Here is a 72,089-nt window from a genome sequence, read left to right as displayed (position 1 = left end):
TGTAAATCCTCTTTCATATTTACAATCTTGGAACCAATTATACCACACTTCCAAACATGTTTAAAACTGGTTCATCTGATTTCCATGAACTATATGATTGATCAAATCAACACACTAATCATGGGTTTACGGTTCTACCAAACACAAGGATCGGTTCTATTAATATGGTTACTGGGACCGGTTACATCAGTTACCAAATTGGTTACATAAATTACCAGGACTGGTTACCATATTCTCATGGTATTACTTGTGATCGGACACACCATTTACCAGGATCGGTTACACCAATTACCAGGACCGGTTACACCAATTACAAGGATCGATTACACACTCTTTTGTGATCGGCCGCACCAATTACTAGGATCGGTTACACCAATTACTAGGATCGGTCACACCAATTATGAATATCGATCATACCATCCTAGGTGATTACTTAGGATCGGTTACACTAATAAAAGTCATACCAATACATAAGTCAGACACTGTGAATAGTTTTACCAAGATACATAATAAATTATGACCGGTTCTAAGAATCACACATATTGGTAATCCAAGGATATGCAATGAATAACAATACCAATAAGCCTAGTGATTTCACTTTTGATTCACAAAACACGTTTATGAATGTACTTCCTTTAAATGAATGTAAACATTGTTTCCTATGACGAAATTTTCACCCATACTCATACACATAATCACAATAGCATTCATACGATTATGTTGATGTCTTATATACGAAGTTCAATAGATAAGTGTTATACTTCGTATTATAATTCCTTCACACTATGTCTACTAGAGTATAATCATTCATAGCTTCGCAGTTATGTTTTCAATATAGAACGACTTGAAAGATACATTGGGAATAAAACAGTTCAAGCCAAAATATTACTAACCTCAAGAGGAAGGATGATGTCGTCGATGTAGCTTGTTACTTCTTCACATTCTTCAAGTCTTCGAGTAACACTTGTATGTCTCATTATCCTAATCTTTCTAGCCTAACCTATACGAAGTTGTCTCTAGTACATAATCAAGCGACTCTTAATTGAGTTTCGATTCACTAAAATATGTAAACCAAACTTGACATACCAACGCTTGGTGGGTTCAACTGAGCTATGCTCTAACAATCTCCTCCTTTGTCAGTTTTAGTGACAAAACTCTTACAATCATATGGATAAACAAATTACAAAAATTCATTATACATTCACTTAATTCAAAGTTTCAACGGCACAATACCTTGCATATATTCAATCATAAATGTCGTTGAAGATATTTAAATAACAAAGCTAGTACTCCCCCTAAAGGTGAGGTAGGTATATTTTCAATCCTCACATCTTTGTTATTTTCCTTTGTAGTCCAAATAACTACAATCATCATATGATATATTTCTCCCCCTTAGTCAATGCTTTATTCTTTCGTTATATATAACGTTTAAGCACAATTGTCCTTTTCTAAGTGATTCCAAAGCATTTGTTTACTCCATATATTTCTTCCTCTTTTTGTCACAAAATGACAAAGGTACGAGCAAATACCATAAAACCGAAAGGATCTTACAATCCAAAAGAATTGTACAACCTATAAGAGTTAAACACGAGGGTTTGACATAACACTTTAGATAACGAATATCAAAACCGAAACTACAAATAATTTGGTTTTAATATGTTATCAAGGAAACAATTTCCCGAAACAATTTTCCCTAATAGTTTAACAAATTGACTAAGAAAATTTAGTTCCCTTGCTAAACCGATTTCACAAGTACAATCGCTTGTTTCGATAAGACCAAAATAAAGATCAGAATTAACTTTATTTTTCTCATCAGGCACTAATTTTTCAGACAATAACTTACACTTTCACTTTGGACAAGACAAATACTAGGTTAGTTAACTAATATTTCTTGTCAAGGCATTCGATTAGACTTGAATAACCGAATCCTTTACTTTTGATAAGTCTAACTAAGATCAGAATTAACTTAGTTTCTCTTATCCAGAATCGAATTGGACTAAACAAATGATCACGTACTTTGTTAAGCCATAAACAATACATACAAACCAAATAAATTGACTTGCATAATTATTACTCTTAACCGGAAGCAATTGAAACAAACATAGACATTAAAGCACCGCAATTGCACCGAAATTTCGTTAAGTCTAAAAAAATTGATACCAAACAATAAAGAAAGATATCAAACCAGTTTTTCTTAACCAGAAATAATTGAATCACGCACACACATACATCATACACACATAATGGAATAAACATCAATTGTACCTAATTTTGTTAAGCAAAAGAAAAATATATGCAATAAACTCATGCTTTTCTTAAACAGGAAAACGATTAACTAACAAATTCGTTACCTCGAATTCCGCATCCTCTTCTCCCTTCAAAGATATATCATTAAGCGCAATTTCAAGTTAGAACTCTCCCCCATTATGTTGTCATCCTCTCGCAAGAACAAAAGAACAACAACAACAGTAACCTTTAACAGAGAAGGTTGAATCGGTTTTAACTAATGCGAATAGCAAAAGTTGAAAACCCCGAAACACATATGTTTTTATGTTAAACAAAAATTCAACATATTGTGACTTTTTCACATATGAGTTTCAATCGGAACACCTTATGATCCTTTGATAAAGCCTACCAACACGGGCTAGAACTTAATCCCGCTAAATCAAAAAGCCACACAAACCATAAGGGTTCACACATCATATGAGATCGAATATTAAGTTTTGTGCACACCAAAGATTATGAACCCAAATCAAAAATCTTCTTCGTCTTCAAATCTTCTTAAATCTTCAATAAACACCTGCACACCACAACTTGAATCTCTTGTGATCAATCACGCACAAAACGGAGTCTGTTAACAACGGATTATCATAAGACGTCTTTAGATCAACAAACAGTTCTAAAGATCCCATCGACACTTCGATCTAGGTTGAGTGAATCTTATATCAGAAGAGAAGATTCTCAGGAATAAACAAACTAGGTGCAATCAAAGATCAACAACCATTAGTCAATCAAATCAAATCGAAAACTAATAATACTGCAATTATCTAGTTTCCCACCAACGGTACTCGTAGAGCTTCTTGATCCCCAAAGAAGTCTTTAAACGAGCGGTCGTAAGAGATTTCGCCTAATTAGGGTACTTTTCTCTCAGAATGGACGGCTCCACCAGTAACAACACAACAAGGAAGTTTTGCTGGATCTTAGGATAGTTTGCTCGAAATGCAAACTTGGGTATTTATAGACCAAGGAAGTTTGGACACCAAGGAATTTCCAAAATCGAAAATATTCTCAAGATATGCAATATATTTCCAAATTCGGTTTTCATAATTCCTAGAAATGCTCTGTCCAAAATTAGCCGAAATCCTATTAGAAAATCTCCAATTAGTAAATCCATATTACGAATTTTTATTTTCCAGAGATATGCATTTTAATTGCTGGTAATTAAAAGCATATAAAATTAACAACCTTAATTAAAAGATTCTCAACTTATTTCGGTCCGGTATCTCCTTGAGTTATTAAGGAATATCTTTGAACAATAAAATACAAGAGTTACTGAATATGTTCAAAGTATGTTGACATCTTATTTCTTTGTAAAGCCTCTTTCGTATCTACAATCTTGGAATCGATTATACCACACTTCCAAACAAGTTTAGAACTGGTTCATCTGTTTTCCAAGAACTATATGATTGATCAAATCAACACACTAATCATGGGTTTACGGTTCTACCAAACACAAGGATCGGTTCTACCTTAATATGGTTACTGGGACCAGTTACATCAGTTACCAAATTGGATACATCAATTACCATGACCAGTTACCATATTCTCATCGTATTACTTGTGATCGGCCACACAAGTTACCAGGATCGGTTACACCAATTACCAGGACCGGGTACACCAATTACAAGGATCGATTACACACTCTTTTGTTATTGGTCACACCAATTACTAGGATCTGTTACACCTTTACTAGGACCGGTCACACCAATTACAAATATCGATCATACCATCTTAGGTGATTACTTAGGATCGGTTACACTAATAAAAGTCATACCAATACATAAGTCAGGCACTGTAAATAGTTTTACCAAGATAGATAATAAATTATGATCATTTCTACTAATCACACGTATTGGTAATCCAAAGATATGCAATGAATAACTATACCAATAAGCCTAGTGATTTCACTTTTGATTCTCAAAACACGTTTATGAATGTACTTCCTTTAAACGAATGTAAACATTGTTTCCTAGGACGAAATCTTTACCCATACCCATACACATAATCACAATAGCATGCATACGATCGTGTCAATGTCTTATATACGAAGTTCAAAAGATAAGTGTTATACTTCATATGTAATTCCTTAACACTATGTCTACTAGAGTATAATCATTCACAGCTTCGCAGTTATATTTTCAATATAGCACGACTTGAAAGATACGTTGGGAATGAAATAGTTCAAATCAAAATATTACTAACCTCAAGAGGAAGGATGATGTCGTCGATGTAGCTTGTTACTTCTTTACATTCTTCAAGTCTTCGAGTAATACTTGTATGCCTCATTATCCTAATCTTTCTAGCCTAACCTATACGAAGTTGTCTCTAGTACATAATCAAGTGACTGTTTAATTGAGTTTTGATTCACTAAAATATGACAACCAAACTTGACATACCAACACTTGGTGGGTTCAACCGAGCTATGCTCTAACACACACACACACATATATATATATATATATATATATAATTTGCATCTCGGACCAAATATCTTCATTTTGATCTAGAATTTGCTTATATATAAGCCCGCCTTTCAAAAACAAAAAACAAAAAAATCTTGAACTATTGTGTCTGCCAATATTTTCAAGAACGTCGGCTATTTTTCTTCTTCTTTAGAGGTAGTTATATTCAACAACCGTCCAATTTCTTCATCTTTAACCAATTTTTGATATTTTTGTGTTTTATTTTTCTCAATTTTTTTTTTTAAATTCTGTTTAGCTTTGTACTCGGATCAAGATTATTTCTTAAGATCCGGGCAGAGTAATTTAGTTTTATATGTATTATGTATTATAAATAAGATCAAATGATAACATATTATTGATCTGTATTCTCATACACTCTTTTGAGTGGTTTATTATATCCTATTTTAGTGGTGCTTCATTTTTATCGAGCACCATACAAGGATGATCTACTTTAGTCAACATATTGATCAATTCATCTGATAATGTCAGCAATTATCGAAATCGATTGGAGCAATTTGTGCGTAGCATTTCTTTTCTGTGGAAGCATATAAGTTTCATGTTGAACATCAACTATAATTTTTTGAAACCAATGTTGATAAAAGAAAGATTCAAAAATATTAAAGTGACATCAATTTTCTTGTCAGATTATGGACATTTAGTAATTGTTTCATTATTCGTTTCTTAAAGTTTTGTTCTATGTAAACATTGTACTTTTTATCTTAATGTGATTGATGGTATTGTAAACAATTTCATATTAATAAAAATATGATCCATTAGCCTCTTCCATAAATTAAACCAAAAAATTAAAAGAAATTGGTGATCCAAAATTTATTTTGTTGCCGCAAAAAATTCCGTGCACATACCGAGATATAATCCTGATATATGTCAAGCTAAAGAGAGGGAGAATGAGACCCATTTGAATGTCGTAGATTTTCTCTTGGAGATATTTTATGGGTTATAATTCTGTGAGCATAGAAAGTCGGGTTACTTTCTTTGCTAAGTATCTTTTATAGCAAGCATCTTCTGCATCTCTCTTTTTTTTATGCCGATCATCTGTCTTAGAACCACTTTCAAAATCTCCATTTTCCTCAACTTCATTCACCATTTTCAGAATTATTCTCAGTGTCCTATGAGTTTTATTTCAAACAATTGTCTCATCATTTTTTTTTAGTTTTCTTTTTTTCTCTCATCTCTCGCAATCCTCTTTCTCTTCCAATGCTCAAACTCACCCTTTTATATTTTACCAAGCGGATCCAGTTATCAATCTCATGTTGAAGAAATAGCGTCAAATTTTCAAGCTCTCTAGTTGTTAAAGTTACAACAACCCTCTTTGCAAAGTTGTGTGGTGTAGATGACTGATTATTACGGTTTACATTACCCCCTCTCTTATTTGCCATTTTTCTAGCTCTCTATTTTCGTTAATTTTCTTTCATTATTTGGTTTAATTTTCTATATTTTGAAAATTATCTCTTTAATCTCCTTTTAGATAGAGCATTAAAAGATGCCATTAATAGCCATTTCAGGCATTGGGTTCAATACCATACACAACAGTTCCTAAACCATCATGACTCCTCGATACTTCATACTGTTCGCCTAATTCTATATCCTTCATGTTCCCTAATTTCTTGTAGAATTGCCATTAAGGGGTTGATAGGAAGGTCACTTAATTTTAATGTGCCAAGAGTATCTCTGATTATCATACTTGAATTTTTTTTGCTGATCCATACTAGGCAACACCTGTTGAGAAGCATCATGGGTAGTTAGAGTACTTTCCTAGACTACATTTATCTCCAAATTCCTACATCCATATCCAGTACATTTTTAATACTAAATTACTTGTATTAAAGAGCATATCTTTTCGTGGCGAGCCAATTAGTATTAACATAGCCTCACCCAACACCCTGTGTCAAATCATTGCCATCCATTACATAGTAAGAGCAAGTCTTATGGTGGAATCCATCCATCTTCCATCTTCCACGCCACCTCAACACTTGGAATTGTGGATGGAAGCGCAAGTGTAATTTTGGAATAGTAGAAACGCTATTCTTAATGGAGATAAAAAACGCAATTAAGAATGGAGCTTTTTTTTCAGCCGTTAGATTTCAACAACTCATTTTAAATCTACGGATAAAAAAAAATGCAATTCTTAATTGCGTTTTTTTAGCTCCATTCTTAGTTTAACGCTATTCTTATTGGCGTTCAGATGGATCCCACGAACCCTTCCACGAAACCGTGGAACCTTGCTTGGATTTTCTGTGGAAGACCCCAACTTGAAAGCCACTAGACTTGACATTCCATGATTTTTCCACACTTAGAATAGTTTGGATTCCACCACAAAACTTGTTCTAAACATTTCTTTCCAGGTTTCCATTTGCAAAAGATTTCATGTTGGCTACAAAACAAGGCTCTTAATCAATTAACCTTTTTTAGTGACACGGCAAATTTTTTCTTTGGAAGGATGACGTTCTCCACCATCCCTCACTATGTTATCTTCTTGAGAATCCGTTTTGTCACAAGATAGGAGGGTACCAGAGATGGCCATATAATAAATATATCTAGCGAAAGGGTGAGTAAGACCTATTATACATGCAAAAATCTCTTCCACGAAAAACCATAAACTTTCATTATTTAAAGTTGTTACTTCTTTCACCTTTTGCACCTGGATAGATTTCAGCTTTCAGAATACTATTTTTAAAGTTGTTACTTCTTGATCTCCTCCTTCTTGTTTCAATGTCATCTTTCCAATACAATGTCATTATCTTTTTTCACTAGTGATACCAAGCCCTGGTGTTGTCTTATTCAGATTTACAGTTATAGACTTATCTTCAACAGTCATTTTAAAAAGTCATTCCCCTTTCAAATATAATCATTATTTCATCTATTCTATTATATAAAGGGAACACCCCTTTCTATAGCAGGTGAAGCTGTAAATTTTGAACTTTCGATTTTATCCTTTGTTTCATTTTTTCACTCGACCATGATATAAAATTAATGGGGGTATAAAAGTAATTAAAGGGAATAAAAAATCTCCATATAATCAAAGTGAAAAATCAATCTAATCTAACAATATTGAAGTTTATAAAATTTACTCCAAATTCTTCATCAAAAAATGAGTAACAGACATCCATTCCTCCAAACCTCACAAATAATTTAAGTTAAATTAGAAACGATTATAGTTCCAAAATTAGACGAGATTCCCAAGCATCCATCTCACCGATCTGAACTGTAATAAAGTACCCAATTCTTCAAACACTTCATTCAACTAATTTGATGATTTTGAGGGTTAATACATCTTGATCAGGCGAGCAAGTTTTTGTTAGGGTTTGTACTAATTGTGGATCAAATCGAAGTTTTGAAATACATAGACTTAGTTTTTTGATTTGGGATGTTTGGATTCTGTTATTAGTCTCGATCGGGAGAGAGAAAGAGAATTGGAGGAAGAAATAGAAAAAAGCAGAAGATAAGAAGCAGAGCAGGTAGTGGAGAAGAAAGTCATGCTTTCAGGGTTACGGTTCTCAATGTAAACCCAAATGATGGAATTACCCTCCCGTCTGAGGAATAACCAAACAGGTGTTGCCGTGTTTGGGTATCCAACAAACATGCGTCTCTCAGAAAATGTATTTTCACACTTATGAAATGCATGTGTGCAGACCCAAGTCCCCTACCCCTTGATTTGTAAAATTACATCACGCGCAAAGCACGTGCCAGCGATCTTGTATTATATATATGGATCATCAAATCTCCTCAAGATACAGAACATTCCAGAGAAAGATATCCAAGATTTATCATCTCAAATGGCTGATAAACTAACCCTTTCAACCGATCTTCCATTTACTCTTTTTGAACCTATCTTCATTGATAAAATGTTATTTTATCCGATAATGACGACCACCAGAAGTGTATGAGAGGGAATGTGCATAGTGAAACTTGAGTATCAACTGCTTTAGTTAGGAGTTGCATCTGTCCACAATGGCCTCTTGTACAAACTCCCATTGTAACCACATTCACTGGTTCGCAAACAACATCCTAAATGCATTCTGGAAAAAAATGAATTCAGTAAAGTTGAAGAGCAACATCCTTGGTATGCATGTGAATATTTTATTATTCTTAGGGTTGTTCCTCCAATCAGGTGGCCAAATAACTGTCAACCACTTTCACAGAAGAAATGATGTGGCTTATATTGTGCGAGGTTCCTAATAAATGTACAAAATTTGAAGATCTCAGGAAGTTAACCTTCAAATTTGGTGAGATTATTAAATCTAAGGATCCTTATGGTCATCATCCCTTAAAGAGGAATGTTAAAGATTGTTCTCGCTTATATCTTCATAAGCCTTTACCAACAGGTATTCCCCTTGTTACCGAAGGAAAAATTTAACCATTTCTTATTGAGTATAAATACTTCATGGTCCAAAGATTCTTCTGTACTTATTGTCGCATTATATATCATCTAGATGATTGGTGCCTCAAAATGAAATATAAACTTAAAAACAATCGCGGTGAAGCTACTAATTCATATAATCTCAAAAGTACTCCAACAAAACCCACTTTTCTCTTTAGATGCCGTCATAACCATTTGTTGCTTCCTCAGATTAAATTTTTGTTGTTGAAATCACCAATCAACCTCCATCACGTCCTGATATTTTTATGAATACTCAAGAAAATAATCTTGTGATGGGAAATCAAGTTAAATGAAAATACGTTGTTGAAAAAGCGGGGGGTCTAACAACAACACCCAATATTTCGCTTAGCAATATGTATGGACTAACTCCAATATACTTCGCTAGAGAATCAACTAGACAGTCAGACTCAATCTAGATTAAAGTATATCGAGGAGTTAATATATATTTCTTGATTTGATCATTACTCAAGCTAATAACAATAAGTGAGTCTTTATCAAATACAAGGAATAACTTGGATGGTACCAAAAACCAATATCCAAGGATCAATCAATAACAATCAACAACCGAAGGTTTGATTATTCTAATTGATGATCTAACGCACAACCTGTATTATTTCAATTATAAAGATAAAACAATATAGTGCGAAAATTGAAATAACACAGACACCAGAAATTTTGCTAACGAGGAAACCGCAAATGCAGAAAAATCTCGGGACCTAGTCCAGATTGAACACACACTGTATTAAGCCGATACATACATTAGCCTACTCCAAGCTAACTTCAGACTGGACTGTAGTTGAACCCCAATCAGTCTCTCACTGATCCAAGGTACAGTTATGCTCCTACGCCTCTGATCCCAGCAGGATACTGCGCACTTGATTCCCTTAGATGATCTCACCCATAACTAAGATTTGCTACGACCCAAAATCGCGGGCTTTGACAATAAACAAATCTGTCTCACACAGACAAGTCTATCAAAGGATCAATCTGTCTCCCACAGATAAACCCTAAAAGTTTTGTTCCGTCTTTTGATAATAATCAAGGTGAACATGAACCAATTGATAATCCGGTCTTATATTCCCGAAGAACATCCTAAATTTATCAATCACCTCACAACAATTTTAATCGTATGGTAGCGAAACAAGATGTCGTGGAATCACAAACGATGAGACGAAGATGTTTGTGATTACTTTTTATATCTTGCCTATCAGAGATATCAATCTCAAGCCAATCAATATGATTGTACTCGTACGATAGAAGATGCAAGATCAGATCACACAACTACGATAAAAGTAGTATCGGTCTGGCTTCACAATCCCAATGAAGTCTTTAAGTCGTTAACCTGGTTTTGAAGAAAACCAAAGGTTAAAGGAGAGTCGACTCTAGTATGCAAACTAGTATCACACGTAAGGTGTGGGGATTAGTTTTGCACAATACTAGATGTCTTCTTTATATAGTATTTCAAATCAGTATTTACAATCAATGTTATCTTAGTAAGAAAGCATTAAATATTCACCGTTAGATGAAAACCTGATTTAGATTCAAGCTAATATTTCTCAACCGTTAGATCGAAAACTTAGCTTGTTACACACACTTGACAATGCACGTTTCTAGGTTTCTTAACCATACCCAAACGTATGCACTTGTTGGTTCAATAATAGTCAACCAAAAGGTTAGCCATATGAGCATTTCATATCAACCATGTTCTTCTCACCATAACTAGTTCAAATGACTTCAAATGAACTAGTTAGAGAGTTGTTCAATTGCAAGGAAATCTTATGTACTACACAAGACACAATTGAAGCAAAGATGATTTGATTCACTTGAATCAGTTCATGAACTTTTATAGACACGGTTTGCAAACTGCATTCCTTAGTCTTTATACGTTTAAGTATAGAAGTCATCTTCAGATATATAACCTTCTCAAGTTCGCAGACTAGGTTCGCGGACTTAAGCAACCGGGCAGAGTTTACAAACTCCAGCAGAATTTCTCGGGATGAGAATTTCGGCAGTTCGCGGACTTGGCAACAAGACATTCTTCCGGTTTCTTTTGATCAACAAAGTTCGCAAACTTTGGTTCAAGGAATAAGACTTATACATAAATGTGTTTCCACAACAATGCTTATGTCCACCATTGGTTATGTAATCTAAACTCTCGTTTCAATCATTGAAACATTCTTAGAGGACGTTATATAGTTGTTACACCATTTCTCGTCAAAGCAATTTTCAAAGTGATTGAAACATATCATGACTTTCGTCACTAGGTAAAGATAAACTTGATCGTAGCGAAAAGCTTACCAACACATATTTCGAGATATAGATATGCGAAGTATACTCGGTTCGAAATACCAAATGTGTATAATCTAAGTCTATATATATAGCATACGACTTCTTGTCTCAAAGAGTAGGAGATAGATTAGATAGAATTTTGAGTGATAGATAAGTTCAAGTATGCACATACGTTTTTGTCGAGAAGTTCCACTGGTTCCTTGAGTAGTTTTTCTGCTTGTATGATGAATCTCCATGAAGTCCTTGTGCTCAACTACACTTTATATCCTAGTCCGAGACTTAGCTATAGTAGACTAGAAATTAAGATGTATAGTTTTGATCACTAACATTGACAAACATGCTTGAGATAGCAACGCATGCGAGGTCGACCGAGAAATGCTCTAACAATCTCCCTCTTTGTCAATTTTAGTGACAAAACTATCAATACATATGGAATACAAAAAAGATAAAGAAACTTTAGTAGCTCCTATTCCACATGTCTAATCTTCAACATTCCTCGAAATCTTCGTCACTTTCAAGTACTCCAATGATACCAAAGGTTGTAAGTTTAGCATCACCGTTTTTGAAGATCCGTAGATATAATAATGAGAAAGCATCGGTCTCGATCATTGTTATACAGTGTCATAGTATTATTACACAGTGTCAAAGTTCAATTGTATCACAACTTTAACAATAATACTATGGCGATATGTATCACTCCCCCTTAGTCAATACTCCATCTAACATGGAAACCACTCCCCATTACATAATGATCCGAAAGCCATATGTATTTGTAGTACGAACTACATATTAATTCTCCCCTTTTTTGTCAATAAAATTGGCAAAGGTACAAGAACGGGATCCTAATGAAATTTCCGAAAGAGACTTGTCATAGACTAAAAGAAGAATACATACCAACTAATTTAGATGCAATCATAAAGCCGAAGCTTTATGCATTCATCAAGGAGTTTAAAGATACAAGATAACCCCTCTAATATTCCACAGCCGCACACCCCTCAAGATATGACCATTAAGCACAAGTTCAAAAGAACTCTCCCCCATTAAATGTCATTCCCTAAAGAACAACAAGAGCGACCTTAATTTCAAAAGAAAAGAAGGATTTCTTTGGACAAATCACATACAAGTATGAATTTGAATCCAAAATACTCAATTAAATTAACCACAAAAGAACCCATGGTTTATTTAATCAGAATACACAATCAAACTAATCACAAAAGTAATCAGTTTAATTGATCATGCTCGACATAAGAAAACTTGTGGAGACTCAAAATTACTCAATTAGATTAATCACAAGAGAACTCATAAATAATCTAATAGAAATACACAACCAAATTAATCACAAAAAGTAATCAACTCAATTGTAATGCTCGACATAGGAGAATCTACGGAGCAATTACTAAGTTAATCATAAGAAATAATCAACTCAGTCAATAGTACTCAACATAGGAAAACTTATAGATCCATAACTAAATAACCAAACAAGAATATTAGTTTAATTGAAACTACTCGACATAAAGTACCTCACGGAACAACAACTAAGATAAAACAATAACTCAGTCGATAAAGCTCAACATAAGACACTTTATGGAAAAACACAGTATATACACAAAAATTCTGGATCGAAGATCGACCTAATATCGTGGAATAATCAAGGACTCATTATATTTTCCATCACTATTTGCATAACGACATTCAATAGACATAATCCTTGAACACAAAAGATTTTAACCTATTTTCCATCAAAGATTGACATAATAGGCTTAACTTTTGTATTTGTCAAAAGTCCATTCATTCTTTTATCAATACATGCATATCGACATACGAAAGACTTTACTTTTTACAAGGTATAGGATAGTCACAGTTCACGGACGTAAACACACATATCCCATAACAATATTGCAATATATAAAACCATAAAAATCAATACTGCAAAAATAATCATCTTCCAAACAATTTTAGAATTTAAACCAATAGATCTAAAAATATGAAGATGAAAAACGTTGGACATAGCTATGTGTAATCACAATGATTTCTATTCCAAACTCTAGTAATCCTTCTCAAAAACAATAATAAATTCTCATAAGAAGTTTCCTAGGCATCAAGACAAACTCGTAATGCACATATAAGATGATTTGTCCTTAGAGAGTAGAATCAATCTTTTTCGCCCGGATTTATACCAAGAATTTCTACCAAAGGCGTATAAAAATATTTTCAAAGAAGAACATACAAAGTCATTAACGACCATGCACCATATTTCACATAAAATGATTGTGAACATTCAAGAATCCCATAGTAATGCGTACCATTGCCCATTCTTGAACTTCCTTCTTTGTGATTCACCAAAAACGTTCTTGTAAAATCTACAAATGAGCTTAGAAGAGTACTACTCCATGAATCCAAGTTCCCAAGTCCAAGAGAAGTGGAACAAGTGTAACGAAACGGAGCAAAACACTCAAAAACAAGAGACAGGACAAACACCAATCTTAACTCATCCAAATTCAATAATTATCACCTCCATTTTGAAGATAATTCAAAGAGGAAGATAATGCAAAAAGAATTAGGTCATTCCGAGTTCGGACGAAGAAGATATGGCCAAAACAAGTTTACCGAATATCGACGTCAAGTATGCATACGGGTTTGCAAACGAATTTTCATATCCTGGAGCAGTATGCAGTCGGAGTTTGTGAACTTAAACCCCTGGATTTTGGTTTTAAATAATGTTATGCATACTTGGTAAGTGTACCATGAAGTCCAAACATCCCGAACTAATGTTTTCATACCTAAACATTTAAGAACCTTAAACACAGATAAAGTTAGGTACAAATGAATGATAATGGATCATTATAAGTACTCAAACAAGTAATAAAAATATAAAACTTGCTCAAGTTTATAGACATACCTTTTTTAGAAAAGTCTAATTGAATTCTATAGCCTTACCGAACATAGTCTGTGCGCCCCAGTTGTTGTACTTCCCTCACCGTATACATAGCAGGACATTTCTTAGTGAGGATGCACTTTCAACACAAACAAATTGTGTTGAGGTGAACAATGTCTTGTTCACCATGGCACCAAGAAAGAGTTTCTTTCCAACAACTCTTAAATCTTGTAGTGTTGATAAACACCCAAGGAACTGTTTTTATAAGGCTATCAAAGAACTTCAAGAGAACCCAAAAAGATTTGTGTTTCTGATTTCTTGTTTTCCAACTTATAAAAAACAGTTTCTGAAGATAGTTTTTAGTACTGCGAAGGGAAACTCTTTTGATAAAAAGAGACGTTCTAGATTCTTCATAAAAGAAGGCAATACTACTATCTTGATAGGAAGTATCAGGAATTGAGCAACGAATCAATTTATGCTTTGAGGTGATACACTCAGATGACTGAGATTTAAACTCCTCTTGTAATTCATTTAGTTTATCACAACTAATTGGATTACGCAGAGGAAGAGCATTGCTCTCACTGATTATTAAATCAATATCAACCTCAACATGAATATTATTCATCATAACTTGATTTAGCCTGTCAAGAGATTCTTGCTCTTTTTGGAGGTATAACTCAACATCAAGAGATAAGCTCTCAAGCTTTTTTTCAAGCCCTGAAAACACTTCAAGGGATTTTAAACCTGGTGGAGGTTTAGATAGAATTTCTTCTACAGATTTTATTAAATAAGTCATGGAAGAGAATTCTGAAATCCCTGGATCTGGTGGTGTATTTATTGAGATAGCATTACTGTCTATAGAGTCAGATCGCTACAAACACATACTTGTAAGGTCTTGAACGTGTTTGCCTGCTCTGATACCAATTGAAAAAGCGGGGGTCTAACACCACCACCCAATATTTCTCTTAGCAATCTGTATGGACTAACTCCAATATACTTTGCTAGAGAATCAACAAGACGTTCAGACTCAATATAGATTAAAGTATATCGAGGAGTTAATATCTCTCTCTTGATTTGATCTTTACTCAAGCTAATAACAATCAGCGAGTCTTTATCAAATACAAGGAATAACTTGGATGGTACCAAAGACCAATATCCAAGGATCAATCAATGACAATCAACAACCGAAGGTTGGATTATTCTAATTGATGATCTAATGCACAACCTGTATTATTTCAATCATAAATATAAAACAATATAATGCGAAAATTGAAATAACACAGACACCAGAAATTTTGTTAACGAGGAAACAGCAAATACAGAAAAAACCCGGGAGCTAGTCCAGATTGAATACACACTGTATTAAGCCGCTACATACACTAGTTTACTCCAACCTAACTTCGGACTGGACTGTAGTTGAACCCCAATAAGTCTCCTACTGATCTAAGGTACAGTTATGCTCCTATGCCTCTGATCCCAGCAGGATACTGCGCACTTAATTCCCTTAGCTGATCTCACCCACAACTAAGATTTGCTACGACCCTAAATCGCGGGCTTTGACAATAAACAAATTTGTCTCACAAAGACAAGTCTATCAAAGGTTCAATTTGTCTCCCACAGATAAACCCTAAAGGTTTTGTTCCGTCTTTTGATAATAATCAAGGTGAACAGGAACCAATTGATAATCCGGTCTTATATTCCCGAAAAACATCCTAAAGTTATCAATCACCTCACAACAATTTTAATCGTATGGTAGCGAAACAATATGTTGCGGAATCACAAACGATGAGACGAAGATGTTTGTGATTACTTTTTATATCTTGCCTATCGGAGATATCAATCTCAAGACAATCAGTATGATTGTACTCGTACGATAGAAGATGCAAGATCAGATCACAAAACTACGATAAAAGTAGTATCGGTCTGGCTTCGCAATACCAATGAAGTCTGTAAGTCATTAACCTGGTTTTAGAAGAAGAAAACCAAAGGTTAAAGGAGAATCGACTCTAGTATGCAAACTAGTATCACACGTAAGGTGTGGGGATTAGTTTTTCATAATACTAGATGTCTCCTTTATATAGTCTTTCAAATCAGGGTTTGCAATCAATGTTAGCTTAGTAACAAAGCATTAAATATTCACCGTTAGATGAAAACCTGATTTAGATTCAAGCTAATATTTCTCAACCGTTAGATCAAAAACTTAGCTTGTTACACACACTTGACAATGCACGCTTCTAGGTTTCTTAACCATACCCAAACGTATGCACTTGTTGGTTCAATAATAGTCAATCAAAAGGTTATCCATATGAGCATTTCATATCAACCATGTTCTTCTCACCATAACTAGTTCAAATGACTTCAAATGAACTAGTTAGAGAGTTGTTCAATTGCAAGGAAATCTTATGTACTACACAAGACACAATTGAAGCAAAGATGATTTGATTCACTTGAATCAGTTCATGAACTTTTATAGCCACGGTTTGCAAACTGCATTCCTTAGTCTTTATACGTTTAAGTTCAGAAGTCATCTTCAAATATATAACCTTCTCAAGTTCGCAGACTAGGTTCGCGGACTTAAGCAACCGGGCAGAGTTTACAAACTCCAGCAGAATTTCTCGGGATGAGAATTTCGGCAGTTCGCGGACTTGGCAACAAGACATTCTTCCGGTTTCTTTTGATCAACAAAGTTCGCAAACTTTGGTTCAAGGAATAAGACTTATAAATAAATGTGTTTCCACAACAATGCTTATGTCCACCATTGGTTATGTAATCTAAACTCTCGTTTCAATCATTGAAACATTCTTAGAGGACGTTATATAGTTGTTACACCATTTCTCGTCAAAGCAATTTTCAAAGTGATTGAAACATACCATGACTTTCGTCACTAGGTAAAGATAAACTTGATCGTAGCGAAAAGCTTACCAACACATATTTCGAGATATAGATAGGTGAGGTATACTCGGCTCAAAATACCAAATGTGTATATGCTAAGTCTATGTATATAGCATACGACTTCTTGTCTCAAAGAGTAGGAGATAGAGTAGATAGACTTTTGAATGATAGATAAGTTCAAGTCTGCACATACCTTTTTGTCGAGAAGTTCCACCGGTTCCTTGAGTATTTCTTCGGCTTGTATGATGAATCGCCATGAAGTCCTTGAGCTCAACTACACTTTATATCCTAATCCGAGATTTATCTATAGTAGACTAGAAATCAAGACTTATAACTTTGATCACTAACATTTACAAACATGCTTGAGATAGCAACGCATGCGAGGTCGACCGAGCAATGCTCTAACAGTTGTTGTTCCTCAAACTTCACATGGAGAGCATTATAATAGTTTGAAATAGAAAGGTTTACATGGGATATTTTTATAACAGATCACCATCTCTAGATATCTATAATATGGGCCACGTTCAAGCATATTCCTTTACTATCCTAGAGAATGGTCTTCCAGTTATTCATAAGCAGGTGGAAGATCAACTATTTGATATAAGCATGAGGCACTTACTATTCAATCATGCCTGGATAACCAGAGATTTCTAATATTACTCGTACTTCTAATTTGTCATAAATTAATAATCCCGGTAGTTCTAGCGCACCCACCATCTTTAACTAGAGAAGAGGTTGTTTCTCTTGTTGCTGATCACAATGCTCTCATTAATTTTAAACGTAAAATCAATCCAAGAGCTGAGTTGTGAAACCTACTTTAACCAGTGTGATTTTCATCCCTCCTGGATTACCAGATACCTCCGTACCTGATTATAACACTCTTATGAATTTATGTAATGTATATGATATGCATGATCCCGGTTTTTCTGGTCCTAACTAGGTTTACCTGCTCTAATATGCAATCTGGTTCTAACATTATTTTGGAAAGATTAAATAGATGTTTGATTAATTAACTTGATAAATTTCTCTTTCTTAAACTTTGTGTGAATAATCTGCCTAGAAATTTCTATGACTATTCTCTCGTGCATATTGGTTTTGATTTTGAATATGCATGTGTATATATCTAAACCATTTCACTTCATGGCTACCTATAGGGATATATATGTCAATATTCGTGGGTTCCCCGGTAATTAAGTTGACAATTTAACTTCTTAATACTAAAAAAAGGTCTGAGAGAGTGGAATAAGTCTGTTACGGCGTAAGGAAGCAAATCCTTAGCATACGGTATAAGCATGAAGGAGAATTTTAGGTGAAAAGAATTATGTTGGTAGCGTTCCCATACAAAGAAGATACAATTTTTTATCCATGAAAGAGAAATATGATAGAAACAAGAAACGGACTCAAAGAAAGAGCACGAGAACACAAGTGAAAAAATATTGACTATAAAATGTATAACTGTTTCTATGATATTAATTACAACCATCACACGTCGTAATAACAACATGATACTTATTAATTGTTTTTTGTTACTTCATCTTTTTGAGATAGACACAAGTGAATGAGCGAGCCTTTTTGTCTCCATTCTCTTGCAAAACCGGGTAAAAAGGAGGATAATAAAGAATAGATCGGGAGAGAGTACGCAAAGTATGGTAATAGCCAAACTTACATATCTACCACCAGGAATGAATTGGATGAAACTCAGACTTCCAACCCAACTGACTTTAAAATCATTGCTAAACTTAAAGATAGATTGGCCTTCTTGTGTCGTTAAGAAATCTAGTGGAAGGATAAAACTAGAGAGGTTTGGTTTATGGAAGGTGAAAGAAATACCCGTTATTTCCATAAAGTCACCCTTTTTAGGAGAAGGAAAAATGTTATTAGCTGGATCAAATATAATTTGGGTATTATTCTAACTGATAGATAAAATATAAAAAAATCCTTTACATACTAGAACTTTTATTCCTCCCACCCTCAGCAATTTCAAGATATTATCCTTAAGTATCTTTCTCTTAAATCTTTTATAGAGGAGAAAAAAAATGTCCTTAATACCCCGCTATCTACTAGGGAAATAAAGAATGTTGTTTTTAAATATGATCTAAAAAGGCTCCTAGTCCTGATGGTTTCACAGATCTCTTTCACCAAAAGCATTGGGATATTGTGGGAGAGTCTGTCATTGATATGACCCAGACTTGTTTTAGGACTGGCCATGTGGCTAAATTTTTGAATCATACTAACATAGATCTAATCCCTAAGTTCCCTTTGGATGAGTTAGTCTATCAATTCATACAAAATTGGTATTTATAATTTTATTTATAAAATTATGTCCAAAAATCTAGCCAATCGACTAAAACCTGACTCGTATGGACCAACACATTTCCCAAAATCGCAGTGTTTTTGTCCATGAAAGAATTACATGCGAAAATATGTTGTTTGTTAATGAGGTTGTCTGTTATGTTAAGCATCATAAGGGAAAAGAAAGAATAGCTGTTATAAAATTGAAAATGTCCGAAGCTTATGATAAGTTGGAATGGTCCTTTCTTAGTAAGGTTCTCAGGAAGCTTGGGCTTTGTGACCATCGGGTTAACTTAATAAATCAATGTCTTTGTATAAGTCTTATTATGTTCTCCTTAAACGGTGTCCTTATCATCTTAATCAAACCTGAGATCGGACTTAGACAGGGAGATCCTCTTTTTTCCTATCTTTATATTCTCTACTCTAAGTATTTGACTACCTATATTGACAAACTTACTAGAAATTGCCTTATTAAAGGTATTCAAGACTGTATTAATGCACCTGCCATTACTCATCCCCCTTTTGCTGATGATTGTATGCCCTTTTCCAAAGGCACTGCAAATGATTTTCAAAATATCAAAGACTATTTTCATAAGTACTGCTTATATTTTGGACAAGAGATAAATTTTGACAAATCTGGTATCCTGTTTAGCCATAAAATCCCTGATCACTTGATGGATCAGTTATCTTTGCTACTAAATATCCATATAAGAGATCTTAAAGAGAAATATCTTGGTACTCCCATCTCTTTCAAAGCTTTTAGAATCCAAACTCATATGTGTATTATGCAATCTATTGATTATTAAATTACTACTTGGTACCATAAGATTTTATCCCAGGCCGCTAGAACTTCTCTTGTTAAATACGTTAGTCAAGTTATATATCCCTATATTTCATATGGTTGATTTCCTTATTCCTAAGTATCTTTGCAGAATAATGGAATCTTTTTTGTCTCATTTTAAGTGGGGGAAAACTCGCGAACCTAATGATAGGAAACTCCATTTGCTTGGATGGGACATCTGTTCTCTCTTAAATATGACGAAGGCTTAAGTTTTTAAAAGCTGAATCGAATAATCTGGCAATGCTTGCCATAAATGCTTGAAAACTAGTTGCTAGTCCTGACTGCATTCTTGGTTTCATTCTAAAAGTTAGATATTTCCCCAAGTCTGATTTTCTAAACGCCAAGTATCCCAGAAACTGCTCCTAGACATGGATTTTCGTACTATAAAAAAGCTGTCCACATCATTTATTTTCTGGATTATGGAACGTGGTCATTTTATTGACCCCCGGTGTGATAAGTGGACATTGTTTCTGGGTTCTGCTAAGCCAAATTCTCATATCCATCAAAATCCCAGTATTAAAGTCTCATACTTCATTAACCATGATACTAAAGCCTGAAACATAAGTAGATTAAATACCCACTTTGGAAATGTTTCTTTTTAAAAAATTGTTACTATTTACTTAAGGCAGATTTGCAATCATGACGGGAAGGTTCGAGAAATTTTAAAGAATTTTAGATTCACTATTTAATCCGCGTACTTGGGTCTTAGAGGTATCAGACCTTCCTCGGGTATTAATATTTGGAAGTGCATTTGGAAACTCAAAATTTCTCATCGAATTTAATTATATTTCTTTAGAAGGTTGTTAGATATATAATTCTTTTTATGACTAAATATTCTAGGATTCCTATGACTTATGTTGTGTGCTATATATGTTCTTTACATGATACGTTTATGATGCATGCCCTTGTTCTCTGTCCCTTTGCTAGTCATGTTTGGTATCTCTCTTCTTTATGCATACTTACTTCAAACTTTAAAGATAAAAATATGCTAGATTGGCTCCTTTTTTGGCTTATTGATCATTCGTGGTTTCCCGAGGATTCCTAGTGTTTCTTTGCTTCCATTGTATGGCCTATTTGGAGTTATAGAAATAACCTAATTATTTGTACCAGTAAATACTTTCAGGCTCGGAACATGAATGATTTGACGATGGTGATGTAAATTAGAGTTAGAAAGTGAATCAAAGATAAAATAGACACAAATTTTATGGTGATATATTTTATTGATAAGAATTACAATGGTATTCTATGGGTATGAAACCCTAGAATCGCTCCCTACCTTGGGGTTTTGACCCATGTATTTATATAAATATGGACTTGTTCGCCAAGTAAACTGGAATGCTCCAGAACTTTCTTCTTGAGTACATTGACGAAAACGGGCCGGTGGAAATGGGATAACGTACAAGGGTGCTGGGCATGGATCGAAGATTTTCTCACTAGCAAGGCTACAGTTAGCCTATATTGGTACCTAAATATTCGGGTATAAACAATAATCTTCAATGATAAGAAAGAGACCCCTCATCTTAGTATAAGTATAATCAAAGCAATGATTGTGTTTAGAAAACATAATATTCGGATTTCCCTAGTATCGTTGTTATTTTAGATGGAAAAATTGCAATAACGATGTGCCTTTAATGAAACCTCTTTGGCTAATAATTGAGGTTATATGATGAGAGAATACATAAATAAAACCCCATTTTGTGCTTCAATTGTTTTTGAGTTTTCCCCTTCTACAGAAGCTGAAACCCAAGCAATTTGGGTTGTTTTGAAGACTGTTATGTAACTAAAGCTTACACATGTAATTATTGAAAGTTGCGCCAAGGATTTGATCGACCAATTCTCAGCAGGGAAATTTGATAGTGATCAAAGGATGAGTGCCCTCTTTTTTCTTTTTTTTTTCTAAAGTTCTCAACTTGTTGCTTGTAAATTTACTTTCCAACCGAATTTTTGTAACGAGGTTGCTCATGCTTTGGCCCACTTGGCTAAAATAAACTTCGTAATCATGATTTGGTTTACATCTCCATTATGACTTCTGATAATTGTTGGGGTAAATCTTTAGCCTTTTTAAAAACCTTTATCTATAAATTTTTTTTTATCTCATGACCTAAAATATAATTTCTCATGGAAATGCAAGCTCCAGTTCATAGAATTGAATGGTTATCCACTCGCATAACACAAAAAATAAAATAAAATAAACTTCCTATTTCTGAACATTTTATACATTCATTATTACAATGATGTTTATTGTAGTAAACACAATAACAATTTTATTATTCTGAACAAAAATCGTTGAACTAACATATTTGCACTGATTCTACAGTAGTTTGATACAGGACATCCGTCATGTGTTTGAGAGTGTTGTCTTTGAACATCATTATATGGAAGGGAACTACGCAGTCAATATTTTTGTTCAAAATAAGCTGCATATCTCAAATGTTTGTACAAATATTTCTCCCTTTTTCTTGTCTCATGTTTTGTACAGTGATGTGTCTGGGAGAGCTTTCCCCTGGCTTCTCAAGTAGTTAGCTTTTTTAATTTTCCTTAATTGGGGGTTATGGGAATTAATAAAGGGCTAGTGTATAAGAAAAAGTCGGGTCATTTTGAAGTAATTTTCAGAACCCCTTATCCATATATTTATTGTAATGATTAATCTGCCTTTATTTAATTAAGACTAATATGTACTTAATTATTAGAGTTAATTTTATTTAATTATTAGGAGATAGTTATTATATTATTTAAAAAAAATAGTTTCCTTTTTTAGGTTTTTTTTTTTTTTGAATTTTTCTTTACCCGGAATTTGTATGAAAAGTCATCTTGGTTATAATTTATAGATCATGGCGACTCTTTTAAATTTCCATGGTACAAATTTATAGACCACTCTTACTTAATGAAAAGTCATAACGATTATAAATTTGTACCATGACGATATAAAAGAGTCCTCATGGCCTACAAATTAGAATAATGACGACTTTTTACTGTCAATTTCTAGCTTAAATTTAAAAGAGTAGTCATGGTTAAAATTTAGAATGTTGACATTTATAATTTATAATTGTACAAGTTCATTATCGTTTCAAAATTGGGAAGCATCATCATAGTTGAAATTAGCCTCCCAAGTTTTTAAGTAGAGTCGTCACGGTCGATAAACCCTGACGATTTAGAAGAGTCATTATTATTTATCAATTTGTACCATGTCGATTTTTCATGATTAATTTCAATTTTAAAATCGAAAAGAGACGGCATGGTCAAAAATTTAGAAAAATGACGAACGTAATGAATATTATATAAAGACATTTTTTTACTCGGAGTTTAAGTGGGTTGTCATGGTCGTGATTCATCGACCATGACGACTGCGATAAAAATTTACAAGAAACCTAAAAGACAAAATATATAAAAAGATTATGTGTATCATCCATAATTTTAGGAGTTAGTATATTCTAGTCTTTTTATTATGATTAAACACCCCTTCTCCACCCCGGGCGGATGAGACTTAAATTGGCAGTCCCCATTTAAAACCATTTAAACGAGGTTTTTAATACATGCGTCTTACTAGAAGGAATGAAAATGAAAAATCCATCTAAACTGGTAGATACACACGGTATTAGCCATCCTTTATCTTTGCTTATCTTTACCCCCAAAAGATGACCTGTTCCGTAACAGAGATGGATATGTGCTCTTCCACCACCCGTAGAAGATCATTTACGTATGAAAAACAAAGATATACCACTTATTTTAGACGAAAAGTGTTTATTGTATTTTGCATGTTGATTCATGTGGTCCTCCTAATTCCACTGTCAAGGACATTATGGGGTTTTTTTTTTTTTTTTTTTGAATTTGGAAGGTTATATTAAAGGAAAAAATATTTACAGAGAGCATCCTAGGAACAGTTCAGTCACCAGTTACAAGTGAAGAACTGTATCCCACAAAAACAAAATTTGGGACATTGAAAAATCTTTAAAAGTCTCCTTATTTGATAACCAAAGAACAATTGTCTGTCTGATTTGCAAACAAACTTCCTCAAAATCCATTTCTCTACCCTCAAATGCTCTGCTACTCCTTTCCTTCCACAAATGCCACAACACTGCATAAATAGTTATCCACCAAACCTCTCTACTTCTTCCACTTAAGACATTCCAACTCCACATCTCAAACAATTTCTTCACAGTAGCAGGAAAAACCCAAGAGATTTTAAAAGCCTTAAGAAAGTAAAACCAAACCTCAGTAGCAAACTTACAGTGTAAAACATATGATCTGCAGTTTCCTCATGCTCCTTAGAAAACAGAAACAACACATTCTCCACTTCAACCCTTCTGTGGTGTAACATCAGGCGGTATTCTCAACTACGTCAACGTTTTTTATTTTTTTATTATTTTCTTTTTTTGCTTGGAAAGATTAAATTCATTAAGAGAGAAGGATTAAAATTGTTCAGTGAAAAATTGCTTAATATCGAAACATTCTACACAAAATTGGTTAAAAAGACCAAAATCAACAATTCCTGGGTGAAAATGACATTTAGATTTTGATACTGTTTAAATGTACAAAAATGTAAAAGTAGCCAGGATGTAAACAGTTTCATCCTACCCATTTTCAAATACTTTTTTCTTATTTTTAATTTACATCAGGATGCATCCAGTTTCATCCTTGCTATTTTTTAAGTTTAAGTCAGGATGAATCCAGTTTCATCCTTGCTATTTTTTTGGTGTATATTTCACTCATACTAATTTTTACTCGTCCATTTGAACCATGTTTTAATTTTTTTTGGACAAATGACCCATTTTCCGAACATCTAAGAGTTCTACAGTATTTGGCTACCACATCCGTCAACTGTGTGAAACTTCTATTTAACAATTCAAAATTGATAGAACAAAAGGAAATCCACAAGTAACTTACATTCATCTAAAATAGAATTGTTAAACCAACTCAATTGGTTATTATTTAAATTCAAACAATCTAAAACTACTTTTGCATCGCTGATAATGCAAGCATCGATCTTCCTTGCTTCTTTTCCTACAACATGATTTCTAAGAAAGCAAGACTTTCAGCTTCTTCGACATTTCTAGTTAGACCTAAAATGGTATTGCACCCAAGAAAGTTACCTGCAACATTGTTCACGATCAAACCAATACCATAAAGATTAGTATCTTTGTCAAAAGAAGCATCACAATAAACTATAGTACAATCATCATATAAGTTACTAGTGACAACACTACAGTCCAAACCGACTGGTTGTATAGGCGGAGAATCATTCACTAATTTCAGCACTATTCACTAGTTCAGTTCGCCATTGATTTGATTTTATTTTTTATACCAAAGAGCATATAGATTGGGCCGATCGACCGGAAGGCCCCGAAGGGAGGGACTCCATTTTATACTACTTTTTTGTAAAATGAAGCATAATACAAATGTGCAATTTGATAAAAAGATTGGAAATAGTTACTATTAAAAGATCAAAAATTCCCTCCTTGGTTTTAATTTTTTTAATTATATAAATATGAAAATTGATACTTTGACCCCTTGTCAAGAAAAATGGTACTTTCACCCCGTGTTAGGAAAAAGGATACTTTCACGTCCTGTCAGGAAAAATGATATTTTTGCCCCGTGTCAGGTAAAATGATACTTTCACGCCGTGTCAGGAAAAGTGATACTTTCACGCGCGTGTCAGGAAAAATGATACTTTCACGCCGTGTCAGGAAAAATGATACTTTCACGCGCGTGTCAGGAAAAATGATACTTTCACTTTGTGTCAGGAAAAATAATACTTTTCCCTCGTGTCAGGAAAAGTGATATTATCACTCCGTGTTAAAAAAAGTGATACTTTCATCCCATTTCTGGAAAAGTGATACATTCCCATGTCAGGAAAAGTGATACTTTCACCCTATATCAGGAAAAATGATACTTCACTCCATGTCAGGATACTTTCACCCGATTTCTGGAAAAGCGATCTTCCACCCTGTGGCTAGGAAAAGTGATACTTTCACCTTTTCAATTTTACATATTTTAAGTAAAAAATGAAAAATATTTCTTTTTTCTCAAACAAAAGGAGTATACGCCTAAAAATATCATTCCAACAAAAAAAATATGCATAACGAATTATGGAGCCACCACAAAGGATGCATAATAGTTTATACAGTCGTATTTTTGTTCATGCATCCACTAGTTTGGTTGTGCAACCACTAAAATGATATATATGCCTCAAAAATCACATTCCAACAAAAAAAAGATGTATAAAGTGTTATACAATCAGCGGTGTTTCGTTTTTTTCCCGGTTGGCCCTCCCCACCGTGGCAGCGGTGCTCTAGTTCAAATGGGATGTTACAATAATTCTTTTTCCACCATCCTGATAATGTTATCCGGAATATTGTCTGAATAATGAAAACTACTTACATCGTCTCTAGATATTTTGCTAGAATGTGTGCTATATTATTACCAAGCCTATATAATAGACTTGCAAAAACAAAATCTACTACTATTAAACTTTTGTTTTATCACTTGCATAATGTTTTGGTCGAGCAAATGAACCTGCAACTCCTTCTCGTTAAGAGACCTTATTACGGTTTCACAATCCAATTCAAATATTACTTTAACTATTCCCATCCCCATCCAGTTCACTGCCACTTCCAATGCTTTACATTCAAAATGGTCAACTCCATATACCCCACCAACCTCCTTATTGAAGCTTATTTTTATAGCTCGTAGACATTTACCTGCAAAATTACGTATGATTAGACCAACATTTTTTTTTCTTTTCTGTTTCAGATTTGTATGATCCATCTACATTTATTTTCACAAAATTCTTTTCTGAAGGATTCTATACTTTAATCTGTAAGGCATTAGAAGCATTAGTATCATGAACATTAGACAACTCTGAGTTTTCGAATAATAGACTCCGACAATAATAGTTTGAACATTAGGCTTAATGTTCTGAAATATAAGCGAGCATCTGTATTTCCAAACATACCAAACAGTGTACATAATCCTACAAAGAATATTTTCATCATTGAAGTACAAAACATCAATATTATGATTGCCAGAAAAACAAACTAATAACCCAGTTATGAAAGTTAACATATTTGATCAATGACTGCACCAATGTTGATATTTATGGCTAACCAAATATCTCTAGTATAACTACACCCCATAAAAAGATGGTTTATAGTCTCCTTACTAGTTCTACAAAAACAACAGAGTGTTTCTATTCATACTTATAGTTAGCTATTTTGGTTCTACCTGGAACAATATCCTCAATGCACTTCCAGATAAACATACGGATTCTGTGAGGAATTCTAAACTTCCATAAATTCCTCCAAACATCCCCATGAGTAGTATCACTATAAATAATATTATTGACATCACTGCTATATATAGTATTATAAACACTCTTTACAGATAACTTTCCTTTTCTACATGGCTTCCAAATAATAAAATCTTCTCTCCATTTGGTATTCTCATTCTTAAGATTAAAGTAGCACAATCCTGTGAAAAAAGATATATCAACATTCGAATCTCTAGTACCTGGTAAGAAAAGATCACAAACAAAAGTAAATCTTTCTATAACCCAACAATCTAGCCAAATATTAATTTTAGTACCATATTTCACACCCCCTTTCTGCACAATTTCAAGACCAGAGTAATTGCTTTTCGTTAACCAAGAAAAGTCATTTTTTAGCTTATCTAAGTGAAGAAAATTACTATTTTTTAGAATATTTTTCATTAAAAATCTGCTAACAAAGAGAGTCCTCATCATTACAAGTTTTCTAGGAAACTTAAGTTAACAAAGAAGTATTGAAATTTTCAAGATTTGAAATAAACGTGATTGATAGGGATGCACAAAAGCCAAGCCATATCCAAAAATCGACTACACGGATAGTTTAAGCCTAAACCAAATTGAATCATTTATTTAATGACTTCAGATAGGTTTAATTTTTTGAAGACCGTTGTTGTTGGTTCGGTTTTGGTGAACTTCAAATCAAATGGAGAATCATTAGTTTTAAACGACTTAGATTTTTAATAAATATTTTGTGGCTATCTCCATCTAATTTTGTACATAAAATCCAAATTAACATGGTTTCGATTTTTTCCAGCAGGATTATGTCTTTTATGATTTTCATAGTTTTTTACCATAAAAAAGTAAATGTTGTCGATGTCAGTGTAATATAGGGTTAAAATCACCAGAGGGATGCGACTAGCGATCTGAGTTCGAAACTCGTCAACACCAAATTTTCTATTGATAAAAAAAATGTAATCATTTTATATTATGATACACCCTTCCCTTTCTTTTGTTTATATTAAAATTTAGATTATTAGACGTTTGGAGCCGACATGATTGTCAGTTTAGCTACAAGTTAAGGCGATTCGTATTTGCACAAACCAATTAAGAAATAGTTTGACACTGTTCCAAAAACCTAACAACCGTTCTTCTTAGTTTCTATTCTGGTACTATATGAAACCATATCATATACAATACTAGTTCTTTTAGTTTCGGTTCTAGTACTATACGAAACCATATCAGATGCAGTACTAAAGAAGTTATCACTTCTCGAAACTATTCACGCTAGTGACGCCCAATTTAGAAATTACCACACAGTTTAGCATTCCATGAAAAAAAAAAAGAAGAGCCCATCCTAGGGGCGCAATCCATACTACATCTTACCATCCCATCTGGATGCATGCTCGATTAGGAGAAATTACCTATGTGTTTAGAATGTCAGTATCTATTAATTCTGACACACGAGACTAGATTACCTGTATATTTAGATTACAAACATAAATACAAGGAAGAATTACTCACGCGTCTAAACCACCAACATAAATGAGACGAGATTACCTATGTGTTTAGAATGTCAGTAATTTTTGAAACACGAGACAAGAATGTATTCGGATTGTCAACATTAATATGGAGCGAGGATACAGAACGCAAGTATAAATAAGGCGAAATTACCCATGTGTTTAGATTATCACCATAAATACAAAGCTCTATGTGTGCAAAATTACCCATGTACTTAGATTATGAGCATAAATAAGAGGTGAGATTAGATTAGCAGTGTGTTATAAATTTTCAAGTTTAAGAAAGTGAAAACTGAATACCCGACCCGATCCGAAAATATGGGTATTGGGGTTTAAGTTCACACTTCACACGTATATATATATACATATATATAGAGAGAGTAAATATAGGGGGAGAAAAGGTGAGAAAAATGTTGAAGGGGAAACAGTGATGAGCTTAACAGCTTAAGGCAGCTGAGGAGAGAGTAGATGGAGAAAGGTTGAAAAAACTTAACAAACAAAAAAAAACTCCTAGTAAAAGTCAGTAGTGGAGGGTTTGGGTTTGACCAACTCTCTCTCTCTAACTCACTCCATCATCTTCTTTACTACATTCATTCATTCATTTCTCCCAGTCTCTCTTCTTGTTGTGTTGCCTTTGAGTTTGGCGTTTCTGTCCCACCCTGCACGCACCTAACTCTCTCCTTCTCTCTCTTGTTGGTGGCATACCCAGATTAATACAGAACACAAGACTAATCATCTTTCTTTCGATTTCCATACAGATCTAATAACTCCCCCTCCTTTGTCCTTGTTGCTTCAGTGAGTCAGTCATGTTTTGTACTTTGTGCTGTTACTTGATCTAAAGGTCTGCCTTTTTCTTTTGGAAAAGTCTAAAGGTGTGATTTTATTTCCTGGGTTTTACTTACTTTTCGTTACTTCATGTTCTCTGTATTATTATTTGAGGGTGATTGATCTTAGGTTTGTTTAGCTGATTTTTTCTTTTTTTTGTTTGAGAAATTCAATTGATTATTGAATTTGGGGGTTTTGCAGTTCTAGAGTTGATGGACTGGAAACCAAGTAGTGATCGAAATCGAAGTTGTGGGACTACATGGTGGAATACAGGATCAAATTTCTGGACTTGGGCGGGTATTATTGACACCTGGTCTTTGTAATGTCCTCCCTCAGTCTTTTACTTGACTAATTGAGGAAGATTTTATTGTAAAAATGGTTACTTAAGTGAATATTTTTTTTATCAGACTAGGGTTTGCTTTAATTTTTCTTTTTTGGTATCGGAAGGTCGACGGAGAAGTGAGATATTGTATTTAGTTGTTGAAACAATGGGAGGGATATGCTCGAGGAGATCGACTGTTGAGCATGCTCCCAGTGGAAGTTTACCACCTAATGGTAGTCAAGATGAACATGATGCTTTTGGAATACAATCCAAGACAAAGGATGATGTCCTGACACCTCCACCCAATGGGGAGCGCATGGAGAAACAATTACAAGAACCAGTTGCATTTCAAGAGATGAATAGAAATGCATATGCTACCAACCAGAATGATATTGATGATGGAATCCCACGGCTAGATAGGGCCCTTTCACACAAATCTAGGTCGACGAAATTGAGGCCTGCTGCAGTAGCTAAGGTATGAATATAGTCTGGATTGTCATTAGAGTTGTTATATCAGTATTATAATGGTTATTCATTTAATGTTGTCAAGCCAAATGATAGTCTGGATTTACCTCGTGCAGCAGGTTTCGGAGGTTAGCTCGCTTTTGGGTAGAGCTGGTACTGCCGGGCTTGGTAAGGCAGTGGAGGTTTTGGACACTCTTGGAAGTAGTATGACAAATCTGAACCTCAGCAGTGGATTTGTTTCCGGCGTTGCAACAAAAGGCAATAAAATATCAATTTTGGCTTTTGAAGTGGCAAACACAATTGTCAAGGGTGCTGCTCTTATGAACTCCCTTTCAAAGGAAAACATTAAACATTTAAAAGAAGAAGTACTTCCTTCAGAATGTGTACAACATTTGGTATCAAAAGATATGGACGAACTCCTAAGGATTGCTGCTGCTGATAAGAGGTGGATCATTTTAATTCATTTCATCGTTTTAGTGCTGGGGGCCAAATCTTTTCGCATACTGAAAGGCTAACCATGTCGCACTGCTGTATCATGATACAGGGAGGAACTGAAAATATTTTCAGGTGAAGTTATCCGATTTGGGAACCGTTGTAAAGATCCTCAATGGCATCACTTAGATCGCTATTTTGAGAGGTAATCATTAAAGGCATCTTAAGTTGTCATCATTTCTGCGTTATTGATAGGTAACTCATGTTTTTCTTTTGCTTTTGCATTGGTGGTTTGCTAGGCTGGCTTCAGAGCTTGCCCCTCAAAGGCACCTCAAAGTGGAAGCCGAAACAGTCATGCATCACTTGATGACTTTGGTTCAGAATACAGCTGTGAGTATTTTCTTTATTGTTACCAAACTAGTAAATTGAGATATAATGTCCTTCTGTTTGTGATTTAATTGTCATCAAAACTGTAAAGCAAGGACAAATTTCGATACATATTGGCTATTGCTATAATTTATTGGACTCGTTGTTGTGTGTTCGAAGAAAATATGCTTGTTTCGATTTTCCATTCCAACTATGTATCGTGGATAATATTGTGTATGGAGAGGAAGAGCAAAAGAGATGAAAAGATAAGAGTAAGGTGAATCAAGGACATCGATGCTTGAAGTCAATATAAATAGGCGTTAGCATTCAGTACATTGTCTTTCTGCTTCTTGACTTGCTTTAAAGAAATGGCTATAAGAACCAGAAAGTCAATTTTTTGTAAGCTAACATTTTTGACTTCCATCCAAGTCACTTTTCCTCAAAATGAATTAGCGCTGATTCTTTGGTCACCTTTTTTTTTCTCTTCTTCATTGCCGCCTTAGAACGTAATGACTGCCTCAACACTTTGCCATGCCTTACCCCACCTCTTCAACACCACCATAAAATCACCTCTTAACCATCATCGCTACCTTGTCACCACAACCACACCGCCCTGCCATGTTGCCAACCACCTCTTTCACTATTGACTTTTGTTACCGATCAAAAAGAAAAAAGAAATTTGACTTTGGTCATCTTATATTGCCAAATTGGCTTTTTAACTTATTTATTTTGCGGCTCAGTTCTTTCTTAAGCCCACTTGTGTTTTATAAATTTCACTTGATCTGTCATTTTTATCATTAAAATTCCTCTTAGGTAGGGCAATTCTATAATGTCAATAGCTTATGGAGCTCTTTCCAACTAAAGATAAAGAGTCTTGCTGTTGAATCTCTATTCATAAATATTCATTTCCTTCAAATAAAATATGTGTCTTTCTCTAAATTATTTATAAGCATTCAACTCCTTTTATTCTTTAGCATCTTATTTGTCACAGGATTGTTTTATTGAGAATTTATGCAAAACAAGAGGACTGAACATTTTGTCTCTTACAGGAATTGTATCATGAGTTGCATGCCTTGGATAGATTTGAACAAGATTATCGTCGTAAGCTTCAGGAAGAGGATAACTCAAATGTTGCTCAAAAAGGTTCGAAATCTATGTTTTTCAGTTTTATGTTTACAGAGGACATTTTCTGTTGTTTACTTCATTGAAGCTTGCCAAACATTTGTTCTCTGCTTGGCAAGTGGGTCCTTATGAGACATGAAATACGCAGGTCAAACAGTTGTTATAATCAGGCTTTGAAAGCTTTAAAAATATATGATGAAAAAATAAAAATATTTCCTAAGTCGTAACTAACAGGAGCTAGTTAAGTAGCATTCCGGGAAACATCGCCATTGTAGTATGCCAAGGTTGTAGTTTTCCCAGTTTAATGTTAAGTGATCAAAATGATTAAACACGGCCATTTTGGTGGGGAAACATCTTTAGTAGGAAACGTGATGAAACTGTTACTTGTACAAGATGGCTTAGAAGTTATGTTTAGGTAGGCATAATAATTTTCTATGCTTTCATTTTTCGAATTAGCTGCAGTGCTACTGTTTGTGCCCAAGATGGCTTAGAAGTTGTTGGTTGTAGTCATGCCGAAAATTAAAACGTACAGCTTGAAGCTTTGTGACCCTTAGCCATTATTCAGTTCATGTGGGATAGCTGATCCTGCGGGAATCTAAATTCTTACAGTTAACGTATAGTATTTTTTAGGAAACACATTCATGTGGGATAGCTGACCCTGTGGTAGTCTAAATTCTTAAAGTTAACAAATAGTATTAGTAGGAAAAAAAAAGCGTACACAGCTTGTATTCTGCCTGAATACATTTGCACTTCAATTCCTGTATAATATAATGGTATGTCCGTACTCTTAAACCATCCGTATTAGAATCTGAATCCTCATAACTCTATCCACTCATATAATTTCAAATTCTAAAAACGAAATGACTGTTGTTCTCCTTGGAATTGGCTGCCCTCTTGAGTTCTCTGTTTAGTTACATTGCAGTTCTGTTAGTTGTCAAACTAAGTTGCATGGAGACTACGAAACAACAGAATCATATCTTCTTGTGCCATGTTTATTCATGTTAGTTACCCATGGGTTGCACTTTTTACACAGTTATCGACGAGCTATGATATAACTGGGTTATGTTGGCATGTAGGAGATAGTCTTGCGATTTTAAGGGCTGAGCTAAAAAGCCAGAGGAAACATGTAAGAGGTCTGAAGAAAAAATCTCTATGGTCAAGAATTTTGGAAGAGGTAAACTGCATCTTGATCTTCTCAGATAATTTCATTCAAATGCCAACAGAATGACTTGGCCATGATACTGTTTATTGTATGGGTGGATGGATGGGTGCACAATTCATGTTTTCAGTGGGTTAAATGTGAATACTTGGGAAACACTAATATTGGTCCTGATGCTGCCTCATTTATGCAGAACTGGGTCGCTTTTGCAGAAGCAGTAGAAGTTTTGCTTTTTAATGATTCGATCGCAATATAAATTTCACATAAATGGGACCAATTAGCGTTTTTTTTTCTTTTTTTTTTCCGGAGAATAACCTATTAACCTAAGCATGTCCAAAAGTTGTTTTCAACTAATATTATTTACATTTTCTTGCTCACCCCATGGATTGTGTATTCAGAATCGCTAAAGTGTTTTTTCTTAAACTTCTAAAAGTCCAGCTCTTTATGTAATTACCCTCAAATTTTGAGTTTCTGAAAGGGTTTGAAATCCTATGTTTTGCAGGTAATGGAAAAGCTTGTAGACCTCGTCCACTTCTTACATCTAGAAATTCATGAAGCATTCAGTACTGCTGGTATTTGTCTTACTTTAAAATTTATGTTCATTTGTTACTGTGACTAAGAGATCCATGAGAATGTAACTAAAGGTGGACTTTTTTGTAGAATCAGACAACAATTTCTTAAAACACCAACTAATTATAGATATAAAAGGAATCAAGGAGTGTCTACAGTAAAGTGCCAAATTGAAACTGTACAACCCACTTTCAAGTAATGGGAAATATGTGTATTGTACATGTCCGTTCAACTAACCAGATAACAAGCTTGATATCTTAAATCTACTCACAAGACGATAGTTTTCTTGGTGATCTACGGAAAACACAAGATTCATAATGTTGTCATTTGTGTGGCTAATCTTGCAGATAATGATAAACTAGTGAAAGAATCTATGAACAATCATCAAAGATTGGGTCCTGCTGGTCTTGCTTTGCATTATGCGAATATAATAACGCAAATTGATACCCTTGTAAGTCCTTTCTAAATCTAATTATGCGTACATCACTGTAATTAGAATCGTAAAGTCAGTTACGAGACTTGCATGACTGACATTGGGTATGATTAGGTATCTCGATCGAGTTCTGTGCCTCCAAATACTAGAGATAATTTGTACCAGGGATTGCCGCCTACTGTAAAGTCAGCTTTACGCTCCAAGCTACAGTCATTTCATGTCAAGGAAGAGGTATCATTTGGCCTGTTCTATAATTTCTAATATTCACCACCAGGATTTCCTTAATTTTGTTTCAATCATTAATACCATTCTAACCACCCATCTTTTCTTCCACTCCAGCTCACTGTTCCACAAATCAAGGCTGAAATGGAGAAAACTTTGCAGTGGCTTGTTCCAATTGCTACAAACACTACCAAGTAAATTTCTATGGCGTTTTGTTAGTTATGATGTAATAGGCGATATTTTTGGTTTGTATGGTTATTCATTTATTTAATATTTGTTTCAATGTTGTTCCCAAACCAGGGCTCATCACGGTTTCGGTTGGGTTGGAGAATGGGCGAATACAGGGTTAGTAAATTACAACTGGTTGTTATACTGAAACTTCTAACTAAAAATTGGTGTAAACCAAAAATAATGTAGCAGTACCTAATAACGTTGTTTTTCAGATCGGATGTAAACCGAAAACCATCTGGGCAAACCGAATTAATTCGAATTGAGACTCTGCACCATGCAGAAAAGGAGAAGACTGAATCTTATATACTTGAACTGGTAGTATGGCTTCACCACCTAGTTAGTCAATCAAGGTATGGCCCTAATGGTGGAATCAGATCTCCCATCAAATCGCCAATTCGATCACCAAACCAAAAGACATTTCAGTTATCTTCACATAAACCTAGTCCACCATCACCACTGCTTACGGATGAAGACCAGCAAATGTTGCGAGATGTGAGTAAAAGGAAACTGACTCCTGGAATTAGCAAGAGCCAAGAGTTTGATAAGACCAGATTGAGCAAGCACTGTAGATTAAGCAAGAGTAATAGTCATTCACCAACGACTGGATTTAATAAGGAGTTCTTCCCAATTAGAAGGGCACCTGCAGTCCCAGTCATCGATTTTGATATCGATAGGATCAAAACTCTGGATGTCATTGACAGAGTTGATACCCTGAGAAGTTTATAGCATCTTGTGCAAGAGCTGATGATTTGATGCAGAAGAGAAGGCAGTGTGTACTTTTATGGCTGCATATTTGTACAAGAACTCTGATGATTTGACGCAGAAGAGAAGGCAGTGCGTACTCTCAATATCTGCATCCGATGTAATCCTGCTGTAGTTTCTTCTTGTTACGTGTTCCGCGGCGGATTTATGTAAAGGGTCTGAGGTGATCTGAGTGATAAGAGGTATGCCGTTTGTAAGATAAAGATAAATTTACAAGGGTGATATGTTCAATACTACTCTGTGGTTAGGGGTGGAATGATGAAGGGGTACTGCTGTACATAAGAGGGTTTTCATTGTCGAAAAGTAAAAGAAAAAAAAATACACCTTTGCTTCGGATAGTTTTCATTAGTTATTATCATATATGTATATCAATACTAGTTCAGTAAGCTCATGCATCTCGTTCATGTGATTTTCCATAACTGTTCCGTGCCATGATATTTGCACTTGACAAAATAATTTTGTGAATTAAGAAATGACTGCAGTGAAATCTGAGCAAAATGCAATATCTACAGTTGGTAAAACCTTTGCTAATGGAATAAGTAAACTCGTTCTGCCTTTGTCAAAAAAAAAAAAAAAGTGAACTCATTCTAGTCTAGAAGATACGAAAATCTTAGCATTTGAACATCAGCCATGTAACTCATTGAGGCAGCCTTGTAGACCCCGGCGAGATTGGGGTATGCCCAATTTTAAAGGGACTATTTTTAAGGGTTTTAGGGGGAGTCATAATGGGTAAGTTACAAAACTACCCTTACCCTTTAAAAACATATTACCCTAAATCAGTTTTAATTTTTTCATTTCATTTCATCTTCTTCTTCTCCCCCACAACCATACCGGCTCCATCACCCCCACCATAATCAAAACTCGTCGATTAATTGATTGAAATCGTCGATTCGAAAACTCTGATTAATCTTCATCAATGGATCCGCCAAGACGTAAGGGTACTCGTACGAAAAAAACTAATCGAAAACCTAACGAGTACAACCCTGGAATTGCAAGTTTGGTTGCTAAGAAAGTGAAGAAAAGAACGGTTGAAGAAGAAGAAATTGAACCCGCTCAAAGAGAAGAAATGGTGCGATTAAGAAAGTAAGGGCCTACTTAAACTCACTCTAGTACTTCTATTTGATGTTTGCATGTCAAATTAGGTCAGAAAAATCGATTCTTTGATTTTCAGTTATTATCGCCGGCAAGGTATTATGTTATCGACCTTTGCCGGCTTTTCATAGTTAAGGTTTGGCCGGCAGGCTCTTTGGTTGAAGATCGTGCCGACTGTTGAATACCTGTAACTGGTACTTGCAGGGCCGGCAAGTTATTCAACCTCAGACCCTGCCGGCGACAGTTTTTTTTTAGCCGGGTTAGTTATAATTTTTTACCTTGCCGGCTTTATTTCAAGTTTTTTGTGTCTCCTGATGCCTTGAATTTTTAAAACCGGAATGGTATTTGGATAAAACCATGTCGGCTGTTTGTCAACCGGTAATGTATGGGTAATGGACCTTGCCGACCAGTAATGTGGAAAATCCTTGTATCTCCTGTGTTCATATTTGTTATAAGCCGGCAGGTTATTTGAATGACCCTGCTGGCATGTATGTTTTAGTCGACCCTTCCGGCCATTATTCCGCCGGATTGGTTATATTTGTCGACCTTGCCGACCTGTAATTTTTTTTTTCTTAACTATTCTTGTTCAGGTTGGAAAAGGAAAAGAAGAAAGCTATGAAAGCTCTTAGTCCTCTTTCAAGACCTCCTCGTGTTGGTGATAAACTCTTGACTTTAACACATCGAGGGGCATACGTTGTGCCGGGAACGCTCAAGATCCGTGTACCGAATGATTCTCAACCACCATCGGAACCCAGTGATTCAGACGATACTCCAGATGAAGACCAATCAATTCCATCTGGTAGAAGAGGTGATGATGATGATGTTGATGAAGGAACTCCGGCTGCTGGAGGAGGTAACAATGATGATGATGATGGTGATGAAGACATGCCTAATGTTGGAGGAGGTGATGATGATGATGGTAATTGAGATAAAGATAAGGAAATTGAAGAGGAAATTATTGAAGAGGCAGTGGAAGAAGAAGAAGGCGATCGAGAACAAAGTCAAGCTAATGTTCAACAAACCGAAGCTTCAACTTCAACTAAAACCGGAACGAAGAAGAGGATGATCACTAAACCATCTAATTCTCACATGCCTCCCACTCACTTGATGCTTACAATGAAAAAAGGTGAGCTTCCAAGGGGGACTCCAAGAGATGGTGGAAATGTTCTTTTTGGATACAAAGACTCATGAGCATGTGCGATCTATATTACTATCGTAAGTAATCTCAATCTGTCTTTGTTTTTTATTCAAGTGTGTAACTATCTTAAGTTTGCGTCAAGTGTTTGTATTTCTTTTCATTTTGTTTTTTTGGTATTTAGGATCACAAGCATGTCATCCGTCTCATGAGGCGCCAAGCTTCATGTTCAATGACTAAGACTTGGGATCTTGATCTAGAATGTGAGGAGGTGAAAGTGATTGTCAAGAACTCCGGGTTGTGGCATGCGGTGGAGAGTTCGAATATTGAGCATGATAGAGTAACCATATCTGCATTCTGTGAGAGGTTCTACGGAGAGACTGATACAATGTTATTCCCATTCGGTGAGATGTCGATAACTCCCTATGATGCTCATCAAATTCTAGGCCTCGAGGTTGATGGAAAAACAGTCAGTGATGGATTCAATAATAAGTTTTCTTTCAAGGATATTTACGAATTCAGCCAGAAATTGTTTGGTTGGAATCAGAGTGAGACGGAGTCTATTCTTGAGAAGAAGGATGGCCGTCTAACCAAGAAGTTTAATCTGAAGAAGTTGAGGGACACATTATGGGAGACAAAGAAAATCTTTGATAAGGAAGGAAGGGTGAGATGAAGTTGCATTATACTACAGACCCTTGTTGTGCTCACCGGGATATTCAATGTACGATCCACATCGGGTAATGCGACAATTGGGTTACGTCCAAGAAGAACCTCATTTCGATGAAGAAAATACGTTCTTTACTTTTTTAAAGGATGACTGCTCCACGTCCCAAAAAACTATTAACGTCGCTTACGCTCCACCGCTAGCTCTAGAACATTGGGACGATAGACGTGGGCGTAACATCGATGTGAGTCTTTTGGACGAGGTGATCACATGTAATGAAGCTAGTGAGAGATACATGGCGTGGTACTTGGGTTGGGCTCGTCCTACTGTGATTAGGGAAATGACTGCTGAAGAATTGGCTCGTAAGAGGAAGATGGGATTGAAAGACCCAGCAACAAGTCTTAAGTTATTTGTAAGTATTTTAGAGTTGCTCTTACTATTTTAAGATTACATTATCGAATCATTCTATTAATTGTTTGTTGTTTGATTGAAAATAGAAGAAGCAATTGAAGACCTTTGTGAAGGTGTTGTGTTGCGCGAAAGACCAAGGAGAGCCTTTTTCGATTGAAGAGCAAAGCAAGCACATTGACTATGCTTGTAATATTGACAGTGAGGATGCCCATGAATTGTTCAAGCAAGCTGATGCTGAAGTAAAGAGGGAAGAAAAAGACAGGAGGGAAGCACAAGCCAAGCTGAATGCTGATAAAAAAAGGGCTCGTAGCGGTCGTGGTGGTGAAGGTAGTAGTAGTGTTCCTAAACGGGGTCGTGGTCGTGGTGGTGAATGAATTCTTTCCATAGTTTATTTCTTTATGTTGTGGATGACAAATGTTTAAGTTAATGGTGTGTACAAATGTTTTTTTAAGGTTTATGGGACATGTTTTCGTATATTGGAAAAAAAGTGTTGGATTTATAGTTGTTGAATGAATGGTTTGTTTAGCTATGTAAAGTTTCAATGTTTCTACCGGCATGCTTTTACTAATATACAGGGCCGGCAAGGTTTTGAACTGTCAGACTGCCGACCCTGACAACAGAAAATGCTTGCATACCAGGGTCGGCAAGGTAATCAGATTAATACCAAGTCGGCTGTTATACAACCGGCAGGGTATTATGTTATCGACCATGCCGGCTATTTGTTGCTGAAAAAACCTTCTCCTGATGCCTAAAATCATCATAAGGCCGGCATGGTTCTAAATTAAGGTCTTTGCCGACCACAGCATGGCGACGCGCTAGTAAACAAACACCTTTCCGACGGTTTAACATAAAATTTCCTGAACTCCTGATGCCTTAAAGTAATAAGGTCGGCATGGTAACAAAATTTCCACCTTGCCGGCCATATCATAGCTGGCATGTTAATGACAAAATACATTATCAGCGGATACACAGAAGAAAATATTCTCCTGATGTCTAAAATCAGCATAAGGTCGGCATAGTAAGAAACTTCCTACCCTGCCGGCCAGGTTTAGTCGGCATATTAAGGAAAACAAACCTCGCCGGCGAATTCAAAATTCAAATTTTTGGCAAGTACAATTTCATTGATTGACTTATACTTGGGCACTATAACGGCCAAATTTGGCCACCATCCTATAAATACACTACTTCTCTCTACAAAACAACATACAAATAGTTCCATATACTCTCCAGAGCTCATATCATCATCATACACTCCATCTAACTCACCCAATAGCTCTCTACATATAACAATGGCTTCATTTGATTCTAGTGAAGATTTGACAATCACCAAAGCTTGGTATGCAGAAAAACGACTTAGACGTTAATCCTCCGAAAGGGAGGATTCAACAACCTTTTGGGCTAAAGTACACAATAAATTTATCCAAGAATTTGGAAATCCTAATGCAAGAAGTATCCAACAACTCCATGAGAGGCACCTAGTAATTGAAAACGCGATACTTGCTTTTTTAGCTCTCCAACCTCGGATTTTTAACACTCGCCTCTTCACCTTGTCCATTGCACAATTTGTGATTATTTTTGTGGTTTGTTTTATGTAACCCATGTTGTTTTATCTTCCAATGAAACACCACTAACAAATGTAACTTTGTTTTTGTAGCACGAAGTCGTGAAAGCGCGCTACTTGGAGGAAAAGGGGGAAGCATTCGCTTTCAATGCAAGCTATCACTTCTTGGCTGAAAGAATCCCGGAGGATAACCCAGACTACTTGGTTGCTGTATCGTCTTCGGAGGAGGAAGATTGATGGCTTTAGAAGTTTTTGTATAGGTTTTGTGGGTAGACCTCTATGTAAACCCTCACGAGACTATAACTCGTCCACTAGGATCGCCTAAGGGTTAAAAGGCTTGATGCACATGCTAAGTGCATTGTTTTTCCGCCGACAAGGAGTTGTATTTTATGTTTCAATCAATGTAGTAACCAAAATTGCATGAATAAAGTAAATTGAATCTATTAGAATTCTATTTTTTGGGGGATAACCAAAGTCGGCAAGGTTATAAGATTACTACAGTGCCGGTTAGAAGTAGCCGGCAAGGTAAGAAAGTTAATAAATGCCGACTAAAAAAAGCCGACAAGGTGATAAATCAATACCGTGCCGACTACCCACCCATTTATAACAGTCTCCTGTGTGTCAAAAATATTACAGTCGTCATCTTCTTCATTCGTATACCTTGCCGGCCGCACTAAGTCGGCAATTTCTTCATTCGTCGACCTTGCCGGCCTAGTATGGTCGGCATGATCTTCACTAGTCGACCTTGCCGACCTTTCATACTTTCAGAACTGAAAGTGTGGATTTTTTCTTTGATTTTGAGTATGATTTCATATAACAGATTTGCAATCACCTTTTAGAAGTGTTTCGGTTGTGTACTTCATTTCCATTGCAAGAGATATTCTCAAAAAAAAAAAAAAAATCTCATCCAAAATCATCCCACAAAAGTTCAATCAAAAACAAAATTTCATAACTTCAATTCTTAAGTTTTAATCTATTCAATCAATCTAAACTCAATTAATTAACCTAATCAGAATTTTTAGTGTTAATTAAACAAGGGCATATTAGCCATTTAGAAAATACAAGGTTAAGGGGTGGCTTGATTTTACTTCATAATGACCAGATTTTGTCTCATTGGGTATACCCCAATTAATCTGGGTATACCCCAATCAAGCCAGGTTGTAGACTGAATAGCAAATGCAGTGTAACCAAAGTGTAAGCTTAAGCTGGTAAAGAACAAGGGCCTGCCTGAGCCCGACTAGGTAGAAATATCTAGCACAAAGAAATCCCCAAAACAGAACTCTTATCTACTTTCCCTCCTCTTCTCTTGTCTCCCACTCTGAACCCTGAACCAGTAAGAAGCACCTACGCTCAAAATCTTAAGAGAAGCAATGTCTATTCAAAGCTCTGGTCTGAGGCTACCACCTACTATCACCACTACCACCACCACCACCACCACCAGTAAAACCAGTCACCCTCTTCTTCTTCGGAAGCAAACCAAGTCAATACAAATGTGTCTTGCATCATCTCAAACATCTTCTATTCAGGTGAGTAAACAATTTTTCTTATTAACTTTTCTAGTAAAATTAGTGGTAGTAGTATTAGTACAGAAAATTTTTATTCTATTTTCACACAGTCTGAATTCATTAGTGATTGAAGAAACACATAATTCTAACACCCAGTTGTTGAATTTTCTATTTGATGTGTCTCCTTTGTGGGGTTGTTGTAATTTAAAGGAAGTGTGACTTAGATGTAAGATATTTGCAGATTGTGGGTGGGAAGTCACCGAATTGGTACAATAATGGGGATACATATGAAGGGGCTGATGGAGAAATTGATTGGCCTGATTTAGATGCAGACCTTCAATACTGGACCAGATTACTTCGTCCTGTTCAGGTACAAATAAGGTGTGCTCTTCCAAAATGATCTTATTATTGTTTCGGAGGTGGGAGGGCATTGTCTAAGAATGACTATTCGAAATTTAGTTATGACCTAACATGAGGTTTTTGCAGTGGTATCCTGGTCATATTGCAAAAACTGAGAAGGAGCTTAAAGAACAACTCAAATTGATGGATGTTGTCATTGAGGTTCGAGATGCAAGAATACCTCTTGCCACAGGTCATCCCCAGGTGGGAACTCTATTCACTTGATTTTGGTTATGTTTACATATATCTGCTTTTAGATTATTCATTAGAAGCTAGGACCTAGGAACCGTGGAGACCGACATGGATGCAGAGTAAGGCTAGTTTGAAAACACAGGACAGAAAATTATACACCCGTAGAGATAGTCATTATAACTTCAATGTTGTAAATCCCAAGAGACAAATCGCAGTGGTATTTCGGTTCGCAGCAAAAATCATGCGAACATGCATATGCTGTGTTTGACACATTTCGTTGTGTCCGACAATGACCTCTCCCCTCGAGGAGTTTGTGCTTAGTAGAATTGCAGTCATGTGTGTCGATAGCGTTTTCTGCTTTTGACCGCTCACATACTGTTTTATTTTGGAGCAGATGGAGGCTTGGATTGGCAATAGGAAAAGAATTCTAGTTCTCAATAGAGAAGATATGATATCCACTTCCGATAGAAATGCATGGGCACATTATTTTGCCAACCAGGGGACGAAAGTTGTCTTTGCCAATGGGAAACTTGGGATGGTATGTTTCTTTTAGAGCTTATGTTTGCTTGATCTGTACACAGACAAGCAATGTGTACTTATTCTTGGCTATGTAGGGAGCCATCAAACTTGGGAGATTAGCAAAGTCTATGGCTGTTGGGGTGAATGTCAAGCGTAAATCAAAAGGATTACTTCCCCGTGCAGTGAGTTTCATATAGCTCTGAACTTGATGTAGTACTAATATACCAATATTGTGAGAACTGATTCCTTGAAATGGTTTGGAAAACAATTTGTTGGCAATTTTGTTCTGTGAGGGCACCAAAAGTTTGTCAAATTGTTCTGTTCTTTTTGTATTATTGATTTCATTATATTATGTCATACTTTGTGCTATTCCTTATGTAACAGGTTAGGGCTGGAATTGTTGGGTATCCAAATGTTGGTAAATCTTCACTAATTAACCGTTTGCTGAAGCGACGTTTGTGTACTGCAGCCCCTAGACCTGGTGTCACAAGGCATTTGAAGTACGTATTTTGTTCAGACCCTTTGCAAGCATCATATGGTTTTAGATAAGTACATGATCATATATCATTTGTAGCATGGGCTCCCTCTCCCAGTTTATGGTCTTCTTATCTTTGGTAAACATGCAAATAATATTCTATACATAATTAAGGATGACCAAGATATAGTGCAGTCTTCCAGTATTTTCTTCTAATTGTTTGGTGTTTTTTCTTTCTTGTGGCAAAGATGGGTCCATTTTGGGAAAGATCTGGAGCTGTTAGATTCTCCTGGTATAATCCCGATGAGGATAAGTGACCAAACATCTGCAATAAAGCTCGCTATATGTGATGACATTGGAGAGAGATCATATAATGTTGCTGATGTAGCCGCAATTCTTGTACAGATGCTGATGAGGATACCGACAGTAGGTGTGTTCCCTGAATCTTCAAAAAATTAACAAGTTTACTGGCTTAGTCGACCTGTATAGTTTGATCATGAAAAAGTATTTTAATGCATATCTGGTTCGTCTTCCAAGATGCATGGGCCTAGAAAAGCTTAGTGGAAAAGGGGATGATATATGTTTAACATCAAACAATAGAAGCTTTTATTCAACTTATTTGAGATTCTTAACAGCAAAGCTAATAGTTTTAATTTCATGATGAAAAGTCAACTACAAATAGGGATTAAACATGATTTTCATTTGCTTGATTAAGCCAAGGGGGAGTGTTAGTTGCTGCCTTCGACCTGTTACAGATTGGTTTGTCCAATCCGATCAGATATACACTTGATTTTTGCAATCTGCTGTATGTTTATGTATTGATTTAAGGGCACTAAGGTGGCTAAGTGTGAAAAGGGAGGACAGTTTCAGAATAATTGTTCTTCGAAAGTGTTTGAATTTTGGGTCATATTTGTGTGTAAATTATTTGGACTTTTTTGATACTATTGGAAGAAGGTAATTGGGATTTCTGAAGATGTATATGTACCAGGCAGTTTTTACATCTTTGTGTTTGTGAATACATATATTCCGTTCTTAAGCTTTTGTAATATCTTTTTGTGGACAACCTCTAATGATTACAACCTCCCAAATCTAATTAGGTTCAAAAGCTCTTTACCAGCGTTACAAGATCATTGCAGAGGGTCCTGGTCACAGTGGCAAAATGTAAGTTGTTTACGCTTAACAGGGTATATACCATTATATGATTATATCATTAAGTTCTTGATTTCATTTGTTTCCTATTGCAGATTTATTGATAAATTGGCTCTTCAAATGTTCAACGGAGATGTTCATCAAGCATCATTTCGTCTCTTGACAGACTTTCGGAAAGGGAAATTTGGTTGGGTTGCACTTGAGAGGCCACCGAAACAGTAATTAATGGTTGGCTATTTCAAATGGTTGAATTTTGACACTTCCATATAGTTTCTCTGGATAAATCCATGTAGATACCACTGGCTGCACCTGGATATCAGAATGGATGCATGTTGACCTGATGTTATAACTCGTCAAGGCCATGCTTGGTATCTCGCAAGGAAATATCACTTCGCGGATGCTTGGTTTGATTTTATAGTATGCAAATTTTCTGGCAGATGTGCAGCAGGGTCACACTGAAGGGCAGAATCTGCTGCAAAGTTTTGCAGTAAAAAAATCAGAGAGAAAATATGCAGCTCTATCTCTCTTTAAATTCTGTCTTAAACTTGTCTGTAATATTCGTCTCTCTCGTCCAACTGTAGTCCTATCTCCTTCATGTTCCTTAAAAGAGATCAAAATCTTCTTATATAAATCTTTGTTTATTTCTATAGATTTTCTTCCTCGTTATTACATGAAACTAGTTGGAAGCCTAACAAGCTAAGCTCCAACGACATACTATTACATTAATTGAACAAGTTGCTGTGCTACTCTACCAGCGAGCCTCATGAGTAACCTAGCCAAGGGAGCCGAAACGGCGGGAGGGGTCTGAGATTGTGTCACAAGGGAGGCAAACTAACACTACCTTCCATGTTAATTCCTGCAATATTACGCCATTGGGGACTCGAACCTGTGACCTCCTGGAGCGCAGAAAACTTTGGGGAACGGGGATGACCAGCTGAGCTAGGTGCCGTTACACGGCTAACCTAATTTAGCTACGGACTTTGCAGTTATCCCTACAATATTTATGGCCATTAATTTTAAATTTCCACCTACTTGGGTCATTTTACCCTTAAAACATTAGCTTCAGGGTCATTTTACCCTTCTCGTGCTGAACCACAGTTTTCTACTTGAAATTGTTAAAATCTTAATCGACAGTTGCTCTTGCATGGAATTTTAGATACTTCATATCTACGTCTACTGTTCAGCTGCATTCTTTGAAGACTGTCGATTTCTGCAAAACGATCTTGATAAGACTCTCCACCTACATTTAGCATGACTGCATCATGAGGGGAAAAACCCAGTCAACATGAATTATATTTGAGCATCAGGTAATAACATTGCTAACTGAACTGCAATAAACTTTGCCCAAGTACATTCCCATATTGAAGATGTTTGACAACGTTAAAAAGTGTGTTACTAAGACCAGCTTGTTCCCAGTTCCAACTAGTCTACATGAGCTAGAGACTCACAGAGGGTAAACTCCACAAATTACGAATGATGCTGCAATTAGTGAATAAATGATTAACTCTAGCTCTCCCGGTGACAGAGACCACTTTGTTATAAAGACTAATTCTGACCTACAAATTTTATGACTTGCTAAACAAACGCCAGATGTGGAAAGGATCGACAACATGGTTAGAATGACATTATCATGATATGGTGGCACCATTTTCCTAAAAAATTCAAATGACGATGAATTTGAAGCTAAGATTTTGGTGACATGTTTCTCGTATAAAACTCTACGTTTGTATCAAAAATGAGAGTATTCCGAAATACGAAACTTCACCATCCATAAATTTTAATTTCAACGTTAATCTTCAACAATTGATATTTAAAATGGTAGATGGTGGTTTTATACATCTCGGAATGTTCTCATATTTGGTTAGAGTGTAGAGACTTATAAGAAGAACATGTCACCAAAAAATTAATTTCAAATTCATTACCGGTTGGGTGGTAGAAAAAATGGCGCTAAAATAAAGTAAACGGACCCTATCCCCATATTTGATATGAATAAGACAATTGGGTTACACATGAACCCATAAGTATGCTTGTAAAAGAACCATCATTTGGGGCATACAAGAAAATTTTGGGGCATATTGAATAAGACAAAAACAGGGTTGGAAATCGTGTTTCTAGGGTATCCCTTATCCAACCTATTTTCATAAATGCCAAAATACCCCTGACTGATTAGTGTTAAATTAATGTTAATTTGATAATTAGTTGTTAATGATTGTAGTTATTTTAGTGTTAATTTAGGATAATAATGTTTTTTTTAAAGATAGTTAGTGAGTTATTTTAGAAAAAGAAGAAGAAGAGGAGGAATTTTTTTTTTCTTTTTTTCTTTGAGATCTTTGTGATTATGGAGAGATGTGTGATCCAAATTCGAGTGAGGAAGATGAATCTTCATCACGTAAAGCTAAGAAAATACATATCAATCATGATGGAGATCCGGAAATGGCTTATTTGTTGGATTATGAAAATGATTTTACCCAAACTCAACTTTTTTCTCAAGCTCAAGATGATGACTTTATGGAGCCAAATCCCGAAGATGAGTACATGGATGAGGAACCCAATGATAATAATACACATGTATGGTTGTAGACGTTGTTTAATGTCCGTTTTGTAGCTTGATTTCACAAAAAGTTATGATTTTTGCATATAATTCGGCGCAACAGAGTTAGGTTCGGCAGATATAATGTATGCCGAACCTTGATAAATAAGAACAGTTCGGTTTGTGCGATTGAAATATTTATACGCTGAACTGTCATTCAATTATTTACGCGCCAAATAATTTTCATGGTTCGGCTTGAATAGGATGTGCTAATATTAGCCAAACCTTGTACAATTTTTTTTATGAGTTACAGTGTAATGTTCGGCTCACACGTGATCCAGCCGAACATATTTTTTTTGTTTTCATAAATTTCAAGTCTTATGGTTCGACTTATAATATTAGTGACCAATAATCCGAATCCATGTATGACAGGTAGTTCGGCTTTATAAGTCAAACACGGATGAGCCGAACATTTGAGCTCGGCTTTCAAGTAGTACTGCGAGTAAGACGAACCTAACCCTAAACTTGTGTGATATTGTTGTAGATTGTTCCTGAAATGGAAACTATGGAGGATCAACCACCGCCTGTTGATGTCATTCATGAAGATACTAAAGATCACTTCCAAACTGACTTGGTAGGTAACGTAATTTATGTTTTTATTAATTTTCAAGTATATGGTATTCAAAATCATTAATAAAACTTAATTTTTGTACATGTGGATATGTAAACATGGAAAACTAAAGAAGAAGCTGTTAAATGGGCTGAGGAACATGGTTGGAAAATCAATTGTGTCCTAGTTAAAGGGAGACAAAGCCGAAAGGAGCGGGTTGAGATGGTTTGTGAGAGAGGCGGGAAGAAAGTAAGCAAGAAGAAAAAAGGTGCGGTGTATATTGGGAAGACCGGGAAAAATATAAGACTAAAACAAGGAAAATAAATTGTCCCTTCAAGACCGTCTTTAATTGGAACATAAATGAAAAAGTTTTCACAATGAATAAAGATATGGATTACCGTCATAACCACCCACGTCCAAAGGATCTTCATGGACATTATAGAGCCGGTAGACTCAAATCTCATGAATATGCAGAGGTAGATAAAGTGACACGAGCACGTATGCCACCCTCTAAAATTCTTAGCAAGTTGAAGACGAATGATAAGAATAACAAGACTACGTTGAAACAAATATATAACGCGATAAGTACTTTGAGAAGAAAGGATTTGCAAGGTAGGTTGGTGATGCAACAATTATTGTGGTTGGCGCAAAAGCAGAACTATGCTTGCCAAAATAAATTGGATGAATTCGGCCATGTGACACACCTTTTTATTGCCCATCCGGAATGCATAAAGTTGGTGTTATGCTTCCCACAAGTTCTCATATTGGATTGAACTTACAAGACTAATAAGTATGAGATGCCCTTGATGAACGTTGTTGGTCATATGTCAACCAAGTCACCTTTCACCGTTGCTTTTTGTTTTTTGCATGATGAGTTGAAAGAAAGCTATGTTTGGGCATTGGAACAAGTGAAGTTAATCTTCCGGGAGGATGCTCTTCCAAAGGTCATGGTAACCGACCAAGAGGCGGCATTGATGTTTGCTATAAGGAAGGTATTTCCGAACGCGCAAAACTTTCTTTGTACCTTTCATGTATGGAATAATGTTAGGAAGAAATGCCAAGGGATAATTCAACCGCTCAAGTTGAAATAGCTAGAGAATATTGCTAAATTACCGGATGGAGAACGAGAAGTGAAGAAGAAACAATTTAAGAAAGCATATGAGGATAATGAAAGGATGTGGGAATGTTTCTCCAATGAATGGGATGCTTTGACTTGGTCAATCACCGAAGAAGTATATGAAGAAAATGTTGCAAAACTCATTGCGAATTGGGGCGTCAAATACCCGGAAATCATTATATATTTACGCAAGCAATTCCTGGATACCAACAAACATAGATTTGTTAGTGCATTTAAAAACCACCACAAGCACTTCGACAACCAAGCTACAATTATGGTAGAGTCGGCTCACTATCGTTTGAAGAGGAATCTATTTGGGTGCGTGGACACGTTCATCACGGTTTTTAACGCAATGGAAGACTATTTCATGAATGATGTTATAAGAATTAAAACGTTATTCGAAAAAAGTCTAATGATGAAGCATGATGATTTCCCGGATGAAAAGTGGCTCCGGGGACTAATCCATAGGGTCTCTCATCTGTGCATTGAACTTATAATGAATGAAGTGGATTTGATGGGAAAAATGGATGCTAACTCCCAAGAAGAATGTGTTTGTAAAATGAGGGATAGTATGGGACTTCCGTGTCGGCATGATCTACTTCGGTACAAGGATTGTCTTATACCTTTTCGATGATATTGATCCTCATTGGAAACAATTGAGTTGTGAACCTATGCCCTACGAGGACGATAACGTAGAGATTTGGGACACACCTTACGAGAAAAGGTTGGCCGAAATGTATCGTGGATGTTACGACCTCAAAAACAAATCTTATGGGACAACATGATGCCAATCCTCTATCCTCACACCCAACAAGGTATACTAGAACCGGAAAAGGGGCCACAAAAAGGTAGGCCACCGTCGAAAGAAACCCGAAAAGTGCAAAGAGCAAAAGCCTATGCACTTTCGAAAAAAAGGGATCCTATCACAAGGGATCCATGCGGGGTTGATTACCATGATGCAAAGTATGAAGATAAGAAGAAGGAAATAGAGAAGTTGGACAAGATGGATGGAGTGAAACTCTCAAAGAAACGTGGTCGACCGAGCAAGGATAAAGGTGAAACAAGTAACAAAGATGTTAAGAATAGTAGGTCACTATGTACCCCCCCCCCCCCCCCCCCCCCCCCCCCCCCCCCCCCCTTTCAAGCTTAACAAAGACAACTCCGGTGCCCAAGCAAAAGGAGAAAAAAACCATATATGCGGAAGGGAAAATGAAAGGTCCTAAAAGAGATAGTTTGGGAAAGTATTTGAGACCTTCTAATATGATTTACAAGAATTACTTGGAGAACTTACCCGAAGCTATTCATGAGTATATTATATCCATGGACGATGTCGAAGAGGATGGCAATTGTGGTTTCCATGTCACCGTGGGCAACTAGGACCTTTTAACGATGGGAACAATCCGATTGTCCAAGGGGACGAAGTAAATTATATTCGGCAAAGATTATTACAAACACTACGCCTAAACAAGGACTTCTACAAGTCAATGATGTGAGGTGGCGGAGACCATGGGGTCGCACAAGAGTTCATTAGTTTTGAACGGCGTTTACATGGAGATATCGTCATCACAAGTGACCATTGGATGCAAATACCGATATGTGGGTTTTTAATCGCGGAGACCTTCAATTGTGTTGTTCATTCTTTTGCGAGGGCTGGAAGTAGTTACACCTACGCGCCGCCAACAAAACCTTTCCATGAGATTGTTAAAGATAGAAGATTTGTTATCGCATTCGTTCAAGGCTGCCATTATATCGGTCTTAAGCTTAGACCCGGTTTCCCAATACCTCCACGGTGTCCTTTAGCATTTTGACCTATTTTTCAAGAAAATTACTCGATGGATTGGTGTGCAAATTACGCTACGGAGATGGAGGTTTGGAGAAGTCTGCATCCACCGCTTCAATGCGGACTAATTAGTCTAACGGACGATGAGGATGAAGATGATAAAGAAGATGTTTTTGAAGATGATGAAGAAGATGTTGTAAGGTTAGGATCACCCTAATACTTAATCTAATACATTGGTGAATATATATTCTTTTTTTGCATTTTGTTTTCATTAGATGCCTAGGATGATATGAGATTATGAATGCTATATAATGTATCCTCAAGCGCATCTTATGAATTGAATATATTTTGTGGTTTGTCAAATTATGAATTGGTGCAAAGTTTAAACAAAATATTTATCAAGTGGCATGGTTCGGCTTAATGATGAAGACATTTGTGCGCCGAACCAGAATGATTCAAAGTTCCACAATATACAGTGTAATGTTCGACTGATAATGGAATATAACTAATAAGGCGATCCTGTGTTGTTTTCCCAAGTGTCATGGTTTGGGTTAAAGATGATGACTGTTGTGAGCCAAAATATCATGATGCACATTCTCGCAACATATAGAGTAATGTTCGGCTAATTCGTAATATTCTATAATAAGCCGGTCATGAGAAGATTTCAGAAGTTTTATAGTTCGGCTTAATATTAAATTATTTATACAGCCGAACCATATTAGCTGAGCTTAAAACTTTTATAGTAATCAGGTTCGGCTGATTTAGTGTATTTCTTATAAAAGCCGCACCACAAACTGAGATTAAATTACCTAATTTGTTTGAAATCATAAAATCACCATTACAAATTAACCATTACAAAATCACTAACCATCACAAATTAACCATTAAAAGATTCTAATAACCAAAACGAGTTATGAGAAACTTCCTAAGTGTAATGAGCTTGGTATTCGAAAAAATTTCCTTTCCATTTTCGCCATTCCTCTAGAGCTTGAACAACAATCTCATCATTTGTTTCACCTTTAAACCGATATCGATTGACAATCTGAACCATAGATATGAAGTCTCTAAATTTATTTTTAATTGTTTCGATTCGACAAAACAATGATGCCCCATCCCGGTTGTTAGGATTACCTGTTTCGTTGGTGAAGGCTTCATGAATTCTGACCAAGTAGTACATACTCATTAGACCATTTACCCGTCGCTCGACACCCTTCTCCGGATAGTACGTTACGTAGTGTTTGAAAAGAGAAAAATTTTCTTCTAGAATATACTTAGGAATAGAGGCTGCCATTTTGTTCTTTGATAATGAGATACCATGTGTGGATATATATATGTTTCAAGGATTGCACTATTTGTAACGGCTATATTTTCAAATGCTGTTTAAATCTATCTGGTTCTGCTAATACATCATTTATATTACAAGCCGAAATATACTAAACGTACCAACCCCAATAACTAGTTTTTGGGATTTGAAAAACGTTACAAGGTTCGGCAGACATACATTTTCATTTACAAGCCGAACCTGAAAATATTTCGTCCATCTAGTGTATCTAGGTGCAAAGGTCTCTAATAAATCTCAGAATTCTTCTTTTCAGCCATCTGTAACATATTACGAGCTCGTATCTTTTTCCTCCATGGCATATAGCCCAAAGGATTTGAATTCTAGCTTCCTAAATAAAAAGGAATAAGAAGTTAGTTTTATAAAAAGAAAACTAAACACCTCTATAATAAAACATTAAGCTTTTGGATTACTCACTTTTTCTTCATTAGTTTCACTGGGATGATATTAATCAACCCATCCTAATATTCTGATGTAATCTTTCATCGTATAACGGATTTGTCGGAATCTTTCGGCTAATTTTGAACGCGTACGATGTTTAGAATTTCCATCTAACCGAAAATGAAATTCTTTTACTTTTTTCCAAAACATCGAATAATGCACATCAGAATGTTCACCATAAATACGATAAGTCCAAATGAAAGCTCTAACAAGCAACTTATCATCTTCTACGGTGAATGGTTCCATCAATTAGTTAAACAGACCCAATGCTATGAATATAATACTATATATAGAAAAAACCACAACGGATATTTTTTTTTGGAAAAAGAAAAAAATAGCCGTTGTATTTTACAGAAATCAGTGTAACGTTCAGCTCATATTAACGATTTCCTTATGAACCGAACTTGTTGAATTCAGGGTTCGGCTGATTCGAGTATAGCATAATCAGCCGAATCAGATGCGCAGAAACCTAAATATTGTTAAAGGCAACAAGTTCGACAACTAAGAAAATAGTAATTTGAGCCGAACCAATATCCTTTATGTTGTTTCAAAGACCAACAAACATTCGAACCAAACATATAAAAGCATTTAAAAATACATTAAAACATACGATTCAAGGTACTCAATGAAACATAACAAACTAAGTGTATTTAACAAAGCATAACAAACTAAGTGTGCTTCACGACTCATAACAAAGAAAGTGTAATTAAGAAAGAAAATCTAGACATTCAAGGAAGTTTACACATCCAAACTTATAGTTCACTGACCACGACCTCTTTTCCCTATAGGACGTACATTATCATCCTCTTCACCGGTTGGCCCGCCCCTAGCAGCTCCACTTGAGCCTTCACCTTCTTGTCGTGGCCTCTTGCTCGTCGGCCTTTTTTCTGGTTTATTCGGTCATTTTACTTTGTTTATGACTGCATCCCACTGGTTGTACCAATCCTCTTGCTCCTCCACTGTCATCTTAATTTTGCAAGAACTTATTTTCTTCAAATTTCTTAACAATTCCTTACCCGCCGCAACCTGGTTCCATTTAAAGGTCGAAGAACTTTTATATTTAAGAAGTAACAATTAAATAAGTAAAAATTAAAGACATCACTTACCATTGTTTATATGCCTTTTGAATGTCAATGGCCTTGGACTTCTTTTTGGCAACCTTTTCCTTCTCCCTTTCGGCTATAACTTGACTTTCTCTATTGATAATAAGCGGATGTGAAATTTCATTATACCAATCCATATAGCCTGGCTCAACTTGTGGAGGACCGTCACCCAAAATATGCAAGTGGTTCATATTTAACTTGTTGGTTTCCAACCTTCTCCAGTACTCTAAGGTTGGTTCTGTATCATATTTGGGGGACCACGAAGAGGTGGTGCTTTTAGTCCCATTGGAACCCAACGGAAACAACCTAAACTTATCGTTAACCACTGAGAGCGTTTGGACAGATCCTAATTGACGTAGTACTCGACGAGGATCATATATTACAAAACCATCGGGATAAAATAAAGGTCCGTATTACATACCTATCGGCACATGATTATCTTGAACAACATAATCTTCTTGAACATCTCTCAAATATGGGTCAAATACGACGTCACTCCCATCCAAAGAGTATAATTTCTCTCTCAAGTTAATAAACACTTCATTCTTATTTATTTTCTTGGTTTCCTCAAACTCATATCAAGTCGCTATTGGCGTTGTGTTAACCCAACTTTCATGTACTTTGGCCAATTTCAATTTCGGGAAATGGTCATATACCCACGCCTACATAAATAATGCAACAATTATCAAAATATCCTCCAACAAAGAAACTGAATTCCTATTGTTCATCAAGAATTCTGGGAATATTCACCAAAAATAAATATGCTTGACTTTCCACTGCAGTGTAAGGTTCGACACAAAAGTAGAATTGTCTTACGTGCCGAACCTTCACAGTACAAGGATCTGCTTGTATTGTAGTTTCGATTTCGAGCCGAACCTTACACTGAACTACCGATATTTTGTTTTAAAAAAATTAAATTTGAACAACAAATTCAAATGCAATGAAGATAATTACCTGAAGCATAGTGAAATTTCCTCCAATATTTTTACTTGCTAACCTAGATGCTTGTGCGAGTTGATTGAGTAGGTAGGAAAGTGAGGATGTCCCCCAAGCATAACTATTAACGGAGTAAACATCCTTGAAAAATTGGAGATATATTGAGCATTCACCTTGTTCCCAGAAAGGTCTGGAAAGATATCTCTTCCAAGAGTGTACAACATATATGCTGTAGAAGTTTGCTTCACTAACTCCTCAGTCATCACCAACTTTTCATCTTCAACCCTCTTCGCTGTATCTGAAAAATAGTTTTTCAACCTCAACAACTTGAACTTCTTGTTTTTCTTGTTGGATCCACCTTTATCATCATGAGTAGAAGTGACATCTCTCACAGAACAACAAAACTCTAGTTCAGTTATTGATCTTGGACAACCTAGAGTTTCCTCCGCCAACTTATACAACTCATCCCAACTCATATTATAAAACGCTGCATCCATGCTTTCGCCGGTGACACTAAGGCCCGTAATCTTATTCGCGTCGTCAGGAGTGATTGTCATCTCGCCAAAGGGGAGATGAAATGTGTAAGTCTCAGGAGAAAATCTCTCAGCAAAGGCGGAGGCTGTCACTCTATCACATTCTTGATGACCATATCTAACGGCAGGCCATAAACCAGAGGCTTTCACTATAGCAATCACTTCAGGAACCTCTTTAAACAAATCCCAATGTTCAGCTCTTTGATTTCTCAAAACCCGGACCGCACGACAATGGTCAGGAGTCTCATATATCCTCTTAGTCCAAGACTCTGTGTAACCTATCAACACTTTGCCTCCATCGGCTGGAAGACCGTGTAATAAACCATCCTCTCATGCATCTATTACATCATCATCATCAGGCATGTGAAACCCAACAACAAGAGGTGTAGCATCTTTCTTCTCTGGTTGTTGTTGTTCTTCCACTTCAGGTTGATCTTCCACATATGGTTGATTTTCCCGGTTTTTCATTTTACCCTTTTGGTTCCTATACATAGTACAAAAACATAAATAAGTATAATCCTACAGAATATATGGCATATCCTTAAAAAAAGTTACAGAACCAAGTTCGTCTTATACGAACGCCAGACGAAACTGTCGAACCTACGAAATCAAAAGATCGGCGATGATTTAAATTAGCTGAACTGTTCTTCAGTAATAAGTTCGGCAGATAATAAATAACACCCTATGAGCCGAACCTTTCTCTGTGTTCCGGAAAAACCTAGATTTTTTGAATGAAACCTAATCTAACAATACAATAAAATGCATTAATCAACAAATTAAAAGGTTGGGTTTGTGTAAAATACCTTCTAATCCTTATTTCCGGGGTTTCTTCTTCACTTGATTGAACTTCTTTGTCAATTTCAGTTTGAAATCCTTCTAACGGTTGTTGGTCTTCAATTGACGGATTAAAATAATATTTTGACCGCCTACCAATTGCTTTTTGTTTTCCCCGAGCCATTTTATAGTTGTGTTTAATTGACGATCAAATTTTTATGAATCGACGATTAATTTCGGCGATGATATATGATTTTAACCGTTTTTTTACGAATAGAGAAGAGAAGAGGAGAGGAACCGAAAATGTTCTTTTGATGTTCCTTATGCTTTGACACAAAATAGAATTTTTTGCTTTTATATCAACTTAAGGGCAGTATGGTAATTTACAAGTTTCTAGAATATTCCAATACTTTCCAAATAGTTCGGGTCTTGATAAATTCTCAGTTTAAGCCCAAAAGGATTCCTTGGATAATTATCGAGTGCCAGCATTTTGGTTCGGCTCTAAACTAAATTGAAACTTTATGCCGAACTTATTTCCAAGAGAACAGTCGAATGTCACCAAATTAGTTCGGCTAATATGCGTTAAACACTTATAAGCCGATCTTTCTACTTTGAAAATTAAGGAATGTCAGAAACGGGTTCGTCTAATACGTATTACATGTTTATAAGCCGAACCTTATACCGTAACTTACGTATCGCAGTGCACTCAAAGCATAATATTTCACTTAAACATAAAAGCATAACATAGTAGTTAAACATCGAAACATTGTACCGAAAACCAAACACAAAACATTATTTTCTTCAAGTAAATAACACTGCGCTAAATTCAAACATTACTTAAAAACCAAACCATAAAAACCTAGTGTACTTCAATTTGAAGATAATCATTTATTGAGCACGACCGCGTCTTCCACCACCATGACCTTTTTTACCACCACTTCCACTCGCAGCTTCACATTTGTTGATTACTCCATCGCAACGGTTGTACATATATTCTTGCTCTTCCACCGTCATCTCCACATTGCAATCAATTTTCTTCTTCATAGTCTTCAACACGTCGTTACCCCCAGCCACCTAATAAAATTTAGTTACAATATAAGCAACAAAATACAAAAATATTGAAAAAAACTTTAAAAGTATGCACCCAATATACCATAGTTCGGTAAGACTTCGAAACATCTTCAACCATGCCCTTTGTGTTCTTCCTCGTCTTCGGCTCCACTTCCTTTTGTGTTCGCTTTCCCCTCTTACCATCTACCAAAGCTTGACTTTCCATATTAATGATTAATGGATGTGAAATTTGGTTATACCAATCTATATAAGTCGGGTCAACTTCACAAAGATCTTCACGCAACTCTTCTAAGTCAACCCAACTTAATAAGTTCTCTTCCAATTTATCCCAACAAGCAGTGGTAGGATCGGGGTCATATTCAGCATTCCATGAACTTTCCGTACTCTTTGTTCCCTTAGAACCCTTGGGAAACAACTTGAACTTTGATTCCTCTAGCACCAGAATTGTTTGGATAAATCCATATTGACGGAGTACTCGACGGGGATCAAACAATGTAAAGCCTTCGGGATAAAACAACGGCCCATAGTACATCCCCAATGGCATATCTTCGTCCTCAACAACTTCATCATCTTCTTCATCCTTTTTGTATGGTTGAAATACAACTTGTTCAGCAGTCAAAGAGTCTAACTTTTCTCTCAAAGCTATCAAAATTTCCTTTTTATTCCTCTTCTTATTTTCCTTGAAACTCCATTTGGCCGAGGTAGGGAATGTATCTACCCACTTATCATCTTCCTTGGAAAAATTCAATTCCGGGAAATGGTCATATATCCATACCTGCAAGAACAATATTAAAAAAAAATCCCAAAACTTATTTATTAGGATCAGTAGAATTGGTTCATGGAGGTTGTCAACTTTGGGAAACAGAAGCCAGTTCGGCTTATGTTCAAAACACAGTTAAAGCCAAACCCACTAGGTTCGGCTTAGTAAATTAAAACCTAAATAGCCGAACCTCTTGAAAAGTAGGTTCGCATAAATAAAAACGATAATTTTAAGCCGAGTTTTGTCTTGAAAATGGAACTACAATGTGTAAACTTACCTGAAGCATTGTAAAATAACCTCCAATCTTTCTACTTGTTAACCTAGAGGCAGTTCCAAGTTGCTCGAATAGGAAAGAAACGGCCGCGGTTCCCCAAGAGTACTTGTGTCAGCTTTGCAAATCCCTTAACAATTGAAGGTATTGAGCATTACACTTGATTCCACTGTTATCGGGAAATATAACACTTCCTAAAGTATACAACAAATAGGCGGTAGCAGTGCGCCTAGCAGTGACCTCGTCCATAACCAAGTCTCCGTTTGAAATTTTCTCTTTTGTGTCTCCAAAATATTTTTTCAAAGCGGTAAACTTGATTTTCTTCAACTTATTTGTGCTAGAATCCACAAACTTCACCTCTTTAGCAGCGCAGGAAAACTCCAATTCTGTCTTGTCTTTTGGACAACCAAGAGTTTCTTCAGCCAGTACATACAACTCATCCCAAGTCATTTCATAAACCGCTGAGTTCACATTTCCCCTCTTCATTCTAAGACCACTAATCTTCTGTGCATCATCAGGAGTAATTGACATCTCGCCAAAGGGAGATGAAATGTGTAAGTCTCCGGACAAAATCGCTCACTAAAGGCTGAGTTTGTAACTGCATCAAATTCCCCTTGTGCATAGAAAATAGCAGGCCATAAACCAGAGCCTTGTAATAAAGCCACCACCTCAGGAGCCTCTTTGAAAATATCCCAATGTGCGGTGCTTTGGTGTCTAAGTACGCGGACTGCATCCATATGATCCGGAGTCTCGTAAATTCGCTTCGCCCATGACTCCTTGTAGCCAATCAACACTCTTCTACCATCTTCCGGGAGACCATGGGGCAAACCATCCCTGCGAGGACGTATCACATTATCCGGATGAGGAATTTGCTTACCTGTCTCCCTTGATGTAACAAATTTCTCTTGTTCTTGTTCTAGTTCTTCTTCTTCTTCTTGACCTTCCTCACCAACATCTTCATCATTGTCATCCTCTTGTTCTACATGCATATAGAAAGTCGTGTCAATTCCCCTTTTCCCTACATGTAAGTTCTTTGTGCCACCACCTCGAGGTTTGGGAGTTTTTGAGTTAGAAGGAGTCACTTCCATTGTTCTCCTTTTAAGCTTGGATTTGAATTTTCCCGGATGGGTGCTAAAACAAATAACAAACTTTATTAGTTTTCCAAATTAAAAAAAAATATGATTCTATTACACAATGTGATAAGTCACCTATAAGTGGACAAGTTTACAGGAAGCTATTGGCCATACACAGTGTAAAGTTCGGCATATTCGATATTTATCAATATGAGCCGAACCATGTGCCCAACAGAGTAAGATGGATTATTATCCATACACGGTCCAAAGTTCGGCACATTATATATTTATCAAAATAAGCCGAACAATGTTCTTAACAGTGTTAGCCATGGTCAGAGCAAAGTTCGGCACATTATATATATTTATCACAATGAGCCGAACAATGTACCCAACAGTATTAGATCGATTATTAAATAATGGTATTCAAGTTCAGCTGATTAGAATAAAAATCGTATAAGCCGAACATAATGGTTCGTCTCATTCGATATTCAAAATATAACAAGTTTTCAGCCGAACTGTTCTTCCTCTGTGGAAAAAAAATTAAGTTCGGCTGCTAAATGTCAGCCGAACACTACTCTGAAACTACCAAAACCTAGAGGAATCATCGATTACACGTCATAAGTCAACGAAATACGCAAAAACAAGCAATGGGTTTGTGGGAAATACCTTTGTATGTGCAATTTTAAGGAATCAGGGTCTATTTCTCGCTCTCCAACACCAATCGATCCACTATCCTCTTCATCTCCATCTTTTCCAAAAACCCTAGATTGAGATGCTAATGAACCAACACCATTATTCGGCACCATATTTCTAGGGAATCACATAACACAAGGTGCCATGTATGTGTTTAATCGAGAACTTAATCGAACAAAGAAATTTTAAGAATTTTCAGAAATTTTGGAGAAGAAGATGAGAAGAAGAGGGAGAGAGAAGGGTTTTTGGTTTTTAATTTTTTTTTAAGTAACTGTTTTAGGATTAATGAGTGAGTTAATTAGTGGGAGGGAAGTTAATTAGGGGATGAGTTAATTAGTGGGAAAGTTTTAGGATTAGAATTTAATTAAGTGTAAGTGTAGTAATGTAATTTAAATTATGTAAGGGTATTACAGTAACTTTAACACCACTAGGACACCCCTTAGCATTTTGCATTGGATGGCATATCAAATCTGTATGCCCCAAAATTATCCTGTATGCCCCAAATGATGGTTCTTGTAAAAATGAAGAAAAATGAACCCATATAAGCTTCCTTTACTGTGTAACCTGCCCACGACCCTGGTCACTATCACTGGTATTACCACATGGATATTACTCCATGGATAAATTGAGTATAACTCCGTCAAAAAAAAATGCAAAACAAACTCCTCGTAAACCGATAGACGTACTAAATCGAAAATGATTTGTTGACCGTGAAATCTACCGGGAGAAATCCCGTGGCACTAACAGGAATGGGGCCCACCCCTATTAGTGTCGTGGGATTTCTTCCGAGGGATTCCGCGATCATCGTAGCACTATTGGTCCTAAATGTCCCATGTTAGCTTTGGGTAGGGGATGGGGCCATAACCTCAGTATGTGTCTGTCGTTTTGACGTCGTTTTCTTTACTCAGACAATGCAAAATTATTGTAACTCTAACCATTTTCAGTAACTTAATTGGTATAGGATGCTCTAGGCTTACGAAGTTCCATTGAAAATTCGTCATATCTTACCCAATATGGAGCTGGCAAAGTGACAAAGTTGATGAAACACTTGTTAAATTTGCCAGTTTGCCATTTGGCATAGTCTTGGCCATCCGGAGAGTGTCGTTCCGCTCGGCCTAGTCTTGCCCGCTTGGTAGAGTGTCGTTCCGCGTAGCCTAGTCTTTCTTTCCATCGATATAGATTTTGCCTATTATATCTTCTCCCCTTCTGCCTTTTGGTTATTCGAATATCTTTTTATATTATATAAGGATTTCACTGAATATATTATAACGAAAAAATCTCATATAAATCCCACCAAACAAGCCTAAGCAAGGTTTTTTTATTAATAAGAATCACACCAAACAATAAATAAATAATATTATTTTATTAAAAATTTGCCCGTTTACCATAGCGGAGAAACACATTTGCCAGTCCAACTGGTATGTAAATTCAGGCCCGGTTTTGAGGCAAAGTATCCGAAATACAACTTTGGGTAACAAATGGTTTAGGGAATCAAAAAATTATTTTGGTCTGTTTTCAACACAGAATAAATCAACATTATTTTGGTATGCAAATTCAGTTCATCTTGTATGCAAATTCAGGCCCGGTTCTGAGGCAAAGTATCCGAAATACAACTTTGGCTAACAAATGGTTTAGGGAATCAAAAAAATTATTTTGGTCCGTTTTCAACACATAAGAAATCAACATTAAGGACAGAAAAATAAAATCCTAAAGAGATTCTAGCTGAATTTATATGGCCCCAACATCAGGAGCGTATATTGTTTTAATTGACGTAACTATCCATCTTACCCAATACTCGTTTACCCCATATCTTCACCTGGGTTATAGCAACAGAATCTACTACTAGACACACTATCATTACCCCTAACGAACACCTTCCCTTGCATTCTAGTAGAGAGTTTAATTCTCTTCTCCTTAGAAATCCCAATATTTTTTTGTTACTATTATTATTTCTTTAATCTAATTATTGTTGAGTTTTTTTCTACTAACTATTATAAAGTTATTCAACAAATTCAGCCTAAAAAATAGTAGTACAATTGAAGAATTTAATGAGGTTTATGTATAATGATATTGTTTGCACTTTTTTTCTTCTATTCGTAATAATTATGCGATTATAACACTATAATTTATATTTACTGATCGGTCATGGAGATATGAATCAAGCATTTGACCGTAAGGATAGTTGTTGGTTGAATTTGTTCATATTCAATTATTGGTTAGATTCTAAGGTTCAAGTTCAGCGTTCTTTATCATTGGTAAACTTGCATATTTCAGTCGTAAAGTTAAATGTAATTGTATCCTTAGTCAATTTAAGGAATAGTTCTCGTCTATACTGCAAGGTTTCGAAATAACCGATTATTGAGTTTAAATTTGTTTACTTACTGATGCATGTGTGGTTCTTCTGATTAATGATAAGTTGAAATTGATGCATGTACGGTTCTTCTGTTCTCACCGGTAGGCATGCTAGCGAATGTATATTATTTTTTTTCTAGGCAGAACACGATTTCCTTGGATTTAGTTTGTTCTTCAGATTTGGGGACGTGTAAGTGTCAAGTTGAAATTGATAACTCTATCTTATAAATGGGTTTGAGATGTGAAAATGTTAAGTGATAACCTTTTACATTAACAAGTAGTGAGCACGTGTGTTGCACGTCGGCAAAACTATTTTTTCTACTTGATTTGCAAATAATTTGGTGGTGCTTTGACACCATGTGTTATATTTTTTTATCCGAAATTGATTGTTGTTTGTGTATTTATGAATCAATTTTCTTGATAGATTTCTTTATAGATTTTTTCAATTTTTTTGAAGGTATAAATTTTTCATCTGAAGGTATAATTTTTTTAAATTCATTCTTAAGCCATGTCTAATTTTTAAAGGGAAAATCCGACGTACGGTTTGGAAGATGTGAAGTTCTTAAATTTTTGTCTTTATTTTTATAACAGTGGCATTTCTGTAAATACGGAATGTTCTGACGGGAATTTTTTTTGGAATATTCCTAAATCTAATGGCTAAAAGTTAATATAAAGGGGATCTAACGGTGATGAAAGGTAATACTTTGATTTTTCTTATTGGCATTAAAAGGGGAGAGATTTACTGGTGATTAAGGGTTAAACAATCATGATCAACTGAATAATCGTATTATATATGTAATTTATGTTGTTTATGCTTCATATTATGGATTTGTTTTTCCTTTATATATACACGTTTAAAGGCATCATTTTCGAATTGATTTCGAGGCAGCAAATTTTCAAGGCCGGCCCTGGCCAAATTGATTTTTTTTTTGCATGTTCCCGTAGGAACCAAGGTTATTATAAGGTCACTAACCTTCACGCCCTGCAAATATGGACTTATATTAACATTGATCTAGCTAATGGTGGACCAAAAAAGGAAGCCCTAATACAGACCAACAAACTATATCATCGTATTATGAATGGTGAAATTTTTTGGGGAGCGGTGGAACCCTTGCTAAATGCCATTAACCACTAGATTCCTTCTTCCACAATTGGGCTTCCTATTTTGGTCCATATTTCATATTAACATAATGTGTTTCACAATATCTAAGACTCAACAACCTTCCCATAGTTCTTTCGCAACATACGCACACACTTTAGGCCTAACTTAATAAGGTCATTGCCCCTAATTACACCATAGAGTGTATTTTAAAGTAGATTGAAATGCTCACTTATGGATTCAACCAATCAGGGAGATGCGATTTACCCATCTAAGTACCCGTTTGATTAAGAAGGGATGAAAAAACAAGATAACATTCCACACATATTCATAAATAAAAAAGTTTTCGATTTGGAATTGTAGCTATTAATGTTGACCTGTTGGGCACGGTGACACTCTTGATGGACTAAGAGATTTTGCAAACTATTTGAAAACTGAATCGTGATAAAAAAAATATTGAAAAAGCTCGATGTTATCTAGGTTTTTAACAGAAATACCGAGCTTGTGGTATATTATTCCACAAATTTTCATATGTCCAAAAAATTGTCAAATGATTTATTAAGGATATGCGTCCTACTAGCATTCCCATGATTGGTCGAGCTTAGAATGTAAACCAATTTTTATTTCTTCTAAAGGAAGGCGGTGAAGAAGTGTTAGGAGATGTGATTCCGTTAAATGCGCTAGATGCATTATTGTACTTAACATAATGTATTTGACCAAATAATGAATCCTTGGTGAACTAGTTATATAGATATAGCTTAGCGCTAACACAATGCTATTGGAATGGTATAAGAAGTGTAACCATATGTTTAAAAGAAACCATTGGCATGGGTTTAGTTATCTTTAAAAAGAAGATGACTTCTAACAGGAATGCAACCCAAATAATGATTGATTATAAAATAACAATAATTATCTTCTCGCTCCCACGAAAGTAATCATGGGGAGATGTGAAGACTTATTTACTAAGTCATTACTCAAATTCCCTTTCGAATACGTATGTGACTAAAGAAACTGCATGTCTAGGAACGTCCTTAAGTAGAATCACACATAGATGATGTGATCAGGGGGAGAGTCTAAGAATACGACGCCAACATATTTAACCTCGACATGTGAAGGTATGCTATTCAAAGTTTCCCTTCGATTGAGATTACCTATTCCTCTTGGAATTTTGTAACTTGAGAAGTGGTTTAAGGAGACAACTATAACAACACAAGATATATACTGAATTTTGAAGACCTGAAGATCGTATTGATATTTCTGAAAATGCGGGGGTCTAACAACCACACCCAACAATTCGTTTGGCAATCTGAGAGGACTTACTCCAATACACTTTCTAGAGAATCAACTAGACAGTCAGACTCAATCTAGAATAAAGTGTATCAAAGAGTTTAATATCTCTAACTCTTAATTCAATCCCCAATCAGCAAATAGAAATCTGCAAGCCTGATTGAATATAAGAGGAGTTACTTGAACGGTACCAAAGACCAATGTTCAAGTGTCAATAAACAACCAAAGGTTGGATATTCTAATTGATTGATCTTAACGCACAACCTGTGATATTTCAATTATGAAAAGGCGGGGGTCTAACAACACCACCCAATATTTTTCTTAGCAATCCGTATGGACAAAGTCGAATACACTTTTAAGAGAATCAACAAGACTCAATCAATTAAAATTATATCGACGAGTTTATATCTCTGTCCTTATTTGATTTCCTCAAACAGAACCTGTAAGTACTAATCAAATACAAGGAATAACTTGGACGGTACCAAAGACCAATGTCAAAGGATCAATCAATATCAACCAACAACCAAAGGTCGGATTTCCAATTGATTAGATCAAACGCACAACCTGTATTATTTATATTATATAAACAAATATAATGCGGAAAAGAAATAACACAGACACCAGAAGTTTTGTTAACGAGGAAACCGAAAATGCAGAAAAACCCCGGGACCTAGTACAGATTGAATACACACTGTATTAAGCCGCTACAGACACTAGCCTACTCCAAGCTAACTTCGGACTGGACTGTAGTTGAACCCCAATCAGTCTCCCGCTGATCCAAGGTAAAGTTGCATCCCTACGCCTTTGATCCCAGCAGGATACAACACACTTGATTCCCTTAGCTGATCTCACCCACAACTAAGAGTTGTTACGACCCAAAATCGCAGGCTTTAATAATAAACAAATCTGTCTCCCACAGAAAAGTCTATCAAAGGATAAATCTGTCTCCCACAGAAAAACCCTAAATTTTTTGTTTCTTCTTTTGATATAAATCAAAGTGAACAGAAACCAATTGATAATCCGGTCTTATATTCCCGAAGAACAGCCTAGATTAATCAATCACCTCACAACAATCTTAATCGTATGTTAGCGAAACAAGACGTCGTGGAATCACAAACGATGATATGAAGATGTTTGTGATTAATTTTATATCTTGCCTATCGGAGAACTCTCACGATCTCAAGCCAATCAATCTGATTGTACTCGTACGATATAAGATGCAAGATCAGATCACACAACTACGATAAAAGTAGTATCGGTCTGGCTTCACAATCCCAATGAAGTCTTTAAGTCGTTAACCCGGTTTGAGAAAAGAAAACCAGAGGGTTAAAGGAGAATCGACTCTATCTTACAAACTAGTATCACACGGACGTGTGGGGATTAGTTTGTAGAGTTTCTAGATGTCCCCTTATATAGCCTTTCAAATCAGGGTTTCGCCTTGCTCACAAAGCAAATGCTATCCACCGTTAGATGAAAACCTGATTTAGATTCAAGCTAATATATCTCAACCGTTAGATCGAAATCTTATCTTGTCATACACAAATGAACTGCACGCTTCTAGGTTTGTAAACCGTACCCAAACATGTGCATTGTTGGTTCAATAATAGTCAACCAAAAAGTTAGCCATTTGAGCATTTCATACCAACCACTTTCTTCTTCACCATAACTAGTTCAAATTACTCATATAAACTAGTTAGAGAGTTATTTAATTGCAAGGAAATCTCATGTACTACACAAGACACAATTGAAGCAAAGATGATTCATTCACATGAATCGGTTCATGAACTTTATGAGTTAAGTTCAGAAATCATCTTTAGATATATAACCTATACAAGTTCACAGACTAGGTTCGCGGACTTGTGGTACTGGAAAGAGTTTTCAAACTCCAGCAGAAATTCTCGGGTTCGAGAGCTTCGCTGGTTCGGGAACTTGGTTCACGTAACACAGTTTGATAACTCAGCAGAAATTCTCGGGTTCGAGAACTTCGATAGTTCGCGGACTTGGCTACTATCCGATTTCTAGCATGGGACTTATGCACATATGTGTTTCCACAACATACTTAGGTCCACTATGGTTATGTAATTTAAACTCTCATTCCAATCATTGAAACATTCTTAGAGGACGTTATATAGTTTTTACACTATTTCTCGTCAAAGCAATTTTCAAGATGATCGAAACATACATGACTTGCGTCACTAGGTACAGAAAAACATGGTCGAAGCGAAACGCTTACCAACACATATTTCGAGATATAGGTAGGCGAGGTATACTCGGCTATAAATACCAAATGTGTATAATCTAAGTATATATATATATAGCTTACGAATTTTGTCTCAAGAAGTAGGAGATGGAATAGATAGACTTTTGAGTGACAGATAAATTCAAGTCTTCAAATAACTTTTTTTCGAGAAGTTCCACCGGTTCCTTTAGTATTTCTTCCACTTGTATGATGAATCACCATGAAGTCCTTGAGCTCAACTACACTAACTATCCTAGTCCGAGATTAGCTATAATAGACTAGAAAACAAGACTTATAGTTTTGATCACTAACATTGACAAACATGCTTGAGATAACAATGCATGCGAGTTTGACCGAGCAGTGCTCTAACAAATTATATAACAAAATATAATGCGGAAAAGAAATAACACAGACACTAGAATTTTGTTAACGAGGAAACCGCAAATGCAGAAAAACCACGGGACCTAGTCCAGATTGAACACTACACTGTATTAAGCCGCTACAGACACTAGCATACTACCAATTAACTTCGGACTAGACTGTAGTTGAACCCTAATCAATATCACACTGATTCAAGGTACAGTTGCGCTCCTTACGTCTCTGATCCCAGCAGGATACTACGCACTTGATTCCCTTAGCTGATCTCACCCACAACTAAGAGTTGCTACGACCCAAAGTCGAAGACTTGATAGACAAATCTGTCTCACACAGAAAAGTCTATAGGATTGAATAAATATGTCTCCCGCAAAAATACCCAACAGTTTTTGTTCCGTCTTTTGATAAATCAAGGTGAACAGGAACCAATTGATAAGCCGGACTTATATTACCAAAGAACAGCCTAGTATTATCAATCACCCCATAATAAACTTAATCGGCTAGCGAAACAAGTTATTTTGGAATCACAAACGATGATACGAAGTTTGTTTGTGATTACTTTTCTATCTTGCCTATCGGAGATATAAAATCTCGATCCAATTATTTCAATTGTACTCAACATGATAGAAACAACAATATCAGATCACGCAACTACAAAGATAATAGTTGGGTATGGCTTCACAATCCCAATGAATTCTTCAAGTCGTTAAGCTACAGGGTCTCGAGAAGAAACCTAAGGTTAAAGGAGAATCGACTCTAGTTATGCAACTAGTAACACACAGGAGGTGTGGCGATTAGGTTTCCCAGTTGCTAGAGTTCTCCTTTATATAGTTTTCGAATCAGGGTTTGGAATCCAAGTTACCTTGGTAGCAAAGCATTCAATATTTACTGTTAGATGAAAAACCTGATTCAACCAAGCTAATATCTTTCACCCGTTAGATCGAACTTAGCTTGTTACACACAAATGAAATGTACCCTCATTTAGGTTTATGTAACCGTACCAAAACGTGTATACCATGTTGGTTCACAAATAGTTAACCGAGGTTATCCATATGATTACTCTCATATCAGCCTTATTCATATTAACCATAACTAGTTCAAATGACTCAAATGAAACTAGTTAAGAGTTGGTCAATTGTTTAGAAAACACAATTGAAATCAATATCGGTTTGATTCACTTGAATCAATCATGAACATTATAGCCACGGTTTGAAAAGATTGTATTCCTTATGATTTAAATGTTTAACTTCATGGATTTGACCGATTTGACAAAGTAACCAGCTTAAGTATGCGTACGGGTATGCGTACTTAAGCAATCGGTTTTTTGAGTTTGTAAAGTTCTCAAACTCAGCAGAAATTTTCGGTTCAAAAACTTCCGCCAGTATGCGTACGGGTACACATACTTAAGGTGACTAGTTAAGAGTTTCGCAAAACCAAACTCAGCAGAAATTCTCGGTTTAAGAACTTCCGCCAGTATGCGTACGGGTACGCATACTTAACCTATCTCCTTCACCAAATTCGTATACACACATATACATACTCTTGGCTTCCGGTTGATGGACTTATACACTAATGTGCGAACACACTATATATGCTTATATCCAAAGATGGTTACATCATCAACTCTTTATTTCAATCATTGAAACATATATTCTATAATGTCAATAGCCATTTTCACACACTATTAGCATCAAAGCAATTTTCAAGATATTGAAATAATCATTATTAAAACCTTCCAAGTCTTACACCAAATGATTGTATCACACAAACCATGTAAGATGTTACTCGACAATTTTCTCATGATATAAGATGAACTTGGTCGAAGCGAAAGCTTACCAACACATATTTTGAGAAATATGTAAGCGAGATATACTCAGCTCGAAATCTCAAATGTGTATAGCGAAAACTATATCATAACACGAGTTATGTCTCAATATAGGAGATAGTAGAGATAGACTTTCCAAGTGATAGATAAGTTCAAGTCTCCACATACCTTTTGTCGAAGAAGTTCCACAAGCTCCCCTTAGTAGTTCTCCGTCTTCAAGAGATGAACGTCGAGAGATTTAAGCTCAACTACACTATTTATGTCCTAGTCCGAGACATCTACAAATAAGCTAGAAATCAAGACTTATAGTTTTGATCACTAACATTGACAAACATACTTGAGATTGCAACGCATGCGAGTTCGACCGAGCAATGCTCTAACAATCTCCCCCTTTGTCAATATTAGTGATAAAACTATCAATACATATGGATTACAAAAAATATAAAAAAATGTAGCTTCTTGTCTACATGCTTGATCTCTTTGGCATCTTCAACGCGACTCTAAATCTTCGTAACTTCCAAGTACTCCATGATCCTAAAGGTTGTAAGTTTAGCATCACAGTTATTGAAGATCCGTAGCTGTAACAATGAGAAAACAAAATGCTCTTAATCATTGTTATACAGTGTCATAATATTATTATACAACATCAAAGTTCAATTGTATCACAACTTTGACAATAACACTGTGGTGATATGCATCACTCCCCCTTAGTCAATACATATCTCAACATGAAAACCACTCCCCCTTACATAATGATCCATAAACCATATGTATTTGTAGTGTGAACTACACATTAATTTTCCCCCTTTTTGTCAAAAAAATTGGCAAAGGTACGAAAATTAGTGGGATCCTAATGAAATTTCCACGGAGAAACATCATGACCAAAAGGTGTATTAACATACCAACAAATTTAGATGCAATCATAAAGCCTAAGCTAAATGCATTCATCAAGGAGTTAATGAAGATATAAGATAACCCTTAAAAATTCCACAGCCACACTCCCCACAGAGATTTGACAATTAAGCACAAGTTCAAAAGAACTCTCCCCCATAAAATGTCATCCCCGAAGGAACAAAAAAGGCGATCTTACTTTCACAAGAAAAGAAGGATGTCTTTGGACAACCAAATCACATGAAAACATGAATTTGTATCCAAAAAATTCAATTGAAATAATCACAAGAGAACCCATAGTTAGTTCAATCGAAAAATAAAAACCAACTTAATCATAAGAAAACCCATGAATAATTAAATTGGAATACACAACCAAATTAACCACAAAAAGATATCAATTTAATTGGTCATGCTCGACATAAGCGAACTTACGGAGCTACAACTAAAATAACCAAAAGAGAATGATTAATTTAGTTGATCATGTTCGACATAGGGAACCTTACGGAGCAACAACTTAGTTAATCATAAGAATGAACAACTCAGTCGATTGTGCTCAACATAAGAAATATTATGGAACAACATAGTATATGCACAAAGATTGTGGATCGGAGATCGACCAAATACTACGGAATAGACAAGGATTCATTCTATTTTTCATCACTATTCACACAATGACATATAATAGACTTAATCCTTGAAAACAAAAGTTTTACCCTTTCTTTTATCAAAAAATGACATAAAAGGATTTAACTTTTGTAATGACAAAACTTCATTATATATTCCATCAATACATTGATATCGACATAATAGAGATAACTTTTGAACAAGTATGGGACAGTCACAGGCTCACGGACGTAAACAACATATCCCACAACAATTTGCAATATATAAAATCATAAAGATTAAAATTGCAAAAATCATCTTCCAAAAAATACTTTAGAATTTAAATAAATAAATCTAAAATCAATGAAGATCAAAATCGTTGGACATAGCTATGTGTACCCACAATAGTGGCTGTTCCAAACCCTAGTTATTCTTCTAAAAACATAAAAAGAAGATTTACTAGACAAAATAGATCAAAACAACTCTAAAAACAATCGATCAATCACAAGTGATAATCAGAGTTCCGGTACCGAAGCTTCACTGGTTCCAAAACCTTCAAACGTGTGACTGACAGAATTGACAATATCTTCAGACACAACATTGGGACGATCTTTAAGACGTGTCTTCATTAGAGCAAGTTCGGTGTTGACCTTTATCAATTCGGTTCTTAACCCATCTATCTCTTTTAGAGTGTTAACAAGCAACAATTTTGCATCGTTAAATTTTTCGATAAAGTTTTGAACAACTTCATTAGAAATCTCTTCATCACCCTAAAAATCTGATAAGTTGTCAGGATTTTGAGAGGATGTGTCATCAACTTCTACCAGAGTCCCTTTCTTCTCTTCTTTGAGATCCAAACCCTTATCGAGAAATCCTCTTTGAAAATTACAAGTTCCCGACGGAGAAGCCATTCTTGACTAACGCAGCCTGAGTATGCGTACTTCTTAACAGGGTTTGGTATTTAAAAGGTTTCACGGGAAACCGGGAGATTAGGGTTTCTAAAGTCGGTCCATAACATGTAACAAGGATACCCGTACGAACACTAACTTGTCCCATTATCCATAAACAACTCAAGAAGAGAAAGACTCAAAAACTTTTCAATCAAAGAATGTTTGCCTAAGTGAGAAGTTTCACAGATCTTAGCTCAATAAATTTGTGTACTCATATGAGAGAAAATTAGAGCATAAGAATATCAATTTTTTGATACACAAAAATTCAAAATGAGAAATCAAAAGTATGACAAGACAAACACAAATACTTATGCAAAA

At 35.7% G+C, this 72,089-nt stretch overlaps 2 protein-coding genes across 6 annotated transcripts; both read left to right on the top strand.

The window, feature by feature from the left end:
- The first annotated feature begins 29,582 nt into the window (after nucleotides 1-29,582).
- LOC113306779 lies at nucleotides 29,583-36,436 on the top strand. 5 transcript variants are annotated; one of them, XM_026555698.1, is made up of 14 exons: nucleotides 29,583-29,980; nucleotides 30,135-30,230; nucleotides 30,381-30,730; nucleotides 30,840-31,165; nucleotides 31,265-31,357; nucleotides 31,452-31,542; nucleotides 32,568-32,661; nucleotides 33,717-33,814; nucleotides 34,302-34,371; nucleotides 34,717-34,820; nucleotides 34,917-35,033; nucleotides 35,142-35,218; nucleotides 35,325-35,369; nucleotides 35,468-36,436. In XM_026555698.1, exons 2-14 carry the CDS (start codon nucleotides 30,146-30,148, stop codon nucleotides 35,979-35,981), a joined length of 2,064 nt encoding a protein of 687 aa, XP_026411483.1. In that variant the 5' UTR covers nucleotides 29,583-29,980; nucleotides 30,135-30,145; the 3' UTR covers nucleotides 35,982-36,436. The 5 variants fall into 5 exon arrangements, with proteins under 5 accessions (XP_026411483.1, XP_026411481.1, XP_026411480.1 ...); XM_026555696.1 differs by having other exon boundaries at nucleotides 29,584-29,949; nucleotides 30,837-31,165; XM_026555695.1 differs by having other exon boundaries at nucleotides 29,585-29,980; nucleotides 30,837-31,165.
- Nucleotides 36,437-42,172: 5,736 nt separating this feature from the next.
- LOC113301152 (DAR GTPase 3, chloroplastic-like) lies at nucleotides 42,173-45,768 on the top strand. The gene is made up of 9 exons (XM_026549918.1): nucleotides 42,173-42,406; nucleotides 42,627-42,755; nucleotides 42,872-42,988; nucleotides 43,371-43,514; nucleotides 43,591-43,677; nucleotides 43,880-43,995; nucleotides 44,219-44,400; nucleotides 45,068-45,131; nucleotides 45,215-45,768. Exons 1-9 carry the CDS (start codon nucleotides 42,251-42,253, stop codon nucleotides 45,339-45,341), a joined length of 1,122 nt encoding a protein of 373 aa, XP_026405703.1. The 5' UTR covers nucleotides 42,173-42,250; the 3' UTR covers nucleotides 45,342-45,768.
- The last annotated feature ends 26,321 nt before the right edge of the window (nucleotides 45,769-72,089 follow it).

Source organism: Papaver somniferum, chromosome 8 (genome assembly GCF_003573695.1).
Source record: "Papaver somniferum cultivar HN1 chromosome 8, ASM357369v1, whole genome shotgun sequence".
Classification (NCBI taxonomy): Eukaryota; Viridiplantae; Streptophyta; class Magnoliopsida; order Ranunculales; family Papaveraceae; genus Papaver; species Papaver somniferum.
This window is presented reverse-complemented; position numbering and strand designations above follow the sequence as displayed.

Bases quoted from the DNA above. Each gene is read 5' to 3' on its own strand.
- LOC113306779 (XM_026555696.1), top strand. From the start codon at position 30,146: ATGGACTGGAAACCAAGTAGTGATCGAAATCGAAGTTGTGGGACTACA. The intron at 30,231-30,380 runs GTATTATTGACA...TGGTATCGGAAG, and splicing joins AAATTTCTGGACTTGGGCGG to GTCGACGGAGAAGTGAGATA. The intron at 34,372-34,716 runs GTATTTGTCTTA...CTAATCTTGCAG, and splicing joins TGAAGCATTCAGTACTGCTG to ATAATGATAAACTAGTGAAA.
- LOC113301152 (XM_026549918.1), top strand. From the start codon at position 42,251: ATGTCTATTCAAAGCTCTGGTCTGAGGCTACCACCTACTATCACCACT. The intron at 42,407-42,626 runs GTGAGTAAACAA...AGATATTTGCAG, and splicing joins CTCAAACATCTTCTATTCAG to ATTGTGGGTGGGAAGTCACC. The intron at 42,989-43,370 runs GTGGGAACTCTA...ATTTTGGAGCAG, and splicing joins TTGCCACAGGTCATCCCCAG to ATGGAGGCTTGGATTGGCAA.